At 42.3% G+C, this 72,089-nt stretch overlaps 1 protein-coding gene across 1 annotated transcript; it reads left to right on the forward strand.

The window, feature by feature from the left end:
• Window positions 1-41,068: 41,068 nt before the first annotated feature.
• On the forward strand, window positions 41,069-50,480 carry LOC306931777 (interferon-induced very large GTPase 1-like; the record flags this gene model as incomplete). The annotated part of the gene is given in 5 exon segments (XM_079532410.1): window positions 41,069-41,077; window positions 44,242-44,380; window positions 44,971-45,008; window positions 45,615-46,574; window positions 46,578-50,480. Coding segments are annotated over 5 exon segments (4,914 nt in total). The 3' UTR covers window positions 50,346-50,480.
• Window positions 50,481-72,089: the final 21,609 nt, after the last annotated feature.

Here is a 72,089-nt window from a genome sequence, read left to right on the forward strand (position 1 = left end):
CATTAACATCCTATGACAGGCAAAAATTTCAAACTTTTCTTTTGCTTTAAGTAGCATGTGACATGTCAAACTAGGGGTTTTTCATGATTCTGAATACATTCCAAGCATTCGTTTTGCACAAAATACACTCCTTGGGCTAAAAACGGCCATAGACATCATGACAAATGTGATGAGGTCAGCACATTTGGCTATGGCTGCTTTTAGCCCAAGGAGTGTATCCTTCTGCAAGGCCTCTCGCCCGGAATATTAACGCTTCTAGAGAGACTTTATGGTAATCATAGTAAGGTAAGCATTGCCCGATAAATAACCCAGTAATGGAATGGGTAAACCCCATCGTAGACGTGCTATCTATGTTTGGCTTCTAATCTTTGCCTGTTTTCACCAAATGATTGCCTGTTGTGACAGGGTTGTGACAGGGTTAACAGGGTTGTGACAGGGTTAACACTGTTGTGACAGGGTTGTGACAGGGTTAACACTTTAATTGCCCGGGGTTATTTAATCCATTACAAATAGCTGAAACAGGCGATCTACAAGCCCATGCACGGCACACTGTGAGATTGTATGACGTGCGGCGTTAGTTCACTCCCACACGACACTGTGAAGGACCCCCAGATTCTCATGTATGTGTCTGGCCGCTGACCCCTGAATCCTCACGACACTGTGAAGGACCCCCAGATTCTCATGTATGTGTCTGGCCGCTGACCCCTGAATCCTCACGACACTGTGAAGGACCCCCAGATTCTCATGTATGTGTCTGGCCGCTGACCCCTGAATCCTGAAAAGTAGAAATGTTGTTCCAGGAACCCCCATGAATGATTTCTGTAGTACATATAGGGGTTTTAAGTGCTTAAACTGATGTTGACGTTACATTTACCCATTTTCCGGGGGAACCTCTTGGAACCCCCTCAGGGACCCCCGGGGGTCCCCGGACCCCACTTTGAGTACCATTGTCTTTTTTTTAACACATTTAGACCTGAGGACGATTCTACAAATGTCTTCTAAATCCTGACAGTTTTCTGAAAAACCCCATGTTTCTATATCAGTGGTGCTTAACCCATTTTGGGCGGGAACCCCTTTTGGTGTTAGCATCATGTTATGCTTTAGCTATTGAAAAATAGCAGATCTACAAGCTCGTAGCACGCCACCGAGTGGCGCGCTACGAGCTTGTAGGTCTGCTATTTTTGAAAAATCGAAGAACGACTGACATAGAAACATAGCTTTTTCAGAAAACTGTCAGGATGTAGAAGACATTTTTAGAATCTGATCTCAGGTCAAAATGGGTTAAACTATTTCATGTCAAGGACCCCCAGAAATATACAGTATGTAATCGGCCACCGACCCCCATCTGAAAACATCTTGTTCCAGGGAACCCCCCCAGAAGCAAGTTTGAGTTAAAACATTCGTTCTGAAAGAATATATATTCAAAGATTTGCGCCACATTTTCATGTTTTTCTAAAAATGTAGCAGATCTACGTGTCTCTGTTGTACTTCCATTCTGGGCGTCTATAGACAGCAGTAATCTGTTGTACTTCCATTCTGGGCGTCTATAGACAGCAGTAATCTGTTGTACTTCCATTCTGGGCGTCTATAGACGGCAGTAATCTGTTGTACTTCCATTCTGGGTGTCTATAGACAGCAGTAATCTGTTGTACTTCCATTCTGGGTGACTATAGACAGCAGTAATCTGTTGTACTTCCATTCTGGGTGTCTATAGACAGCAGTAATCTGTTGTACTTCCATTCTGGGTGTCTATAGACAGCAGTAATCTGTTGTACTTCCATTCTGGGTGTCTATAGACAGCAGTAATCTGTCGTACTTCCATTCTGGGTGTCTATAGACAGCAGTAATCTGCTGTACTTCCATTCTGGGTGACTATAGACAGCAGTAATCTGTTGTACTTCCATTCTGGGTGTCTATAGACGGCAGTAATCTGTTGTACTTCCATTCTGGGTGTCTATAGACAGCAGTAATCTGTTGTACTTCCATTCTGGGTGTCTATAGACAGCAGTAATCTGTTGTACTTCCATTCTGGGTGTCTATAGACAGCAGTAATCTGTTGTACTTCCATTCTGGGTGTCTATAGACAGCAGTAATCTGTTGTACTTCCATTCTGGGTGTCTATAGACAGCAGTAATCTGTCGTACTTCCATTCTGGGCGTCTATAGACAGCAGTAATCTGTTGTACTTCCATTCTGGGTGTCTATAGACAGCAGTAATCTGTTGTACTTCCATTCTGGGTGTCTATAGACGGCAGTAATCTGTTGTACTTCCATTCTGGGTGACTATAGACAGCAGTAATCTGTCGTACAGCCTTCATCTACCAGGGGTGCCCAAAAGGTATATCGCGTTCTACCAGTAGATCATGAAGCCTGTACAGGTGGACCACATGACATGCCCCTAAAAATACATTATTTAAATGTCAAAAAAATCACACCCGTGTGAACTGAGTGGTGCAAATACCCCCCCCCCCCCCCCCCCCCTCCTCTCTCTCTCTCTCTCTCTCTCTCATTAGCAGGCAAAAGTGCAGCACTATCTCTCTCTCTCCGTTTCTGGCACAACAGCGCCACTTTCGGTACTCATTGGTACTGTTGCTCATAGTCACACACAAACATAGTTGAACACAGACATTGCTGTTCCTTGGAGTGGTTGCACCACTCTGTCACTTGTATTAAGGTTACTTGATTGATCAAAAAGGGCCTGTCATACACGCAAGAAACCCCTACCAATTCAAAATGTTCCCTCTGTATTTCCCATTCCAAGTACGTTAGTCTTACATGTAACGCCATCGCCACTATTCCAAAGCCCACTCAAGGACATTGTTTAACTATTTTCAGCAATTGGATTTCTTTGGTGGGTATAGATCTAGTTGAGCTTGTCATTTTTAAAGTAGCTCTCAAGTCAAAAAAGTGTACCTGATCTACACCTTCTATTTGAACCATGTTCTTTGTGCTGATTATTATGTACATATACCTGTAACTGAATCACTGTTGATATATATATGACGAATCTGAATAAATGAGTGAAGAAAGAATGTGTCAGATGCTTCCATACTGTTTGTGAGGAATCAATACATGATACTAAATCATTATATTTCTAGGTGGTCCTCATTGTCGCTTCCAGTCATCCCGGTTCTCCATACTGTACATCCGGCCAGCTCGTTGGTACTTTGCGCTCCTGCGTCGTTCTTGAGTACATCCACGTATGTTTAAGTGTGGGACGTCCTCGTGACCGGTGCCCGTGTGTTGCTTCCCAGAGCACCTGTTTGCTGTCTGGCAGCTCCTGGTGTCTCTGGCAGTGTCCTGCTATAGTCTCATTCTCCTGGTGTCTCTGGCAGTGTCCTGCTATAGTCTCATTATCCTGGTGTCTCTGGCAGTGTCCTGCTATAGTCTCATTCTCCTGGTGTCTATGGCAGTGTCCTGCTATAGTCTCATTCTCCTGGTGTCTCTGCTAGTGTCCTGCTATAGTCTCATTCTCCTGGTGTCTCTGACAGTGTCCTGCTATAGTCTCATTCTCCTGGTGTCTTTGGCAGTGTCCTGCTATAGTCTCATTCTCCTGGTGTCTCTGGCAGTGTCCTGCTATAGTCTCATTCTCCTGGTGTCTCTGGCAGTGTCCTGCCATAGTCTCATTCTCCTGGTGTCTCTGGCAGTGTCCTGCTATAGTCTCATTCTCCTGGTGTCTCTGGCAGTGTCCTGCTATAGTCTCATTCTCCTGGTGTCTCTGGCAGTGTCCTGCTATAGTCTCATTCTCCTGGTGTCTTTGGCAGTGTCCTGCTATAGTCTCATTCTCCTGGTGTCTTTGACAGTGTCCTGCTAGTCTCATTCTCCTGGTGTCTCTGGCAGTGTCCTGCTAGTCTCATTCTCCTGGTGTCTTTGGCAGTGTCCTGCTATAGTCTCATTCTCCTGGTGTCTCTGGCAGAGTCCTGCTAGTCTCATTCTCCTGGTGTCTTTGGCAGTGTCCTGCTATAGTCTCATTCTCCTGGTGTCTTTGGCAGTGTCCTGCTATAGTCTCATTCTCCTGGTGTCTCTGGCAGTGTCCTGCTATAGTCTCATTCTCCTGGTGTCTTTGGCAGTGTCCTGCTATAGTCTCATTCTCCTGGTGTCTTTGGCAGTGTCCTGCTATAGTCTCATTCTCCTGGTGTCTCTGGCAGTGTCCTGCTATAGTCTCATTATCCTGGTGTCTTGGCAGTGTCCTGCTATAGTCTCATTCTCCTGGTGTATGTGACAGTGTCCTGCTATAGTCTCATTCTCCTGGTGTCTCTGGCAATGTCCTGCTATAGTCTCATTCTCCTGGTGTCTCTGGCAGTGTCCTGCTATAGTCTCATTCTCCTGGTGTCTCTGGCAGTGTCCTGCTATAGTCTCATTCTCCTGGTGTCTTGGCAGTGTCCTGCTATAGTCTCATTCTCCTGGTGTCTCTGGCAGTGTCCTGCTATAGTCTCATTCTCCTGGTGTATCTGGCAGTGTCCTGCTATAGTCTCATTCTCCTGGTGTCTTGGCAGTGTCCTGCTATAGTCTCATTCTCCTGGTGTCTCTGGCAGTGTCCTGCTATAGTCTCATTCTCCTGGTGTCTCTGGCAGTGTCCTGCTATAGTCTCATTCTCCTGGTGTCTCTGGCAGTGTCCTGCTATAGTCTCATTCTCCTGGTGTCTCTGGCAGTGTCCTGCTATAGTCTCATTCTCCTGGTGTCTCTGGCAGTGTCCTGCTATAGTCTCATTCTCCTGGTGTCTTTGGCAGTGTCCTGCTATAGTCTCATTCTCCTGGTGTCTCTGACAGTGTCCTGCTATAGTCTCATTCTCCTGGTGTCTCTGGCAGTGTCCTGCTATAGTCTCATTCTCCTGGTGTCTCTGGCAGTGTCCTGCTATAGTCTCATTCTCCTGGTGTCTCTGGCAGTGTCCTGCTATAGTCTCATTCTCCTGGTGTCTTTGGCAGTGTCCTGCTATAGTCTCATTCTCCTGGTGTCTCTGACAGTGTCCTGCTATAGTCTCATTCTCCTGGTGTCTCTGGCAGTGTCCTGCTATAGTCTCATTCTCCTGGTGTCTTTTGGCAGTGTCCTGCTATAGTCTCATTCTCCTGGTGTCTCTGGCAGTGTCCTGCTATAGTCTCATTCTCCTGGTGTCTTTTGGCAGTGTCCTGCTATAGTCTCATTCTCCTGGTGTCTCTGACAGTGTCCTGCTATAGTCTCATTCTCCTGGTGTCTCTGGCAGTGTCCTGCTATAGTCTCATTCTCCTGGTGTCTCTGGCAGTGTCCTGCTATAGTCTCATTCTCCTGGTGTCTCTGGCAGTGTCCTGCTATAGTCTCATTCGCCTGGTGTCTCTGGCAGTGTCCTGCTATAGTCTCATTCGCCTGGTGTCTCTGGCAGTGTCCTGCTATAGTCTCATTATCCTGGTGTCTTGGCAGTGTCCTGCTATAGTCTCATTCTCCTGGTGTATGTGACAGTGTCCTGCTATAGTCTCATTCTCCTGGTGTCTCTGGCAATGTCCTGCTATAGTCTCATTCTCCTGGTGTCTCTGGCAGTGTCCTGCTATAGTCTCATTCTCCTGGTGTCTCTGGCAGTGTCCTGCTATAGTCTCATTCTCCTGGTGTCTTGGCAGTGTCCTGCTATAGTCTCATTCTCCTGGTGTCTCTGGCAGTGTCCTGCTATAGTCTCATTCTCCTGGTGTATCTGGCAGTGTCCTGCTATAGTCTCATTCTCCTGGTGTCTTGGCAGTGTCCTGCTATAGTCTCATTCTCCTGGTGTCTCTGGCAGTGTCCTGCTATAGTCTCATTCTCCTGGTGTCTCTGGCAGTGTCCTGCTATAGTCTCATTCTCCTGGTGTCTCTGGCAGTGTCCTGCTATAGTCTCATTCTCCTGGTGTCTCTGGCAGTGTCCTGCTATAGTCTCATTCTCCTGGTGTCTCTGGCAGTGTCCTGCTATAGTCTCATTCTCCTGGTGTCTTTGGCAGTGTCCTGCTATAGTCTCATTCTCCTGGTGTCTCTGACAGTGTCCTGCTATAGTCTCATTCTCCTGGTGTCTCTGGCAGTGTCCTGCTATAGTCTCATTCTCCTGGTGTCTCTGGCAGTGTCCTGCTATAGTCTCATTCTCCTGGTGTCTCTGGCAGTGTCCTGCTATAGTCTCATTCTCCTGGTGTCTTTGGCAGTGTCCTGCTATAGTCTCATTCTCCTGGTGTCTCTGACAGTGTCCTGCTATAGTCTCATTCTCCTGGTGTCTCTGGCAGTGTCCTGCTATAGTCTCATTCTCCTGGTGTCTTTTGGCAGTGTCCTGCTATAGTCTCATTCTCCTGGTGTCTCTGGCAGTGTCCTGCTATAGTCTCATTCTCCTGGTGTCTTTTGGCAGTGTCCTGCTATAGTCTCATTCTCCTGGTGTCTCTGGCAGTGTCCTGCTATAGTCTCATTCTCCTGGTGTCTCTGGCAGTGTCCTGCTATAGTCTCATTCTCCTGGTGTCTTGGCAGTGTCCTGCTATAGTCTCATTCTCCTGGTGTCTCTGGCAGTGTCCTGCTATAGTCTCATTCTCCTGGTGTATCTGGCAGTGTCCTGCTATAGTCTCATTCTCCTGGTGTCTTGGCAGTGTCCTGCTATAGTCTCATTTTCCTGGTGTCTCTGGCAGTGTCCTGCTATAGTCTCATTCTCCTGGTGTCTCTGGCAGTGTCCTGCTATAGTCTCATTCTCCTGGTGTCTCTGGCAGTGTCCTGCTATAGTCTCATTCTCCTGGTGTCTCTGGCAGTGTCCTGCTATAGTCTCATTCTCCTGGTGTCTCTGGCAGTGTCCTGCTATAGTCTCATTCTCCTGGTGTCTTTGGCAGTGTCCTGCTATAGTCTCATTCTCCTGGTGTCTCTGACAGTGTCCTGCTATAGTCTCATTCTCCTGGTGTCTCTGGCAGTGTCCTGCTATAGTCTCATTCTCCTGGTGTCTCTGGCAGTGTCCTGCTATAGTCTCATTCTCCTGGTGTCTCTGGCAGTGTCCTGCTATAGTCTCATTCTCCTGGTGTCTTTGGCAGTGTCCTGCTATAGTCTCATTCTCCTGGTGTCTCTGACAGTGTCCTGCTATAGTCTCATTCTCCTGGTGTCTCTGGCAGTGTCCTGCTATAGTCTCATTCTCCTGGTGTCTTTTGGCAGTGTCCTGCTATAGTCTCATTCTCCTGGTGTCTCTGGCAGTGTCCTGCTATAGTCTCATTCTCCTGGTGTCTTTTGGCAGTGTCCTGCTATAGTCTCATTCTCCTGGTGTCTCTGACAGTGTCCTGCTATAGTCTCATTCTCCTGGTGTCTCTGGCAGTGTCCTGCTATAGTCTCATTCTCCTGGTGTCTCTGGCAGTGTCCTGCTATAGTCTCATTCTCCTGGTGTCTCTGGCAGTGTCCTGCTATAGTCTCATTCGCCTGGTGTCTCTGGCAGTGTCCTGCTATAGTCTCATTCGCCTGGTGTCTTTGGCAGTGTCCTGCTATAGTCTCATTCTCCTGGTGTCTCTGGCAGTGTCCTGCTATAGTCTCATTCGCCTGGTGTCTTTGGCAGTGTCCTGCTATAGTCTCATTCTCCTGGTGTCTCTGGCAGTGTCCTGCTATAGTCTCATTCGCCTGGTGTCTTTGGCAGTGTCCTGCTATAGTCTCATTCTCCTGGTGTCTTGGCAGTGTCCTGCTATAGTCTCATTCTCCTGGTGTCTCTGGCAGTGTCCTGCTATAGTCTCATTCTCCTGGTGTCTCTGGCAGTGTCCTGCTATAGTCTCATTCTCCTGGTGTGTCTGGCAGTGTCCTGCTATAGTCTCATTCTCCTGGTGTCTCTGGCAGTGTCCTGCTATAGTCTCATTCTCCTGGCTGCTATTGTCTGGCGTTCCATCATACAGGTTCTTGTTGGTAAGTGTGCTCTTGCTGATGTTGAGCGCTGCACGCAGCATCCTGGTGTAGCTCCGTCTAGAGACCTCAGCATCCTGGTGTAGCTCCGTCTAGAGACCTCAGCATCCTGGTGTAGCTCCGTCTAGAGACCTCTGCATCCTGGTGTAGCTCCGTCTAGAGACCTCTGCATCCTGGTGTAGCTCCTTCTAGAGACCTCAGCATCCTGGTGTAGCTCCGTCTAGAGACCTCAGCATCCTGGTGTAGCTCCGTCTAGAGACCTCTGCATCCTGGTGTAGCACCGTCTAGAGACCTCAGCATCCTGGTGTAGCTCCGTCTAGAGACCTCTGCATCCTGGTGTAGCTCCGTCTAGAGACCTCTGCAGGGTCGCCTCACTACGCCTCAGAGTCACCCCCTAGTTTACTAGACACAAACACCAGCACACAGTGCTGTAAAATATCATAATTGACGGTTGTGTTGAGACTCTGGACATGACAAAACACAGTGATGATTTAGGCCATGTTATCTACTGGTGTTGATCCTGTGAAGCTGTGAAACTGTGAAAACGTAACAATGGATTCAACACAGCCATCTTTTTAGAGTACATAGAGACACACAGGGACTACAAATTGCACGCCCCCAAATGAGACAGGGGCCCCACTTATGGTCCGTGAGAACGGTGTACTGCAGGCCAGCCCATAGAAGTTCATTGAAATTCAACTATAGTTAGCCTACTTTTAAAATAATACCAAATGAACTGAAGACTATATTGATTTGAATAACAATATGTTTCCAAATGTATGAAGTGTCTTTGTCAACATATATTGTTATTTTCTCAATAGAGGATCTATTTCAGACAGAATGAGTTACCCATAATGTTAACAGAGCAGAGAGGAGACGACAGACAGAATGAGTTACCCATAATGTTAACAGAGCAGAGAGGAGACGACAGACAGAATGAGTTACCCATAATGTTAACAGAGCAGAGAGGAGACGACAGACAGAATGAGTTACCCATAATGTTAACAGAGCAGAGAGGAGACGACAGACAGAATGAGTTACCCATAATGTTAATGTCGCTTTTAAGCGACGTCACTGCCTTTACGAGGCTACAAGCGCCGACTTTGAAGAGTGGAATTCTCAAAAATACATCCCGATCCCGACTGACTTTGTTCATTCATGTCTATATTTTGAACATGTCACAGGCTTACTAATATGTTCTACCTACCTCGGAGCTCCGACGGTGTGTTTTCCTGTATTATACTTGTTGTATAATTAACTTGGCTGAATAGTTGGGAAAATAGCCCAGCTGGAGGAGTGACATATCCTGACATTTTCAACTACCTAGTGAATTCCCCAAATGACTATAATAGTCTTGCAAGCCTGTTTGGATAATTTTCCACAAATACATAGCATATAACACAAAATACAACAAATATATCTGGGTATTGAAAACCTCAAGGGATGCAACCGTGACGTATATACCGTGCGACCACTTTGACTTGAGATTTACAATGCTAGCACTTTTCACAAACTGATGGAGTATATTATAGTACATTGTGGGTTGTATATTGAGATGGCAGGTAGCCTATGTGACATTGAAAAGGACAAATCAAATATATGGGACACTTTATTGGAACACAAAAAAAATCGCTACAGCCTCAGTAATGAACCAGTGAAATTAGGGTATTTCATGATGCCTCTCATAGGGATTGCATTGGCAGCTGCAGTACACTGGTCTAACGGACCAGAAGTGTGGCCGCTGTCTCATTTGGAGGCGTGAAATTCTGAGTCCCTGTGTGTCTCTATTGTGCTTCATGGGGATGCTAATTGTCCTACTGACCATGGTATTACTGTGCTTCAGTATGTTGACAAGCTTCATGGAGATGCTAATTGTCCTACTGACCATGGTATTACTGTGCTTCAGTATGTTGACAAGCTTCATGGAGATGCTAATTGTCCTACTGACCATGGTATTACTGTGCTTAAGCTTCATGGAGATGCTAATTGTCCTACTGACCATGGTATTACTGTGCTTCAGTATGTTGACAAGCTTCATGGAGATGCTAATTGTCCTACTGACCATGGTATTACTGTGCTTAACTGACCAGGAGAATGAAACTAGCGGGACACTGCCAGCCAGCAAACGGGTGCTCTGGGAACCAACACACGGGCATCGATCACGAGGACGTCCCACGCTAACATACGTGGATGTAGTCAAGATCGATGCAGGAGCGCAAAGTACCAACGAGCTGGCCGGATGTATGGAGAACCGGGATGACTGGAAACCACGATGGAGAGCTCGTCTGAGGACGACGTAGAGAGACCAGCCAACTGGCCTGACCTGAACCCCACACATAATCTAGGTTGTATTGTCAAGAGGAAGGTGTGAGACATAAGACTGAACAATACAAATTCATTTACGGCTGTTATCAAAGCAAACCTGGGCTTCCATAACACCTCAACAGTGCCACAGGCTGATCACCTCCATGCCACGCCCCATTGGCTGATCACCTCCATGCCACGCCCCATTGGCTGATCACCTCCATGCCACGCCCCATTGGCTGATCACCTCCATGCCACGCCCCATTGGCTGATCACCTCCATGCCACGCCCCCATTGATGAAATGATTAGTTCTAAAGTAGCTCAGACCAAGTAGTAACTGCATACATTAATATCCTTTTCAGATGGTCGACATTTCTCGTTTAAAAAAATCATTTTTTTAAGTGGTTTCGTAAAAGATTCAAATTCACTGATATAGGATTTTTTGATTTCCATGAGCTCTACGCCATAATCATCAATATTAAAACAATAAAAGGCTTGAATTATTTCAGTTGTTGTGTAATGAATCTAAAATATATGAAAGTTTATTTATTTGTATTACTTTATGGAAAATAATGAACTTTTTCAGATTATTCTAATTTGTTGGGATGGACCTGTATATAGTAACCAAATGGACCTGTATATATAGGCCTATATGCTGCTGTGATCAGCAGTGAGGTGTTGGATGCAACGCTGACGAGGAACAATCATCTTTCTACACACGGACAAGAGAGAGTGAATTAAGTATGCATTTTGAATGTTGTTAGTCACTATACAGGCCTGGTGATCTGTTTTAATGTTGTTAGTCACTATACAGACCTGGTGATCTGTTTTAATGTTGTTAGTCACTATACAGACCTGGTGATCTGTTTTAATGTTGTTAGTCACTATACAGACCTGGTGATCTGTTTTAATGTTGTTAGTCACTATACAGACCTGGTGATCTGTTTTAATGTTGTTAGTCACTATACAGGCCTGGTGATCTATGTTTTAATGTTGTCATATCAGACTACAGAATGTATGGATAGGAAGCATTATAGTAATATTAACCCTTTGAACTGTGTTTATCTGTGCAGAGCCTCTGGCGTGACTGGTTTCTCCTCGGGATCGTCAGGAACGTCAGAATTCCTTGCAGCCACCAGCCAGGTACCGTACCGTCAGGATCACTTTGTCATGTGCAATTATTCATAATTGTGTATTTTGACCATGAACATTGGAACATGCACTCTCTCTTAAAGCGGGTCTTGTTTGCATGTTTGGAATTGTAACAGCTGAATTAAATAATATATCAGTATTGTGATATTAACCTGCGGGCCACATTAAGTGAAGGTGGGGGCCACATGTTGCCCAAGTATGTCCTAGGGGCTCTGCTGGAATGACGTTAACATGAGCGCCTAAATGTGTCAGAAGCATTGCTCACAGAACCTGGTGGTCAAATACTATAATCATACATGGGCCACTGGCGGCCCTGGTGGGGGCCACATGCGGCCCCACCTTCAAATGTGGCCCTCAGGTTAATATCACAATACTGATGTATTATTGATTTGCAAACATGACCCGCTTTGATTACTTCAGTCTAAATTAGTAGCTTAATGAGTAGTATTAAAATGATATTGTTTTTTTTATGTACAAGTTGTATGTCCAAGTTACATGTGTCTTAGCCTGAGCTAACGCTAGACCTTTCTGGCCTAGATGGGAGGGCCGTGGCTCAGATTTACGCACACCCTGATTGGTTCACCGATCTGTCCGTCAGCCCCGGTCCCCCCCCCCCCCCCCCCCCCCAGTGCAGCACTGTTATTGTGTCGACCAGAAGCAGAAACCACTGGTTGCTGGAGTATACCATTCTAACAGACTGTCAAAGTTATTTCCACAGAGTCGGCACACGTTGGTTTTTTTCTTAGACTGTGTGGTGGCTTCTTCTGCCATTCTCCTCATTTTCCTCGCATAGCCTTGTTTGAAGTTCCACTGGTAATGATTTCCTCACGGTGTTATTTTGAGGAGTGCACACCGCTCAGAGCCCTGACATCACATCATTTGAAGCGACGCCTACGCGGAAGGGTTGACTCCCATGTTTAGGCCAGTGCAGCCCATGCGTGTCTAAACCGGCCAGTGAGATGGTTTGCAGTGTTTCACACTGAGAGATGAGCTGGGCTGCCAGTGTTTGTAACAGAACCATGCAAGGACAGCACATTTCATCTGTTCTAGTTTCATTAAATTGACATTAAGTCCTGCAACCAGGATGTGTTTGAAGGAGGTTTTTTTCATAGGAGAAGGATTCGGCCTAGTATTTCAGAGATAACAGACCTCACATCCAGTCCTAGTATTTCAGAGATAACAGACCTCACATCCAGTCCTACTATTTCAGAGATAACAGACCTCACATCCAGTCCTAGTATTTCAGAGATAACAGACCTCACATCCAGTCCTAGTATTTCAGAGATAACAGACCTCACATCCAGTCCTAGTATTTCAGAGATAACAGACCTCACATCCAGTCCTAGTATTTCAGAGATAACAGACCTCACATCCAGTCCTAGTATTTCAGAGATAACAGACCTCACATCCAGTCCTAGTATTTCAGAGATAACAGACCTCACATCCAGTCCTAGTATTTCAGAGATAACAGACCTCACATCCAGTCCTAGTATTTCAGAGATAACAGACCTCACATCCAGTCCTAGTATTTCAGAGATAACAGACCTCACATCCAGTCCTAGTATTTCAGAGATAACAGACCTCACATCCAGTCCTAGTATTTCAGAGATAACAGACCTCACTCCAACCAGGTTTGGTTATCTAAACTGACTTTATTACACATGGAGAAAATGTGTTCTGTTATGATGGATAATTCAAGTTCCATGCGATGTGGCAGCCATTCTTAGAACACCTTGCTCTAAAGTCTCACTGATCCCACTTAGCATTTAGTCTGCATGCAGCATCTGTGTGTCCTCCACTTAGCATTTAGTCTGCATGCAGCATCTGTGTGTCCTCCACTTAGCATTTAGTCTGCATGCAGCATCTGTGTGTCCTCCACTTTCCATATGATATATTCTAGTCTCTGTAACTCACTGATTTGAAATCATGCCCTGTTCTCTCTTTTTTTGTTGTTTATGCTTTTTTCATTATTTTTTCTCTCTCTTTTTATTTTCAATTCCTTTGTCTGTTCTTTTTTTTGCAAAACCTTAATACAAAATATTAAATACATAAATAACAGACCTGCAGTAATCCACCAGGTTTGGACATGACCAAAACATATGAGTCCAATCTGCTGATGCTGATGGTATATTATCCATAGTTTAGCTGTACTATAGAGCGTCGCAGTCCCGCCCCCTTTCATGACGACACCAGGCCCAGGAAATTAATCCCAATACATTGTACAGTTGAGTTTGGGTTTTGCACCCCAGCCTACTGACAGGAAAAATGCTAAGCCGTGTATCAGACGGTTATTCTCTTGAAACCACATGGTTTCATGGAAATCATCCACCTACATTTCTTATCTGTGGCAGCGGTGGCCGAACGGATTGCGGAGCGGTCTTGATACCGGAAGGTCGCCAGTTCAAATCAGCGGTCCGACACGTTAAAATTACCACCGCTGAAGTGCCCTTGAACAAGGCATTGAACCACTACCATGAAATGTTCTATGAGCAGGGCCTGGCTGGAAACAAGTTCTTGAGCTTAGCCCAGATACCCTGGGTAAATATAGTAATCATTTCATTTCATTTCATCTCTTTACACAACTAACACTAATAAAACAGGGGAGTAAAGTATGCCACTCAGTCACAACCTACTGACCTTAAATTTGCTGACCTGTGTATCGGACGGTTATTCCCTTAAAACCACATGGTTTCATGGAAATCATAAACCTACATTTCTTTATAGAACTACACTAATAAAATAGGGGAGTAAAAGTAAATATGTCACTCACACATTATATGATATCAGATTTAATTATTACAGTACAGAGGTTAACGTCTTATGAAGAAATTGCCTGTCTGAGTCAGCTGTATGTGGTCCCTACACAGTATATATATATATATATATATATATATATATATATATATATATATATATATATACTGTGGTGATCAGCAGTGAGGTGTTAGATGCACCACTGACATCCTTAAGCATCTTTCTACACTCGGACAAGAGAGAGGGAATTAAGTATGCATTTTTAATGTATAGTTAGTCACTATACATACTTGGTAATCTATGTTTTTATGTATATGTATTTCATGTATTGGTTAGCCACTATACAGACCTAGTGATCTATGTTTTAATGTTGTTAGCCACTATACAGACGTGGTAATCTATGTTTTAATGTTGTTAGCCACTATACAGACCTAGTGATCTATGTTTTAATGTTGTTAGCCACTATACAGACCTGGTGATCTATGTTTTAATGTTGTTAGCCACTATACAGACCTGGTGATCTATGTTTTAATGTTGTTAGCCACTATACAGACCTAGTGATCTATGTTTTAATGTTGTTAGCCACTATACAGACGTGGTAATCTATGTTTTAATGTTGTTAGCCACTATACAGACGTGGTAATCTATGTTTTAATGTTGTTAGCCACTATACAGACGTGGTAATCTATGTTTTTATGTATATGTATTTCATGTATTGGTTAGCCACTATACAGACCTGGTGATCTATGTTTTAATGTTGTTAGCCACTATACAGACCTGGTGATCTATGTTTTAATGTTGTTAGCCACTATACAGACCTGGTAATCTATGTTTTAATGTTGTTAGCCACTATACAGACGTGGTAATCTATGTTTTTATGTATATGTATTTCATGTATTGGTTAGCCACTATACAGACCTGGTGATCTATGTTTTAATGTTGTTAGCCACTATACAGACCTGGTGATCTATGTTTTAATGTTGTTAGCCACTATACAGACCTGGTGATCTATGTTTTAATGTTGTTAGCCACTATACAGACCTGGTGATCTATGTTTTAATGTTGTTAGCCACTATACAGACCTGGTGATCTATGTTTTAATGTTGTTAGCCACTATACAGACCTGGTGATCTATGTTTTAATGTTGTTAGCCACTATACAGACCTGGTGATCTATGTTTTAATGTTGTTAGCCACTATACAGACCTGGTAATCTATGTTTTAATGTTGTTAGCCACTATACAGACCTGGTGATCTATGTTTTAATGTTGTTAGCCACTATACAGACCTGGTGATCTATGTTTTAATGTTGTTAGCCACTATACAGACCTGGTAATCTATGTTTTAATGTTGTTAGCCACTATACAGACCTGGTGATCTATGTTTTAATGTTGTTAGCCACTATACAGACCTGGTAATCTATGTTTTAATGTTGTTAGCCACTATACAGACCTGGTGATCTATGTTTTAATGTTGTTAGCCACTATACAGACCTGGTGATCTATGTTTTAATGTTGTTAGTCACTATACAGACCTGGTGATCTATGTTTTAATGTTGTTAGCCACTATACAGACCTGGTGATCTATGTTTTAATGTTGTTAGCCACTATACAGACCTGGTGATCTATGTTTTAATGTTGTTAGCCACTATACAGACCTGGTGATCTATGTTTTAATGTTGTTAGCCACTATACAGACCTGGTGATCTATGTTTTAATGTTGTTAGTCACTATACAGACCTGGTGATCTATGTTTTAATGTTGTTAGCCACTATACAGACCTGGTGATCTATGTTTTAATGTTGTTAGCCACTATACAGACCTGGTGATCTATGTTTTAATGTTGTTAGTCACTATACAGACCTGGTGATCTATGTTTTAATGTTGTTAGCCACTATACAGACCTGGTGATCTATGTTTTAATGTTGTTAGTCACTATACAGACCTGGTGATCTATGTTTTAATGTTGTTAGCCACTATACAGACCTGGTGATCTATGTTTTAATGTTGTTAGCCACTATACAGACCTGGTGATCTATGTTTTAATGTTGTTAGTCACTATACAGACCTGGTGATCTATGTTTTAATGTTGTTAGCCACTATACAGACCTGGTGATCTATGTTTTAATGTTGTTAGCCACTATACAGACCTGGTGATCTATGTTTTAATGTTGTTAGCCACTATACAGACCTGGTGATCTATGTTTTAATGTTGTTAGCCACTATACAGACCTGGTGATCTATGTTTTAATGTTGTTAGCCACTATACAGACCTGGTAATCTATGTTTTAATGTTGTTAGCCACTATACAGACCTGGTGATCTATGTTTTAATGTTGTTAGCCACTATACAGACCTGGTAATCTATGTTTTAATGTTGTTAGCCACTATACAGACCTGGTGATCTATGTTTTAATGTTGTTAGCCACTATACAGACCTGGTAATCTATGTTTTAATGTTGTTAGCCACTATACAGACCTGGTGATCTATGTTTTAATGTTGTTAGCCACTATACAGACCTGGTAATCTATGTTTTAATGTTGTTAGCCACTATACAGACCTGGTAATCTGTGTTTTAATGTTGTCATATCAGACTACAGAATGTATGGATAGGAAGCATTATAGTAATATTAACCCTTTGAACTGTGTTTATCTGTGCAGAGCCTCTGGCGTGACTGGTTTCTCCTCGGGATCGCCAGGAACGTCAGAATTCCTTGAAGCCACCAGCCAGGTACCGTACCGTCAGGATCACTTTGTCATGTGCAATTATTTGACCATGAACATCGGAGCACCCACGCACGCTCTCTCTCTCTCTCTCTCTCTCTCTCTCTCTCTCTCTCTCTCTCTCTCTCTCTCTCTCTCTCTCTCTCTCTCTCTCTCTGTCTCTGTCTCTTTCTCTCTCTCACACTCACACTCACACACACGCACACGCACACGCACACGCACACGCACACACACACACACACACACATATTTTTTAGAGATGCACATTTAAATTATGACCGATATCCAATTATTTGCACGGTCATATCGGCCAATTCCGATATATTTCATTATTATATATATTTTTTAAATTTAATTCATTGTTGAACTTCTTTATTTAAATGTTTTGTTCTGCTGGTGAAAGTAGATGGTAAGCCCCCCCCCCCCCCCCACTAACAGCTGACTCTCTTAACCCATTCAGGACAGGAACCCCTTTTAGTGTTTATATTATTATTGAAATCGAAATCCTGAATATTAGTTTTTGCTATTTATGCATTGGAATGCAGAAGAGTTACATGAATGTATTTCATTTCAGATCCCTTTCAAATTCCTTTAATTATTATGTTAACTTTATGAACTAAGTACAAATACATTGGACATCAAAAGACAATAACATTGTAATACTACTCATTAAGCTACTAATATAGACTGAAGTAATTAAAGCGGGTCTTGTTTGCATGTTTGGAATTGTAACAGCTGAATTAAATAATATATCAGTATTGTGATATTAACCTGCGGGCCACATTAAGTGAAGGTGGGGGCCACATGTTGCCCAAGTATGTCCTAGGGGCTCTGCTGGAATGACGTTAACATGAGCGCCTAAATGTGTCAGAAGCATTGCTCACAGAACCTGGTGGTCAAATACTATAATCATACATGGGCCACTGGCGGCCCTGGTGGGGGCCACATGCGACCCCACCTTCAAATGTGGCCCTCAGGTTAATATCACAATACTGATGTATTATTGATTTGCAAACATGACCCGTATTTGATTACTTCAGTCTAAATTAGTAGCTTAATCAGTAGTATTAAAATGATATTGTCTTTTTTATGTACAAGTTTTATAAAGCAGGAGGGATGTCTGCCGATAGGAGATTGTATAGAAAACTAGAAACAAATTTCAGGAAATTTGACTGGGTGCCTGCAGCTCGCCAAGTCTGTGCAGCATTTGAGCCACGGACCACCATTTGATGACATTTAGCCTCTCAGACCCTGTAAGGGTCCATTTGGTTGACTTTCAATGGGGTATTTTGTCTAAGTTTATTGCACATTACGTTGCCACCAACATTCTAATGCTAACATGCTAACATGCTAATACTAACATGCTAATGCTAACATGCTAATGCTAACATGCTAACATGCTAAAATGCTAATGCTAACATGCTAATGCTAATATGCTAATGCTAATGCGCTAATATGCTAATGCTAACATGCTAATGCTAACATGCTAATGCTAACATGCTAATGCTAACATGCTAATGCTAACATGCTAATGCTAACATGCTAACATGCTAATGCTAACATGCTAATGCTAACATGCTAATGCTAACATGCTAATGCTAACATGCTAACATGCTAATGCTAACATGCTAACATGCTAATGCTAACATGCTAATGCTAACATGCTAACATGCTAATGCTAACATGCTAATGCTAACATGCTAACATGCTAAAATGCTAATGCTAACATGCTAATGCTAATATGCTAATGCTAATGCGCTAATATGCTAATGCTAACATGCTAATGCTAACATGCTAATGCTAACATGCTAATGCTAACATGCTAATGCTAACATGCTAATGCTAACATGCTAACATGCTAATGCTAACATGCTAATGCTAACATGCTAATGCTAACATGCTAATGCTAACATGCTAACATGCTAATGCTAACATGCTAACATGCTAATGCTAACATGCTAATGCTAACATGCTAACATGCTAATGCTAACATGCTAATGCTAACATGCTAACATGCTAATACTAACATGCTAATGCTAACATGCTAACATGCTAATGCTAACATGCTAATGCTAACATGCTAATGCTAACATGCTAATGCTAACATGCTAATGCTAACATGCTAACATGCTAATGCTAACATGCTAACATGCTAATGCTAACATGCTAATGCTAACATGCTAACATGCTAATGCTAACATGCTAATGCTAACATGCTAACATGCTAATACTAACATGCTAATGCTAACATGCTAACATGCTAATGCTAACATGCTAACATGCTAATGCTAACATGCTAATATGTTAATGCTAACATGCTAATGCTAACATGCTAACATGCTAACATGCTAACATGCTAATGTTAACATGCTAACATGCTAATGCTAACATGCTAAGGGGTCCATTTGGTTTCGCTCAGGGGGGCGGCCCGGTTCTGGCAAGCCGCCCCGCGTCCGAAACGGTTGAGAAATGACAGAGTTACGTGTTTCCCCGAATTCCTCTATTGACTTTCAATGTGTGTGTGTGCGTGCACATGTGTGCATGTGCATGCATGTGCGTGTGTGCGCGCGTGTGTGAGAGTTGGTCAGGTGACCTTGAATCATTAACAAAGTATCATTTTCACCTGGGCTAGTCTATGCAAACGCAAACAGTATTGAATGTTAAAAGCCCACTGACTGTCAATGACAGGTATGTCCGAACAAATTGCTCTATCGCAAAAAGTAAAAGTCGAATGCGATTTTTGTTTTCACCGTGAGTGACCCGAGGCATTGAGGTACGCCGTGTGCGATCGTGGCATTGGTACGATGAAAAACGTGGTTATAAGAGCGAGTTAAGAATTGTGCTTGTGATGAAAAAATTGCTGAGTCATTCAGGCAGTTAACATGGAGTTTTTGACACATTATGATGGTACACCTGTCGCTTTCAGAGCTGTAGTTCACGTACTGTATGTATCTGGGCTTTGGTTGTGACATTGGGTGAAAGAGGACGAGTGTGGCTACAAAATTACCGAAACCCATGCGTGTAAAGTGAATATTTTGGCCGTGAGGACGATTTGTTCGGAGAATTTCGGTATAGTCTTCACATTGGCTTCTCACTCTGATCCGCTCTCTCTCTGGGCGTGCGACACTCTGAGTCGAGAATATTGCTCAGACCACACACACTTTGAACTGCGATAGCGGGCAAACCGTGCAACGTATTCGAATTCCGTCTGAACCACCACAAAGTCGATGGCCTCGTGTGCTGTTTGACGTTCGAATCGTGTTTCTACGTACCAGTATGCCAGAGCAATGTGGCTCCAAAGTAACGTGTCGTTTTCTGTTTTTACCCGCGTTTCCCCATCGACTTTGAATGGGGCATTTTTCGCGTCGTTTATTGCGAATTACGTTGGCACGGTAACACGAATCGGAAAGAAAAGCACAAGCACACCATTCCCGGCCGAGCCGCACGTTTTGATGTATATATTGCGGGGCTTTGGCAAACCGTGCGGCCGGCCATAGACGTCGAAGTTTCGCGTATTGGTGATTACTACGATTAAGTATGCGTTTTAGATTTCAACCTGTGTTTCTGCCATTGCATGGCAGGCACCCAGAATAAATACATTTGTCCTTTTGGCAGTTGAGTAACTGGTAGAATATGGTCAATACCCGAAGGTCATCATTTATCTTAAATCTTATGAAATTAATTGAAGCTGATGTGTAACTTTTCAAGTTCATTAGCATGTGTTCGCCACGTGCTGTGAGGTCGATAGTGTCAGTTATAGATCCCCACGTACAGTAGCCTATGGTGTAGTACATTTGACTTTGGGTTTTGCACCCCAACCTACTGACATTAAATTTGCTGACCTGTGTATCGGAATCATAAAACTAAATTTCTTTATAGAACTACACTAATAAAATAGGGGAGTAAAAGTAAATATGTTACTCACACATCATTTGATATCAGATTGAATTATTACAGTACAGAGGTTAACGTCTTATGAAGAAATTGCCTGTCTGAGTCAGCTGTATGTGGTCCCTACACAGTGTGTATATATATATATATATATATATATATATATATATATATATATATATATATATATATATATATATATACTGTGGTGATCAGCAGTGAGGTGTTAGATGCACCACTGACATCCTTAAGCATCTTTCTACACACGGACAAGAGAGAGGGAATTATGTATGCATTTTTAATGTATAGTTAGTCACTATACATACTTGGTAATCTATGTTTTTATGTATATGTATTTTATGTATTTGTTAGCCACTATACAGACCTAGTGATCTATGTTTTAATGTTGTTAGCCACTATACAGACCTGGTGATCTATGTTTTAATGTTGTTAGCCACTATACAGACCTGGTAATCTATGTTTTAATGTTGTTAGCCACTATACAGACCTGGTAATCTGTGTTTTAATGTTGTCATATCAGACTACAGAATGTATGGATAGGAAGCATTATAGTAATATTAACCCTTTGAACTGTGTTTATCTGTGCAGAGCCTCTGGCGTGACTGGTTTCTCCTCGGGATCGTCAGGAACATCAGAATTCCTTGCAGCCACCAGCCAGGTACCGTACCGTCAGCATAATTTAATTCATTTTATCATGTGCAATTACTTCTACAATTGTGTATTTTGACCATGAACATTGGAACACACACACACACACACACACACACACACACACACACACACACACACACACTGATTTTTTTTAGAGATGCACAATATTGAAATTATGACCAATATCCAATTATTTGCACGGTCATATCGGCCAATACCGATTCCGATATATTACATTATTATAATTATCATTGTTGAATTATTTGTTTTAGTTTTGCTGGTGAAAGTAGCTCTTGAATCTCAAATGAATACAGCTCCATCCAAAAGTTCATTTTCTTCCGTAATATAATTCAAAAAGTGAAACTTTCATATATTCATTCATTGTGCATAATGTGAAGTATTTAAAACCTTTTTTGTTTTGATTATGGCATACAGCTCATTAAAATCTAAAAATCCTATCAACAAATTGAAAATGATTTTTTTAAATTAGAAATATCGACCATCTGAAAAGTAATACTTGGTCGGGGCTACTTTTGAACAAATCATTTCATCAATGGGGCGTGGCATGGAGGTGATCAGCCAATGGGGCGTGGCATGGAGGTGATCAGCCTCTGGCACTGTTGAGGTGTTATGGAAGCCCAGGTTTGCTTTGATAACATCCGTAAATTAATTTGTATTGTTCAGTCTTATGTCTCACACCTTCCTCTTGACAATACAACCAAGATTCTCTGTGAGGTTCAGGTCAGGCCAGTTGGCTGGTCAGTTAAGCACAGTAATACCATGGTCAGTACACCAGTTACTAGTAGTTTTAACACAGTAATACCATGGTCAGCACACCAATTGTGGCCAAATTTGACATATTGGTTGTTCAGCTTGACCCACCAGTTTTGGAGATATGGCTTATAGAGTAATGTCTTGCAGAAAACAATGAGTTGAGAAAACAGGCTTGAAACTAGTAGTAGTTTTGGCTCTGTGGGCAGGTGCCTAGTGATGCCTGAAAAGGAAGAGCAGCACACAGTGCTGTATCATATCATAATAGATGGTTGTGTTGAGACTCTGGACTTGACAAAACACAGTGCTGATTTAGGCCATGTTATCTGCTGGTGTTGATCCACTGACAGTGAAAACTTAACAATAGTTTCAACACAGCCATCTTTTTAGAGTACATTGTGCTTCAGTATGTTGACAAGCTTCATGGAGTTGCTAATTTTCCTTTCCAGCTCGATTTGGCACCTGCCCACAGTGCCAAAACTACTAGTAACTGGTGTACTGACCATGGTATTACTGTGTTAAAACTACTAGTAACTGGTGTACTGACCATGCTATTATTGTGTTAAAACTACTAGTAACTGGTGTGCTGACCATAATATTATATGTTAAAACTACTAGTAATTGGTGTACTGACCATAGTATTACTGACTGTGTTAAAACTACTAGTAACTGGTGTACTGACCATGGTATTACTGTGTTAAAACTACTAGTAACTGGTGTACTGACCATGGTATTACTGTGTTAAAACTACTAGTAACTGGTGTACTGACCATGGTATTACTATGTTAAAACTACTAGTAACTGGTGTACTGACCATGGTATTACTGTGTTAAAACTACTAGTAACTGGTGTACTGACCATAGTATTAACCGTATTACTGTGTTAAAACTACTAGTAACAGGTGTACTGACGATGGTATTACTGTGCTTCACTGACCAGCCAACTGGCCTGACCTGAACCTCACAGATAATCTATGTTGTATTGTTCTATTATTTTTAATAATTCTTTTGGAAAACAACCTCTTCCAGCGCCGCTCACAAAATCAAAAATAATTATTAAAAATAAATTATCAGTCAACAGAAAAGAGGTTGGGTGTTTTTGATGAATCTATCATGGTTAAAATGGAGTTTTAAGTTATAATGGGTTTGAATAGGAAGGGGGCGGGGCAGCTAACATGAATATCAAATATCTAAATACTAAATCAAGCAACTTAAAAACTGAATACCAGAACAAACCAGTTAAGGTCCTGTTGTCTCTGAATACCAGAACAAACCAGTTAATGTCCTGTTGTCTCTGAATACCAGAACAAACCAGTTAATGTCCTGTTGTCTCTGAATACCAGAACAAACCAGTTAATGTCCTGTTGTCTCTGAATACCAGAACAAACCAGTTAAGGTCCTGTTGTCTCTGAATACCAGAACAAACCAGTTAATGTCCTGTTGTCTCTGAATACCAGAACAAACCAGTTAATGTCCTGTTGTCTCTGAATACCAGAACAAACCAGTTAATGTCCTGTTGTCTCTGAATACCAGAACAAACCAGTTAAGGTCCTGTTGTCTCTGAATACCAGAACAAACCAGTTAATGTCCTGTTGTCTGTGAATACCAGAACAAACCAGTTAATGTCCTGTTGTCTCTGAATACCAGAACAAACCAGTTAATGTCCTGTTGTCTCTGAATACCAGAACAAACCAGTTGATGTCCTGTTGTCTCTGAATACCAGAACAAACCAGTTAATGTCCTGTTGTCTCTGAATACCAGAACAAACCAGTTAATGTCCTGTTGTCTCTGAATACCAGAACAAACCAGTTAATGTCCTGTTGTCTCTGAATACCAGAACAAACCAGTTAATGTCCTGTTGTCTCTGAATACCAGAACAAACCAGTTAAGGTCCTGTTGTCTCTGAATACCAGAACAAACCAGTTAATGTCCTGTTGTCTCTGAATACCAGAACAAACCAGTTAAGGTCCTGTTGTCTCTGAATACCAGAACAAACCAGTTAATGTCCTGTTGTCTGTGAATACCAGAACAAACCAGTTAATGTCCTGTTGTCTCTGAATACCAGAACAAACCAGTTGATGTCCTGTTGTCTCTGAATACCAGAACAAACCAGTTGATGTCCTGTTGTCTCTGAATACCAGAACAAACCAGTTAATGTCCTGTTGTCTCTGAATACCAGAACAAACCAGTTAATGTCCTGTTGTCTCTGAATACCAGAACAAACCAGTTAATGTCCTGTTGTCTCTGAATACCAGAACAAACCAGTTAATGTCCTGCTGTCTCTGAATACCAGAACAAACCAGTTAAGGTCCTGTTGTCTCTGAATACCAGAACAAACCAGTTAAGGTCCTGTTGTCTCTGAATACCAGAACAAACCAGTTAAGGTCCTGTTGTCTCTGAATACCAGAACAAACCAGTTAATGTCCTGTTGTCTCTGAATACCAGAACAAACCAGTTAAGGTCCTGTTGTCTCTGAATACCAGAACAAACCAGTTAAGGTCCTGTTGTCTCTGAATACCAGAACAAACCAGTTAAGGTCCTGTTGTCTTTCTCAAAGCTGTCGATGCTGAAGCTGAGAGATGACAACACAACTGAGAAGAGCTTCAGACACAATGGAGACAGCAGGTAAGAAGCATTTATTCACCAGGTCAATACTTGGAAAAGAAAAACACATTCTCACAACTGAACATAATGAATGCATATTTAGGCGAGACATGGCAGGTGGAAATTGTTTTGAGAATGTTTGTTATTTTGCTTCCTACACATGTCTTCTTTCAAACTAAATAAACATTCAAAATACACATTTAGATGTTTATTTTAGCCAATGACGGCTCGTTTTGCTGGGTGAAAATCCAATTATACGTGGATCAAACCACATCAGCTCGAGGTCCAGACCTTTCCAACGGTTATATGGAATGACATGTTTTGTGTCTCAAAATAATGGCTTCAAATAAAACGTTTTGGAATTTTACAATGCAAATCTTTAAAGGCAGTTTTCTCAAAATGAGTGTTCCTCATACCTCATGGGACAAAGAATCTCCACTTCAGTTGCTCACATACGCCAAACCTTCCAGTTTTATTCATAACTATATCCTGCAGGTATTTACAGAAAGGTTTGTTGAAATATTATATTCATATAATATAATTATATATACATAGCATGATTTACATCACATTTTATTCCTAAAAACATGGCGAAAATGGCCTGTTGACAGTATTTTCTGATTTCTGGAGTGATGAGAAGAGATATCTAAAATCCCCTCATTTGTAATTTCCTTTGTCTCTAATATGTCAAGAAAACGAAACAATAATTTTCAACCTGCAGGGCCTTATCCGATCTTCAGATTTATTATCCCAAAAAGTATGCAAATTAGCATATATAATGCTGAATTTGCATATTTAAACATATAATTTCAGAGAACTTGTGATACAAAAGCCAAGTCTTAATAGTCTAGTAGCCAGCCCATAGAGCCCCATTGTGAACCCGGACATGTTGAGTACACCAAGGTTTTATGTTATAAATGTTTAGTATGGGTCCCCAGCATGTAGAAACTGCCGGATGCTAACTTGCACATGTTGAGCAATTTTCATAATTGGCATAATATGTGACCATACCAATTACAACCTATAGAAGGCAAAATATTCAAAATTTCATCATGCTTTATGTAGCATGTGACATGTCAAACTAGGGGGTTTTCATGATGCTGAATCCATTACAAACATTAGTTTTGCAAAACAACACTCATTGGGCTAAAAACGGCCAATGCCGTCATCACAAATTGATGATGTCAGCACATTTGGGCAAGTGGGCATGGCCGTTTTGGCCGTCATGGCAGTTTCTACATGCTGAGGACCCATACTAAACATTTCTAACCTGCTTGACTTCCTTTCTTCCACCTCGACGACCATCACTGCTAAAGACACAATTTGGGTAACTTGGTGCTAAATATACATCAGTACTCAACATGTCCGGGTAAAATTTTTGGCTACTAGGCTATAATCTTAATGTAAGTAATCAACTGGAGAATTTTCATTGTGATAGCTATTAGTTAACGTTTTTACCCTATTCGTCTGTAGTGTGTCATAAATGAACAACATGTCAGCTTTATAGAGGTATATGCGCGTGACATCATCGTACCTGGACGTTATGCGGGAACGCCCACTGAGTGGCAAAAAACTACTTTATGGCCTTGACAGCCCATTCATCCACACAGAAAAGACCTGTCTGATTGCATTAAACAATGTTAAACTCACCAACATTGCAGCTGTACGAAAAGCTTGAATTATCTTCTTTCTATCTGCAAAGTTTGCGTTTCATAAAAATCCACCATAGAAACGTTATGAGTGTCAGAGTTTGGAAGTGCTTGTTTTCAATAACACAACATTTTGCTGCCTCCTGCATTGTGACATTTAGAAACAGGTGGTACGGCAGGACGGTTGAGTGATTTCCAACGAGCGCTCCCAAACTCCAACGCTCCATGCTGCTCAATGTCTCAGTCTAGATGAGGGGGCGTGTCCTGATGGGAAAATCATGTAAAACAGTGTGAAATTAGTTTTTGTGCATCACTCCATCGTTTTTATAAATAAAGGGGCGGCTGTGGCTCAGGAGGTAGAGCAGGTCGTCCAATGATCCATGGGTCGGCGGTTCGAATCCCGGCTCCTCCTGTCTACATGTCGAAGTGTCCTTGGGCAAGACACTGAACCCCTAATTGCTCCTGATGTGCTGGTTGGTACCTTGCATGGCTTCCGCTGCAATCGGTGTGTGAATGTGTGTGTGAATGGGTGAATTGATGCACAATCTATGTAAAGCGCCTTGGATAAAGGCGCTATATAAATGCACCATTTACCATTTACCATTTAAAGACAGGGAAGAAGAAGGGGGGGGGGGGGGGGGGGGCAAGGGAAAGAGAGATCAATCAATACAACCAAACAAATAATCTATATATTTACACATAGTAGCTGAGATAAGATATAAATATAATATATATATATATATATATATATATATAATATAAATAAATAAGATATAAAGGCGTGTGAGCAATGCAGCTGATGATACGCTATTGACGTTAGTTAAAGGGATATTTCACTTTATTTGTTATGTCTTTCATTTTATCATCTACTCAGGCTTAAGTGAACACCCCAGACGTTGTTTTACATGACCGGGGGTCGTGCTTTTTACATTTAAATGAAACAGCATGAGATGTGAACTGTATTGTTTAACCTGATTATTATTATTATTTGTTTTAATCCTAATAGGTTCAGGTGATGAAGATTGCACGGAGAAAACGAATAAGGTAAGATGACATATTTTTCAAATGTTTTTTGCATTATTTACTTTAAACCTTTTTATACCAAGTACCACCACATAAAATACTGTACTCTCCAAGTACCACCATAATAACTGATGTTAAAATACAGCAGCGTAGACCTGCCCTTTGTGTTCCATTCCTATAATAACTGATGTTAAAACACAGCAGCGTAGACCTGCCCTTTGTGTTCCATTCCTATAATAACTGATGTTAAAATACAGCAGCGTAGACCTGCCCTTTGTGTTCCATTCCTATAATAACTGATGTTCAAATACAGCAGCGTAGACCTGCCCTTTGTGTTCCATTCCTATAATAACTGATGTTAAAATACAGCAGCGTAGACCTGCCCTTTGTGTTCCATTCCTATACTAACTGATGTTAAAATACAGCAGCGTAGACCTGCCCTTTGTGTTCCATTCCTATAATAACTGATGTTAAAATACAGCAGCGTAGACCTGCCCTTTGTGTTCCATTCCTATAATAACTGATGTTAAAATACAGCAGCGTAGACCTGCCCTTTGTGTTCCATTCCTATAATAACTGATGTTAAAACACAGCAGCGTAGACCTGCCCTTTGTGTTCCATTCCTATAATAACTGATGTTAAAATACAGCAGCGTAGACCTGCCCTTTGTGTTCCATTCCTATAATAACTGATGTTCAAATACAGCAGCGTAGACCTGCCCTTTGTGTTCCATTCCTATACTAACTGATGTTAAAATACAGCAGCGTAGACCTGCCCTTTGTGTTCCATTCCTATAATAACTGATGTTAAAATACAGCAGCGTAGACCTGCCCTTTGTGTTCCATTCCTATAATAACTGATGTTAAAATACAGCAGCGTAGACCTGCCCTTTGTGTTCCATTCCTATAATAACTGATGTTAAAACACAGCAGCGTAGACCTGCCCTTTGTGTTCCATTCCTATAATAACTGATGTTAAAATACAGCAGCGTAGACCTGCCCTTTGTGTTCCATTCCTATAATAACTGATGTTCAAATACAGCAGCGTAGACCTGCCCTTTGTGTTCCATTCCTATAATAACTGATGTTAAAATACAGCAGCGTAGACCTGCCCTTTGTGTTCCATTCCTATACTAACTGATGTTAAAATACAGCAGCGTAGACCTGCCCTTTGTGTTCCATTCCTATACTAACTGATGTTAAAATACAGCAGCGTAGACCTGCCCTTTGTGTTCCATTCCTATAATAACTGATGTTAAAATACAGCAGCGTAGACCTGCCCTTTGTGTTCCATTCCTATAATAACTGATGTTAAAATACAGCAGCGTAGACCTGCCCTTTGTGTTCCATTCCTATAATAACTGATGTTAAAATACAGCAGCGTAGACCTGCCCTTTGTGTTCCATTCCTATACTAACTGATGTTAAAATACAGCAGCGTAGACCTGCCCTTTGTGTTCCATTCCTATACTAACTGATGTTAAAATACAGCAGCGTAGACCTGCCCTTTGTGTTCCATTCCTATAATAACTGATGTTAAAATACAGCAGCGTAGACCTGCCCTTTGTGTTCCATTCCTATAATAACTGATGTTAAAATACAGCAGCGTAGACCTGCCCTTTGTGTTCCATTCCTATAATAACTGATGTTAAAACACAGCAGCGTAGACCTGCCCTTTGTGTTCCATTCCTATAATAACTGATGTTAAAATACAGCAGCGTAGACCTGCCCTTTGTGTTCCATTCCTATAATAACTGATGTTCAAATACAGCAGCGTAGACCTGCCCTTTGTGTTCCATTCCTATAATAACTGATGTTCAAATACAGCAGCGTAGACCTGCCCTTTGTGTTCCATTCCTATAATAACTGATGTTCAAATACAGCAGCGTAGACCTGCCCTTTGTGTTCCATTCCTATAATAACTGATGTTCAAATACAGCAGCGTAGACCTGCCCTTTGTGTTCCATTCCTATAATAACTGATGTTCAAATACAGCAGCGTAGACCTGCCCTTTGTGTTCCATTCCTATAATAACTGATGTTCAAATACAGCAGCGTAGACCTGCCCTTTGTGTTCCATTCCTATAATAACTGATGTTCAAATACAGCAGCGTAGACCTGCCCTTTGTGTTCCATTCCTATAATAACTGATGTTCAAATACAGCAGCGTAGACCTGCCCTTTGTGTTCCATTCCTATAATAACTGATGTTCAAATACAGCAGCGTAGACCTGCCCTTTGTGTTCCATTCCTATAATAACTGATGTTCAAATACAGCAGCGTAGACCTGCCCTTTGTGTTCCATTCCTATAATAACTGATGTTCAAATACAGCAGCGTAGACCTGCCCTTTGTGTTCCATTCCTATAATAACTGATGTTCAAATACAGCAGCGTAGACCTGCCCTTTGTGTTCCATTCCTATACTAACTGATGTTAAAATACAGCAGCGTAGACCTGCCCTTTGTGTTCCATTCCTATAATAACTGATGTTCAAATACAGCAGCGTAGACCTGCCCTTTGTGTTCCATTCCTATAATAACTGATGTTCAAATACAGCAGCGTAGACCTGCCCTTTGTGTTCCATTCCTATAATAACTGATGTTCAAATACAGCAGCGTAGACCTGCCCTTTGTGTTCCATTCCTATAATAACTGATGTTCAAATACAGCAGCGTAGACCTGCCCTTTGTGTTCCATTCCTATAATAACTGATGTTCAAATACAGCAGCGTAGACCTGCCCTTTGTGTTCCATTCCTATAATAACTGATGTTCAAATACAGCAGCGTAGACCTGCCCTTTGTGTTCCATTCCTATAATAACTGATGTTCAAATACAGCAGCGTAGACCTGCCCTTTGTGTTCCATTCCTATAATAACTGATGTTCAAATACAGCAGCGTAGACCTGCCCTTTGTGTTCCATTCCTATAATAACTGATGTTCAAATACAGCAGCGTAGACCTGCCCTTTGTGTTCCATTCCTATACTAACTGATGTTAAAATACAGCAGCGTAGACCTGCCCTTTGTGTTCCATTCCTATAATAACTGATGTTAAAATACAGCAGCGTAGACCTGCCCTTTGTGTTCCATTCCTATAATAACTGATGTTCAAATACAGCAGCGTAGACCTGCCCTTTGTGTTCCATTCCTATACTAACTGATGTTCAAATACAGCAGCGTAGACCTGCCCTTTGTGTTCCATTCCTATACTAACTGATGTTAAAATACAGCAGCGTAGACCTGCCCTTTGTGTTCCATTCCTATACTAACTGATGTTAAAATACAGCAGCGTAGACCTGCCCTTTGTGTTCCATTCCTATAATAACTGATGTTAAAATACAGCAGCGTAGACCTGCCCTTTGTGTTCCATTCCTATAATAACTGATGTTAAAATACAGCAGCGTAGACCTGCCCTTTGTGTTCCATTCCTATAATAACTGATGTTAAAATACAGCAGCGTAGACCTGCCCTTTGTGTTCCATTCCTATAATAACTGATGTTAAAATACAGCAGCGTAGACCTGCCCTTTGTGTTCCATTCCTATAATAACTGATGTTAAAATACAGCAGCGTAGACCTGCCCCATCCTATTCAGCTGTTATTAACACAGGAGGAAGATTTTATTTATTCTTTGAATTGTTTGTTTTTTGTTCCATTTCTAAGCCAATAATGCTGCTGCATCTGCAGTCTAATAACTAATCAGCAGTGTTACTTTTAAAAAGTAATTAGTTATAGTTATAGTTACTAGTCTGAAAAAGTAACTAATTACTTTACTAGTTAGTAAATTAGGAAAGTAACGAGTTACTTGTTACTTCACTTTTGTTACTTCAAAGATTTTCCAATTCAGACACATTGTTTTCAAGGAAAATATATTCCCTAATGCACTGGTCCAGTTGTGGTTTGTTTTAAGCTCTACTCTTAACACTTATTCCAACAGTACAATATCCAAAATCACAGACAATATCCAGTCTAATGATATGGATATAATACTGATGCCCTGCCCATGCACAGACAGGCCTAAAGTAATTACCCTATGTTACCCTATGTTGACCAATCATCATCATTATGATGACGTTTGGAAGACACTTTCTATTTCTCATGTGGAATGTGTTTCACTCTGGGAGCGCAACTCAGCGCACCATGTCAGTTTACATGACAGACTCCACTCAGCGCACCATGTCAGTTTACATGACAGACTCCACTCAGCGCACCGTGTCAGTTTACATGACAGACTCCACTCAGCGCACCATGTCAGTTTACATGACAGACTCCACTCAGTGCACCATGTCAGTTTACATGACAGACTCCACTCAGCGCACCATGTCAGTTTACATGCCAGACTCCACTCAGCGCACCATGTCAGTTTACATGACAGACTCCACTCAGCGCACCATGTCAGTTTACATGACAGACTCCACTCAGCGCACCATGTCAGTTTACATGACAGACTCCACTCAGCGCACCATGTCAGTTTACATGACAGACTCCACTCAGTGCACCATGTCAGTTTACATGACAGACTCCACTCAGCGCACCATGTCAGTTTACATGACAGACTCCACTCAGCGCACCATGTCAGTTTACATGACAGACTCCACTCAGCGCACCATGTCAGTTTACATGACAGACTCCACCATGTCAGTTTACATGCCAGACTCCACTCAGCGCACCATGTCAGTTTACATGACAGACTCCACTCAGCGCACCATGTCAGTTTACATGACAGACTCCACTCAGCGCACCATGTCAGTTTACATGACAGACTCCACTCAGCGCACCATGTCAGTTTACATGACAGACTCCACTCAGCGCACCATGTCAGTTTACATGACAGACTCCACTCAGCGCACCATGTCAGTTTACATGACAGACTCCACTCAGCGCACCATGTCAGTTTACATGACAGACTCCACTCAGCGCACCATGTCAGTTTACATGACAGACTCCACTCAGCGCACCATGTCAGTTTACATGACAGACTCCACTCAGCGCACCATGTCAGTTTACATGACAGACTCCAATCAGCGCATCATGTCAGTTTACATGACAGACTCCACCATGTCAGTTTACATGACAGACTCCACTCAGCGCACCATGTCAGTTTACATGACTCCGCACTGGCAGGAGAAGGAGACGGTTCTTTTGGATTACATTACGTAACTTGTGGGTAACTTTGAAAACACAGTAACTATAATGGCGTTACTGAATGGGAAAATTTAAAGTTACGTTAGTTACGTTACAAATTACAGCAAAAAGTAGTTTCTTTATGTAAAGTAACATAATGTAAGGGCGTTAGTTCCAACACTGCTAATCAGCACAACTGATGATATTTCGAATGTGATTAGTCCGTCCTTCTTATATTAATGCCTAGGTGTGCTGTCATGCTCATTTCAGCGTGGCTGGAGAGCCTATTTCAACCAATTGTCAGAATACCTGTAGTATTAAAATATAAATATTTCATTCCACTTTTGTCTTTTTTCCCCTTTTTGTCAGTTTACATGACAGACTCCACTCAGCGCACCATGTCAGTTTACATGACAGACTCCACTCAGCGCACCATGTCAGTTTACATGACAGACTCCACTCAGCGCACCATGTCAGTTTACATGACAGACTCCACTCAGCGCACCATGTCAGTTTACATGACAGACTCCACTCAGCGCACCATGTCAGTTTACATGACAGACTCCACTCAGCGCACCATGTCAGTTTACATGACAGACTCCACTCAGCGCACCATGTCAGTTTACATGACAGACTCCACTCAGCGCACCATGTCAGTTTACATGACAGACTCCACTCAGCGCACCATGTCAGTTTACATGACAGACTCCACTCAGCGCACCATGTCAGTTTACATGACAGACTCCACTCAGCGCACCATGTCAGTTTACATGACAGACTCCACTCAGCGCACCATGTCAGTTTACATGACAGACTCCACTCAGCGCACCATGTCAGTTTACATGACAGACTCCACTCAGCGCACCATGTCAGTTTACATGACAGACTCCACTCAGCGCACCATGTCAGTTTACATGACAGACTCCACTCAGCGCACCATGTCAGTTTACATGACAGACTCCACTCAGCGCACCATGTCAGTTTACATGACAGACTCCACTCAGCGCACCATGTCAGTTTACATGACAGACTCCACTCAGCGCACCATGTCAGTTTACATGACAGACTCCACTCAGCGCACCATGTCAGTTTACATGACAGACTCCACTCAGCGCACCATGTCAGTTTACATGACAGACTCCACTCAGCGCACCATGTCAGTTTACATGACAGACTCCACTCAGCGCACCATGTCAGTTTACATGACAGACTCCACTCAGCGCACCATGTCAGTTTACATGACAGACTCCACTCAGCGCACCATGTCAGTTTACATGACAGACTCCACTCAGCGCACCATGTCAGTTTACATGACAGACTCCAATCAGCGCATCATGTCAGTTTACATGACAGACTCCACCATGTCAGTTTACATGACAGACTCCACTCAGCGCACCATGTCAGTTTACATGACTCCGCACTGGCAGGAGAAGGAGACGGTTCTTTTGGATTACATTACGTAACTTGTGGGTAACTTTGAAAACACAGTAACTATAATGGCGTTACTGAATGGGAAAATTTAAAGTTACGTTAGTTACGTTACAAATTACAGCAAAAAGTAGTTTCTTTATGTAAAGTAACATAATGTAAGGGCGTTAGTTCCAACACTGCTAATCAGCACAACTGATGATATTTCGAATGTGATTAGTCCGTCCTTCTTATATTAATGCCTAGGTGTGCTGTCATGCTCATTTCAGCGTGGCTGGAGAGCCTATTTCAACCAATTGTCAGAATACCTGTAGTATTAAAATATAAATATTTCATTCCACTTTTGTCTTTTTTCCCCTTTTTGGGGTGACTCCTCTGAGTACCACCAGAGGGGGCTCAAGTACTACCACTCGTGGTACTATTACCAGTGGTTGGGAACCTCTGCTTTAAAGGACAACTTTGTTTTTGTTTTTTGTTTTCAAGGTTCATGTTGTTATTAGAGAAAGTAAAAGATTAGTGTAATTTCTTTATTTTTGTATTTTCCATTTGCTGCTTTCTTTAGTTTTAGTGATTTTACCTATTTTTGACAGGGGGGTGGCGGCATTCGAACATATGGGGCTAAATACGCATTTCTTTTTTTACACAACATTTTACGGAAATGTCTAGTATTTACTAGTTCTACTAGACCCCAGGAAATTACATCTGGCCACAAAAGATCACAGGATCTACTGAATAAAGATAAAGAAAACGTTATTGTCCATTAAATTGACATAAAATGGAAATTCGTCTTTGGCACACCGGCAGTCAGTTACAACAATAAAACATTACAAAAATACAATATAGGTGCATTAAAATACTATATCAAATGCATTCACATTAACACAGCAACAGTGATCATGAGCAGTGGGGATTAGGTGAACTATTTATTTTCTTATTTAATGTTTAAATAGAATGTGAAGGGGGGTACTAGGGGGATGCCATACTGTGTGAAGGGGGGTACTAGGGGGATGCCATACTGTGTGAAGGGGGGTACTAGGGGGATGCCATACTGTGTGCCGTAGGCTCAGTTTGTCACCTCGCCCTTCACATTCAGTAGATCCTGTGATATTTTGTCGTCAGATTGAATTCCTTTCTTGTTAAATTCATGGAAACACACGTCCATGGTTCTGGTGACTCATACTGCCCCCTAATAAGGGGCATGTTTTTTTTAATTATTATTATAATGAAAGCAGGGAATCATAGCTTCAAATTGGCATATTGGTTGTTCAGTTTGACCCACCGGTTTTGGAGATATGGCTTATAGTAGTAATGCAGGGCTGTGCAGAGAGCACTGAGGGGGCAGAGGCTCAAACCCCAGAAAAGGGCACATGTGTGGGCGCACATTTTTTAGGGTGTTTTTTTTGTGGAGTCCGTCCGTCCCATTTCATGTCATTGGACAGTAAAAATAAGCAATACGTTCTCATTAGTCTGAAACTAAAACTGACTGATGGCAGCCAGCACATTAAAAGTATAATTAATTATGATAGTGGAATTATCATTACGTATTACCCCACATAAGCCCTTATTTGCCCCCCACATAATTTACAATTTACAATTTAGGCATTTATCAGACGCTCTTAATCCAGAGCGATTTACATTAAGCAAGAACAAAGAAGCATGGCAATACATCACATATATAAAAAGTAGTTATCATGAAACATGCGTACATGAGATATGGGGGAGCCATACCTTTGGTTGCTTTGAATGCCAGCATCAGAGTTTTGTACTCGGGCAGCGACCGGGAGCCAGTGCAGGGAGCGGAGCAGGGGGAAGACGTGTGAGAATTTTGGCTGGTTGAAGACCAAGCGAGCTGCGGCATTTTGGATCAGTTGGAGGGGCTTAAGTGCACATGCCGGTAGGCCAGTAAGGAGGGAGTTACAATAGTCAAGTTTTGTTGTCTGGATTAGGAGCTGGGCTGACTCCTGGGTGAGGAACGGTCTAATTTGTCGTATGATAGAGTGTAAAACCTACATGGTCCGAGTGACAGTTGTGATGTGTGTAAGCCCTTATTGGCCCCCCATACAAGCCCTTATTGGCCCCCCATACAAGCCCTTATTGGCCCCCACATAAGCCCCTATTGGCCCCCCATACAAGCCCTTATTGGCCCCCCATACAAGCCCTTATTGGCCCCAACATATGCCCCTATTGGCCCCCCATACAAGCCCCTATTGGCCCCCCATACAAGCCCTTATTGGCCCCCCATACAAGCCCTTATTGGCCCCCCATACAAGCCCTTATTGGCCCCCATACAAGCCCTTATTGGCCCCCACATACGCTCTTATTGCCCCCACATCACATCACCCCCAACATGAGGGAAAGGGCATATATTTACATGTCTTCTGTGGACTCTAATTTCAGCTCTGACATTTATTTCAGACATGCTCTAGTTAGTATGTGCCAGTCTGCCTGTGCTATTAACTCATTTATTTCAGACATGCTCTAGTTAGTATGTGCCAGTCTGCCTGTGCTATTAACTCATTTATTTCAGACATGCTCTAGTTAGTATGCGCCAGTCTGCCTGTGCTATTTACTCATTTTGGATTAAAACCATAATCAGTTTTTCTCCTCTGGTGAAAAGCTGGAGGCTGCATGATGGCAGCCCCTCAGATCTGGTCACATATATAGGCTAATTACTTTCATTGTGAACATCTGTGTTAGATTCCAATGGTATACAACATTTTTAAATTACTTTCATTATACTATAAATATATATTTTTTCAAATTGGATTTGGCCGTACAGACCGTCTCAGACCGTCTCTCTCTCTCTCTCTCTCTCTCTCTCTCTCTCTCCCCTTGTAATACATCTGTTCTGTGCACTTTTGGCAGACGCTTTTTGGCAGATGCACAAAGTGGTCTGCTGCTGTTGGCACTTGGAAGAGCAGTACATCGGTCGAAAAGTTAGTAAAAACGAAGTAGTTAACATGACCAGACAGAGACAACTCCAGTGTACAGAAAGACAGAATGTCTCTTATGATCTCCACCTGTCTGCTACGTGCAGATACCAAGTCGAGTCCATACAGGGTAAACTTGTGGATAGGGGAGTAAAACACTGAAAAACCAAAAACTCTAAACACTTTTACACCCGAGCCAAAATAAATACAAATCTGCCCCCCCCCCCCCAGGGCTAAAAACAATAATAACGTCTGATAAATAACGATCAGTCTCTAAGACTGTCTGCTGTTGTCTTACACAATGAAGTTACAGATGTTTCTGCAGATCATTCACACATGGGATGTTTTAATTTTCTTAGAAAGCTGATGGTCCTGGAAGCTCAGAGAAGGAGGATGGTCCTGGAAGCTCAGAGATGAAGGATGGAAAAGAAGACAAGTCTTCAAAGACCAGCAGCACTAATCATGATACAAGTGAGACAGGTATTGATTGATTGATTGATTGATTGATTGATTGATTGATTGATTGATTGATTGATTGATTGATGATTTTATTAGACAATAAAATGCAAACAGTACAGTCAAGCACATTGGTCCAAAACGTACTTACTCCTCTCCGTCCCCTATGGGACATAAGGCTTCAATGAGCGCTCTCCATTGCATCCGATCCCTGGCAGCATGGTGCTCTCTCCTCCTCCCCAGGACAGGTTCATCTGTTCCAGCTCCTGCGTCACAGTTCTGCGCCAGGTGGTCTTGGGCCTCCCAGGTTTTCTTTTGCCTGGTGGTGTCCATCGTAAGGCCACCTTTGTGATGCAGTCCTGCTCCATCCTCAGTACATGTACCTTTTCATCTCACTGAGGACTTGTGCTGTCTTAGTGGTCTCGAACATGGTTCGGACGTTCCACGCTCCAAAGCGGATCGTGGTTTTAGGCCCCAGTAGGCCCTCTTTCGCACTCCTGACTTCCTTCCGGCTTTCATCAGGAGTGGTCATACTGCCACCCAAAGAATTTGCGTAGCCAGAGTCTACTAAGAGCCTGATGTCAATAGGATTGTTCATTGTAGTTTCTGTAACAATGTTTTTTTTATGGGGTGGCATTGTTAGTGCCACGCCCAACCCCCAACCTGGAGGGCCAGTGTGCTGGCTTTCGTCTCACTCCTCACCCAAGACCTGTCTGGTATGGTTGAACCTGCCAGGAGCACTAGGCTCCCCCCAGCATAGCTCTCAGGGTCATAGAAGTACCCAAGCCTCTCCACCACGACAAGGTCACAGCACGGGGAGAAGCATTGGTCCAAAAGGACAGCACCAAAGAAAGACCTTGCGGTCTTGTTTCCATCCGGGTCCCATGCATTCATTTACAACAACAACAATTGAGATATCATTCCACACCTGAGTGGCAGTGCTGTGGAAGGTGAATTTACCCATGTTCTAAAAGTAGTCTCTAGTGTTGTGGCTGTGGGAGTTGCTCACAGTCAAGTAAAGTCAGCCAAGTAAAATCAGTCAAGTAAAAGGGCACTGAGGGCAGGTCTGCATTCACAATTTTGAATGCCATTCCAATTTTCCTGACTCTGTCTTCTACCCGGAGCCATCCTATGCTATCAAAATGTGTTGTAAAAAGGTGGGCCATGGACCCTAGGCCTAATATAAACGAAGTCAGATTAGTTTGTTTTGGGAGGACTGGAGCTTAATTTTCTGTGACATTAAGATGTTAGAGAACCAGGGGGTGCAGGAATAGTCTAACAAGGGCTGAATAAAGGCTCCAGCTAATGTCCTGAGAGCCCTCTTGTTAAAGATTTGTACAAACATTTATCCATCATTTCAACACTTGAATATTAGAAAAGTTTAAATCAAGCAAATCCTCAAAACTGAACATATGTGACCGGGTCTGGCAAATAGGCCCTCATCTCGACCAGAGTAATTTTTCAGTTTTTTACAGATTATTAAAGTACAGAATGTAAGCTTTCATATGATGTATCATTCAATGAAATTGAATATTAGAAAAGTTTAAATCAAGCAAATCCTCAAAACTGAACATAATAGTAATAAGTGAACACATCACAGTGCTTACTGTATAATGTTTAACCAGATATTGTATTGATTCAAACAGGTTGCAGTGATGAAGAAGGTGGCACCAACACAAATGATACAGTAAGAAGCATAAAACCTTCCAAACTCTTTTGTCCACTGGTCCAAGTTGCATTATTTCAGTTAAAATGTTAATTGAAGACAGATGATTAATATTTAAAACCATTCAAGTGGTCATGTGACATAATGTGACATACTGTACACTCAGTGACAACATTCTACACAACAGTAAACACACAAGAGTAAACAATAGGGTCTATTGTCTTTACCTCTTATAAGAGTAAACAATAGGGTCTATTGTCTTTACCTCTTACAAGAGTAAACAATAGGGTCTATATTCTTTACCTCTTATAGAGCTCTCAAGTCTGACGTCACTTTCAGTAGAGGGCGTCAATCTCCAGGTTCATGTATTTGTTTATTTGCATTGAGATCCCCAAACGGCGATTTTAGGTCGCTTCATATAAGAACTGTGTTTGAAAAATAAACCGACCACCTCGGCGTTTCTGTCAGGGGAGTGGCTGTGCGTCGTTAATGATGTCCATTCATATTTGATACAGCCAGTTTCTAGAGAAAATGGAATTAATGTGACCGCAAAAGCCTTGAAACTACATATGAATGCAATGTCGCTGAGCATATACGTCACGCCCAGCTGTCAACATATTGCGTTCCTGAGATTCCTCGTTGACGTAAGCTCAGCTGGTGGTGACTCGACTCGTACTAACCACGATACATTATATATCAATAAAATAAAAATAAACGTAATTAACGTTCAGTTTCTGTTGTGCGACGGGCTGCGGGCAGAAGCAGCCTACCCGGAAATGTAGTCTCTGGGTTGTTTGGCTCGTTTCTAACGCTTATTTTGTTACTCTTTGGGTATATTTGTACATTTCCACCTTCAGTCGATGCTTCATATCCATATGAGTGAAAAGGCCGGGGTGATCGGTTTATTTTTCAAACACAGTTCTTATATGAGGCGATCTAAAATCCCCCTATGGAGAGTACAATGCTTATAAAAACATACATGAACCATGGCGCTCACTGCCCTCTACTGGTAGTAGAGGGCAGTGACGTCAGGACTTCGGTGCTCTATAAGAGTAAACAATAAGGTCTATTGTCTTTACCTCTTACAAGAGTAAACAATAAGGTCTATTGTCTTTACCTCTTACAAGAGTAAACAATAAGGTCTATTGTCTTTACCTCTTACAAGAGTAAACAATAGGGTCTATTGTCTTTACCTCTTACAAGAGTAAACAATAAGGTCTATTGTCTTTACCTCTTACAAGAGTAAACAATAGGGTCTATTGTCTTTACCTCTTATAAGAGTAAACAATAGGGTCTATTGTCTTTACCTCTTACAAGAGTAAACAATAAGGTCTATTGTCTTTACCTCTTATAAGAGTAAACAATAGGGTCTATTGTCTTTACCTCTTATAAGAGTAAACAATAAGGTCTATTGTCTTTACCTCTTATAAGAGTAAACAATAAGGTCTATTGTCTTTACCTCTTACAAGAGTAAACAATAGGGTCTATTGTCTTTACCTCTTACAAGAGTAAACAATAGGGTCTATTGTCTTTACCTCTTACAAGAGTAAACAACAGGGTCTATTGTCTTTACCTCTTACAAGAGTAAACAACAGGGTCTATTGTCTTTACCTCTTACAAGCACAAAGGTTTTGTTTGGGGTCATTTTAACATCTTCTCAGTGTTTTGTGTTTCACCCCAGATAAGTTGCTCGATTCAGTATTTAGATATTTGATATTCATTTTATCAGACATGCCTCCCCATCCTATATACAACCATTTAACTGAAAAGGGTAAAACACACATATTTGTCTTAAACAATAAAGTTACAGATGTTTCTGTAAGTAAGACTGTCTGCCATGTTGTCTTACACAATAAAGTTACAGATGTTTCTGTAAGTAAGACTGTCTGCCACGTTGTCTTACACAATAAAGTTACAGATGTTTCTGTAAGTAAGACTGTCTGCCATGTTGTCTTACACAATAAAGTTACAGATGTTTCTGCAGATCATTCACACGTGGAATGTTTCCATTTTCTTAGAAAGCTCATGGTCCTGTAAGTTCAGAGAAGGAGGATGGAAGAGAAGACAAGTCTTCAAAGACCAGCAGCACTAATCATGATACAAGTGAGACAGGTATTGATCATTTTATTAGACAATAAAATGCAAACAGTACAGTCAAGCACATTGGTCCAAAAGGACAGCACCAAAGAAAGACCTTGTGGTCTTGTTTCCATCCGGGTCCCATGCATTCATTTACAACAACAACAATTGAGATATTTCTCAATTGGGGGGAGGGGGGAGACATTTTCAGCCCTTTTTTAAAGGAGACCAGTGATTTACATGTTCTGAGGGGAGGGTAGAGCATTCCACACCTGAGTGGCAGTGCTGTGGAAGGTGAATTTACCCATGTTCTAAAAGTAGTCTCTAGTGTTGTGGCTGTGGGAGTTGCTCACCTTTTTGAGGTAATCAGTTAAGTAAAAGGGCACTGAGGGCATGGAGGGCAGATCTGCATTTACAATTTTGAATTGCCTGACTCTGTCTTCTACCCGGAGCCACCCTATGCTATCAAAATGTGTTGTAAAAAGGTGTGTCAAGGGTAGGTACCCTCACAAAAAACATGCAGTAATCCTGGTCTCTAAACTGCCTCCCCCTAGCCAGCCGGGGCACCTGATGGAGGGGAAAGGAACTGGTTGGAATAACGTGTTCCTTCCACGCACTACGTCCAACCAGAGAACCCCCCCCCCCCCTGTCAGGTGTAAAGGAGCAACTTGGACACTCGGGCATGAAGGAAGCATGAGTTCAGGTCCGTTGCTCTCCCCAGGTTGGTGGAGGGTGTGTAGAGCCAGGATCACATTAGATAATTGACACAGGGGTGAAAAATGGGTTACAAAATCGTGGGATAAAAATGATATATTAAAAAAAAAAGAAGTGGGTCATGGACCCTAGGCCTAAACAAAGTCAGATTAGTTTGTTTTGGGAGGACTAGAGCTTAATCTTCTTTGACATTAAGATGTTAGAGAACCAGGGGGTGCAGGAATAGTCAAACAAGGGCTGAATAAAGGCTCCAGCTAATGTCCTGAGAGCCCTCTTGTTAAAGATTTGTACAAACATTTATCCATCATTTCAACACTTGAATATTAGAAAAGTTTAAATCAAGCAAATCCTCAAAACTGAACATATTGAGCGCCTATTTAAACCAGTAATAAGTGAACACATCACAGTGCTTACTGTATAATGTTTAACCAGATATTGTATTGATTCAAACAGGTTGCAGTGATGAAGAAGGTGGCACCAACACAAATGATACAGTAAGAAGCATAAAACCTTCCAAACTCTTTTGTCCACTGGTCCAAGTTGCATTATTTCAGTTAAAATGTTAATTGAAGACAGATGATTAATATTTAAAACCATTCAAGTGGTCATGTGACATAATGTGACATACTGTACACTCAGTGACAACATTCTACACAAGAGTAAACACACAAGAGTAAACAATATGGTCTATTGTCTTTACCTCTTATAAGAGTAAACAATAGGGTCTATTGTCTTTACCTCTTACAAGAGTAAACAATAGGGTCTATTGTCTTTACCTCTTACAAGAGTAAACAATAAGGTCTATTGTCTTTACCTCTTATAAGAGTAAACAATATGGTCTATTGTCTTTACCTCTTATAAGAGTAAACAATAGGGTCTATTGTCTTTACCTCTTATAAGAGTAAACAATAGGGTCTATTGTCTTTACCTCTTACAAGAGTAAACAATAGGGTCTATTGTCTTTACCTCTTACAAGAGTAAACAATAGGGTCTATTGTCTTTACCTCTTACAAGAGTAAACAATAGGGTATATTGTCTTTACCTCTTGCAAGCGCAAAGGTTTAGTTTGGGGTCATTTGAACTTCTCAGTCTTTTGTGTTTCACCCCAGATAAGTTTCTCAATTCCGTATTTAGATATTTTCTATTCATTTAATTGAGCCACGAACCACCATTTCATGAGATTTAGCCTCTCAGACCCAAAACTTTGAATATGTTGTTTTTGTTGATCAAAATAACACTTCTTCTACATCCCCTAATTGTGTAGATTTCTTGTAAATTAAGTAATGCAGATGTTTAACAATAATGTAACTCTTGAGAGTGTAAAATGAAACCAGATCTATAAGGGTCTATAAGTGTCTATAAGGGTCTAAAGGGTCAATTTGGTACCACCTGGAACCCCCTCAAGGACCACTGGTGGTCCCCGGACCACTGGTTGAGAACCACTGCTCTCTATCAGTCACCCGAACCGAGGACGGATGCTTTCATTCAATCCAACGTGGTTAAAATAGAGGTTGAAGTTACAATGGGTTTATATAGGAAGGGGGCGTGTCTAATAAAATTCATATCAAATATTTAAATACTGAATCAAGCAACTGTCTGTGGTGAAACACAAAAACCTGAATAGACATTAAAATGACCCCAAACATGTTTGAAAGTGAAATATCCCTTTAAGCTCAAACACACACACAGCTTAAATGTATTTCTCAAGCAAGTAGCCTACAGTGTAGGCTACAGGCTACTTGCTTGAGAAATACATTTAAAAAAAATGATTGCAAATTTCAATGTTTTAAACATTGTGTAGGCCCTACACAATGTTTTAAACATTGTGTAGGCCCTACACAATGTTTAAAACATTGAAATTTGCAATTAATATACAGTAAAGGTCCCTGCACAATGCTGCATTTTTATTTATTTATTCATTATTTGTCTTGTTTTATTTTCTTAGCAGTGTTTTTTCCTAAAGAAACGCATCCAGTCTAATTACCTTAAGTGTACTATAGAGGGTATGTGCATGCATGAAGTGAATGGCAAATTCAGTGGAAAAGTGAGTGGCAAAGTTTTCTGTTTGGATTGCTGGGCTGTCGAGGCCAGAAAGTATTTTATTGCCACTCAGCAGGCGTTCCCGCATAACTTCCGAGTATGATGATGATGATGATGATGATGATGTCATGCGCATACCATCAATTCAAATGGAATTATATATTGATCAGAAAATAATATTATGGGGAAACACTTTTTCCACATTTCAAACATTCAAACACTGAGGTATCTTTCCTGGGCCAAGTAAGACTGTCTGCAGTAAGACTGTCTGCAGTAAGACTGTCTGCTGTAAGACTGTCTGCAGTAAGACTGTCTGCTGTAAGACTGTCTGCTGTAAGACTGTCTGCAGTAAGACTGTCTGCTGTTGTCTTACACAATGAAGTTACAGATGTTTCTGCAGATCATTCACACGTGGAATGTTTCCATTTTCTTAGAAAGCTGATGGTCCTGGAAGCTCAGAGAAGGAGGATGGTCCTGGAAGCTCAGAGAAGGAGGATGGTCCTGGAAGCTCAGAGAAGGAGGATCGAAAAGAAGACAACTCTTCAAAGACCAGCAGCACTAATCCTGATACAAGTGAGACAGGTACAATTATTCATAATTTCAATACTTGAATATTTAAACTTAAACAATAACAACAACAAAAACGGACAAAACCAGAACATCTTTGCAATTGCTTTTTGCAAAGACTTTCAGGAAAACATTTGCAATCACAAAATACTGTAACTTTAGTATTTAATCCTTATTGATTCAACATTAAGATGCTTACTATAGGTTTAACCTTCTTTAATCATTATTGATTCAACATTAAGATGCTTACTATAGGTTTAACCTTCTTTAATCATTATTGATTCAACATTAAGATGCTTACTATAGGTTTAACCTTCTTTAATCATTATTGATTCAACATTAAGATGCTTACTATAGGTTTAACCTTCTTTAATCATTATTGATTCAACATTAAGATGCTTACTATAGGTTTAACCTTCTTTAATCATTATTGATTCAACATTAAGATGCTTACTATAGGTTTAACCTTCTTTAATCATTATTGATTCAACATTAAGATGCTTACTATAGGTTTAACCTTCTTTAATCATTATTGATTCAACATTAAGATGCTTACTATAGGTTTAACCTTCTTTAATCCTTATTGATTCAAACAGGTTCCACCATTGAAGAGAAAGTCAAGAACAAGGATGATGTAAGTTATCTTTATTTTTTAAGTTAAGTGCATTATTTCGTCCTGACCTCCAGGACTGTTTGCTTCTGATTGATTTAAATGTAGAGTGAGTGATATTTTTTGGTTAAAACAAAAGGTTTTTTGTTAAAAGGTTAAATCATATGTTGTGTATATATTCTTGTGACAGTAATCATTGCTATAGAGTGTGTTCAGTAACAGAGGTCTCCATGTCTCTCCAGCTCTTAAATAAACAGAAACATCATTTCCATTTCCATTTCCAAGACAATCAGGAGAGAGTAGCTATTTATGAGCTTAAATAGTGTTTCAGTTCCAATTGTGTCTGCTCATTTTCTGTTTTATCACTTACAATTCCACCTGTTTAATCTGTATCCTGACTGAGTTCTCTATTCTGATTGGATACAATTGGTATCCCAGTTTCAGTTTTGGTTTCTGAAAATGCACTTTCTTTTTAATAAAAACGCTGGAGAGACTCCTGTTACTGAACAAACACTCTATAGAAATGAGTACTATCACAATATAGAGCTATTTAACACTTGCACTACCTTTAGCATCATATATGTAAATGTGTTAACTTTGTTTTCTACGTGTTTTATTGTTCTTTTAAAGATTGACAAAGTACACAAACCTGTGAAGAATTCAGAGAAGATCATCCCAGAAGAGCAACTTCGGAAAGTCGATGAACTGTTTTCTAGACTTAACCTCAAACACCACTGTAAAGATAAGTTGACTACTGCTGACTTTCTGAAAATTCTCCCTTCTATAAAGAAGCATGATGAAATAACTGAGAAAGACGTAGCTCACACGTTCCTTCAGAAGTTGCTGATGCTAGACCACAGAGCCAGGTACATCCCAGTAGCAGTGGGCAGTACCGAGGACAAGCATTCAGCAACTACTGAAGTCGCTGATGACGTTGACACAAAAGACAGTCACTGTGATGACATATTCAGCATATTCAGCTCCAATGTAGACACTAGCCAGAGCCTGAAGCAGAGCCACGTCCATCCGATGGATGTTCAGATGGCTGTGTTTCACTGCTCAGATAGCTTCCTCAGGCAGAACATGATTACTAAACTATCCCAGTGTCAGTATGCCTTACCTTTGCTAGTGCCAGACCCGTTCGCAGGGGATATCGAGTGTCCTTTATGGACTTTTAGGCAACTCAGAAAAGCCTGGAAGGTGACTGATAAATCAGGTGCCACCACAAGTAAGAACATGCCCATCTGTCAAGCTGAGACACCTATGGTGTCATTTTTCCGTCTTGGCTCCGACACCTCTGTCGGAGATAATGACACCTTGTCGTCATCTAAATCTCAGCTGATGAATACCATAGTCAATGACCGTCACAGCACGTTCTTTCATAGGCACTGTCCAGGCGCCACCAAATCTCACTGCCTGATAGATGGTATGGCAGAGATTGCCTGGTATTGCCCTGCTGGAAAAGCCAATGACGCTTTCTCTGACTGTGTTGCCTTCTGTAATCTTCATGGAGATGCTGTATTACATGAAAAACAGCGTGAGATACTGATCAACAAGGCTTCAGTCAATGTCGTCCTTGTACCTACTCTGTGAGAAGGTGACAAAGGTTGGAAAATTCTGTCAGACCTTTGCAAGCTTCCAAAACATCTCATTTGTCTCCGAGCTGATGATGATTCTGCTACAGCTGAGATAGGATCAGGAAAATATAAAATGGGTCTGCAGGGTAGAAGTCAGTCAGATGTGGCTACAGAATTGAAAACAATACTCAGAAAGATTTTGTCAACACCACATGAATCCTTCCAGCTTGATACCATGGCAAGTGTCTCTGGAATCAGAACAGATGAAGCTGAACCTGCATGCCGAAGAGGGAAATCTGCTGCTGTGCAGATTCTGACATTGCTTCAAGGAAAGAAGCTTTCAGAGATCAAAGACACATTTCTGCCATGCCAAGGCAAAATGTGGCATGAGTGGTGCAAACTCAATAAAGATCGGTACCGTCTCCAAGGAGACGAGAAGGAGAAAGACAAATCTAAAAAAGAAAAGGGAATGGAGCAAAAACGAAGTGAACAACGAGACAAATCCTCCAGTAAGCTGATGAAGCTGTTTGTTCAAAACATGCAGTCTCTGATAGGGGATGAAAAACATTACTTCCTAAAATGGATTGGAATCTTACTGGATACCTTCTCAACCGATGATCTTTATCAAATCAACCAGGAATATGATGCAAAGTGGTCAGCGGTCTTGGCTTTGAAAAAGAAGCGTGACAAACCAGATCAGCTGAAGGAGAAGCAAAAGGAGTTGGAAGACATTTCCGAGAAACTGTATTCAGCGACAGTTGGATTTGAGCACATCCTGAGAGAATTGGGACAAATGTACGAAGCTCATGCATCTCCAAAGAAAGTAGGAAACTCTGAATACCCTAAGCTGGCTGCAGAGCTCATGATCGCAGGACATCCAATGGAGCTGATGGACGGAGATGCAGCTCACGTGCCTTTAACGTGGATCACCAGTGTTCTAGACGAGGTCGTCAAGACACTGGGAGACAAGAGGGTTTTTGTCTTGTCAGTTTTAGGCATCCAGAGCAGCGGCAAATCCACCATGCTGAACGCAATGTTTGGATTGCAGTTTGCGGTGAGCGCCGGCAGGTGCACCAGAGGAGCCTTCATGCAGCTGGTGAAAGTGTCAGAGGAGAAACAGGAGGTCTTCCAGTTCGACTACGTCTTGGTCGTGGACACCGAAGGATTGCGTGCTCTCGAGCTGGCGGGGAAGAATACGTATCACCATGACAACGAACTGGCAACGTTTGTCATTGGCCTGGGAAACATGACTCTGATCAACATCTATGGAGAGAATACTTCTGACATGCAAGACATTCTTCACATTGCCGTTCAGGCCTTCATGAGGATGAAGAAGGTTAAGATGACTCCAAATTGTATGTTTGTTCATCAGAATGTCACAGATATCGAGGCTGGTAACAAAAACAAGGAGGGGAAGAGACGACTACAAGAAGATCTTGATGAGATGACGAAGCTAGCTGCCGAGGAGGAAGTGGTCAATGCAGAGTTCTTCAGTGATATCATTGCATTTGATGTGGAAACCGATGTGAAATACTTTGCCCAGCTGTGGGAAGGCAGTCCACCCATGGCTCCTCCAAACCCGGGCTATAGTGAGAGCATCCAAGAGCTGAAGGACATGATCCTCTCTAAAGCAAAAGACTCTCGTGGAATTCTACTGTCAGAATTCAAAAGCACCATCGATGACCTCTGGAATGCCCTGCTGAAAGAAAACGTTGTGTTCAGTTTCAAAAACACAAGGGAAATTTCAGTCTACAGAACACTTGAAGAAGAGTATGGGAAATGGACCTTTGCTTTGAGGCAAGCCATGTTGAGCACTGAAAACCAATTCCACGCCATGCTTGATAATGGAATCATTCACAAGATTCAAAATGAGCTCAAGAAAGGAATGAACAAGACTCGCGAAGAGGTGGTACAGAACATGAAAGAGCACTTTGATGCCGTTAGAGATAAAGACATACTGGTTCAGTGGAGAGGACGATTTGAAACCAACATGAAAGAGTTCCATGATGACCTGGTGAAAGGATCCAAACGGAAGCTCGAGGAGATTATTCAGCAGAGAGATGCTCGGAAGAATCTGGATGATAAGAAGACGGTGTACGAGAACAAGCTCCTACAGAGGAGCAAAGAGCTCGCCTCTGAGTTAAAAGTCAAGGCAAAGGAAGAAAAGGAACTCCAAAGGGCGTTCAATGCTCTTTGGGAAGTTTGGGTTACTGCACTCACTGCAGATATTCCTTCCATAAAAGAGATCAACATTCAAGAGGATGTAGATTCTATCCTTCAGGAGATGGGCATTGAGCATTATCATGAACGCAGAAAATGTGGTAAATACAAAATCCTATCCGATATAGGGAATTATTCAGTTTATGTGATGCCTAAAGGAAAGATATATCAAGGGTTAAGCTGGATTGGGTTTAGTGACCTACTTCCTTATCAAAAGGCTATAACCTTCATTCACAATGTTGTGGATCAATCCGTTGCCTTGATTGAGAGCAAACCTGTTCGAACCATGGGCTACAATAGCAGTTACTTGCAAGAAGTAGCAAAGAAGGTCATACACCAGGTCAAAGAATTTGATTCAGACAAGAAATACGCCCTTAAACCTGAGTTTAAAGTTGATCTGTTACTTCATGTGTTTCAAGCTGCAGAGAGTTGTCTTTCCAAGTCTCACAAAGAATTCAAGATCAACAATGATCCACTCACTCATTTGGAAAACAAAAAGGACCAATACTACAACGCGTTCAGAGGCTGTTGTAAAGGAAACTCTTCTGCCGCTGTGCTCGGTGAGTTGCTCTGTAGCAAACTGAAGCAGTATGCCACTCAGTATGTCTATGACAAGACTGCCCTTCACTTGGCTGGAGAGATGAAAAGTAGTCTCCCTCCCTTCAGCGGGAACAGGGTGAACTTGGAGAGACACATTTTAGGATCACTGGCAGAGCGAGCAGACTTTGACAGTTACATGAACTACATCAAAACTCCAAGGAAACACATGGAGACATTTATAAAAAAAGAGGTGAAGGAATACATCACCACCAATCACAACAAGGTACTCGGTATCATGAAGAATCACGTGGAGGACGTGTGCCAGCTTCTGGATCAAGCTGTGCATGAAGCGACAGAGAAAGTCACAACTCGGAAAGGAGACGCCAACATGTGGCTGGAGGAGTTTTCCCGTCTGTTAAAAGGTGATCTAAGACTTGACACCAACTGCTATGAAAACCTCAATGACATACACCAATTTGATTTTCTTAAAGATGAGATCAAGAAAGGTCTCCGTTCCATGAAGGAGGATTTAAACAGCCTCTCGATCAACACAGAGGATGTCCGTGTGAGGCCAGATCAAATTCTAATCGACCACTTGTGCAAGTGTTGCTGGGTGCAGTGTCCGTTCTGTGGCGCCATTTGCACCAACACCCTAGAGGATCACAGTCCCGACGATCACAACGTCCGTTTTCATCGTTCGCCAGGGATTCACGGATGGTCCATTAGAGGCAAACCAATACTTTGTGTTACTTTCTGCACAACAGAGGTTGGAGGTGATGGACGTTTCTACGATTCAGCAGGTTCATTTCCATACAAGGAGTATCGAAAAGCTGGTCCAGAGTATGCCAACTGGAGGATCACGCCTGATGAATCAAAATTGCCATACTGGAAGTGGTTTGTCTGTAGATTTCAAAAGGAACTGGAGAAGCATTATGGCAAAAGGTTTGCAGGCAGCGAAGCGATTCCAGAAGAATGGAGAAAGTTCACCCAAGAGGAAGCTATTGAAAGTTTGGAGGAGATGTAGTCTGTGACTTGAAACATTCACAACCCTCTTCAAAGTAACACAATCCGATTCAAACACAATCGTTTGATGACTCTTAACACTTGAGTGTCTGTGAGGTCTTTCTGACCCATTTTGAGATTTTGAAGTTGATTATCTTTGCCCATGAAGCTCTCAGAAGGTTTCCTTCCATGACTTATCCTAAATATTCCATTCTCGAAACTTCGAGAAATGTAAACTCTGTTTACATCTGAAACATTTTCTAAATAGGAATGTAGGCATACTTATACCATCTTTGCACATTTGTTCTCGGTCAAACTGACCCCTCAACCCCTTCCTCCCCCCACGGGAGTGGACTTTAACACCTCCAAGACAGCCCATTGTCCAATTTAAAAGATAATGTCTCTACCCCACTGGGGGAGGTCAAAGCCTCTGGAGACAGTAGCCAATAACAATGTCTCTACCCCACTGGGGGAGGTCAAAGCCTCCGGAGACAGTAGCCAATAACAATGTCTCTACCACGCTGGGGGAGGTCAAAGCCTCTGGAGACAGTAGCCAATAACAATGTCTCTACCCCGCTGGGGGAGGTCAAAGCCTCTGGAGACAGTAGCCAATAACAATGTCTCTACCCCGCTGGGGGAGGTCAAAGCCTCTGGAGACGGTAGCCAATAACATTGCATGAACAAAGGTATTTTTGACCTGAAGTCAGCTTGTGTGGTGCCTGGCCTTAATTCAGACATGCAAGTGTTAAAGAACACTAACAGCAAAATATGCACAAAACAACACACATTATTTTAAAAAAAGTGTGAGTGAGTTATTCTTCTTTTCGTGTCTTTGAAGCATGTGGTTAGATGACAGTTTCCCATTTCTTTACACAGTCTTTTGCATTCTGAAGTGAGTGGTGCAACAGCACCCCCTATTGGCACTCTAAACATAGGGACATAGGGACATTGGTTGGGACATAGGGACATTGCTGTTCCTTGGAGTGGTTGCACCACTCAAAAAATACATCTGTGGCCGGGCGTAGTAGTGAGCACAAGTCATTTAATGCTGATCAGACTTAACCTGACTCCGCCAGATGGTGGCAGCACTGAGTTCACAAATTGTGAACTTGTAAAATTGCAAATTGCAAGATTAGTCCTAGCCAGACACACAGACTCACTCACAGACCCCATGTGGTTTTTATTATGAAAATGTATTAGAAGGCTTAGTTAACTTTAGTTTTTAAAGGCAACTGAGATTCCCAAATCTTACGACACATTCTATTGAATAATATGCAGAACTTAAAGTTTGTTTAATAATTGATACAATGATTCTACATTTATGTATGTGACAATGAAGTCATCATACAGACTAGTTTCTGAATATTATGAATATGAATATTATGAATATTATTCTGGAATATGTACTTTCTCCTTTATTTCATCATGATAAAGTGAACATTTAACTAAAACTAAATCCACTAAAACCAATCATATATTTCTTTCATTCAAAATGTGTCATTTTCTATGTATTTAGATGAAGATTTATCACAGGGTGTTTGAGAAACTGATTAAACAATATGCAGCATTTAAGAAGACTTATTTTGAAACAAAGAAATTAAAATATGTTTTACTTTCTAAAATATGGTGGAACCAATTATTGATGAAAATATGTATTCCTTCATGGGCACGTCATTTTAAATCTGTCCATTTTCACAGAACATTATAGAAGTGATGCATGGATACTGGTACTACTTGATTAGTTGATTTAACTTTGTGTTGTCTGTCATTTACTGTAAATCATCAAATACATCTTTTGTAATTGATCAAAACATCTGTTTTTTGTAAAACTGGAAGTACAAAGTTTCACAGTGAACATTTAACTGAACATTTAACTGAACTAAATCCAATCATATATTTATTTCATTCAAAAAGTGTCATTTTCTATGTATTTAGATTAAGATTTATCACAGGATGTTTGAGAAACTGATTAAAACAATATACAACAGGTAAGAAGACTTAATTTGAAAACATGTTTTACTTTCTAAAATATGGTGGAACCAATTATTACAAAAACGTTTTTTTTATGTCACAATTAGAGTTCTCATCGGGCCTGAAAATAAAGGCCCAGCCTTTCTAAAATATGGTGGAACCAAATATTGTTAAAAAATATAATGTATTACTTCCTCGGCACGTCATTTTATCAAAATTAAAACATTATATTAGTGATACATGGATACTACTGTACTTGATTAGTTGATTGAACCTTTTGGTGTCATTTACTGTAAATCATCAAATAAATATTTTGTAATTGATCAAAACATCTGATTGTTTTTTGTATAACTGAAAGTTAGTTAGTTAATTGGTTAGTTTAATTTATTGTCCTCACTGTGGAAATGTGTCTTTGGTCAGTAACAACAAAACAGCAACAACACTTACACACAATTATGTTCATGGCAAAAAGCAACAACAGTGACAAATACAAGTAGAAAGATATATCCATTAGAGTGTATTGTTTAATGCAGGGGTGGTGCAACTTTGACGATGGAGAGGGCCACTATATTTACACACACCCTCCAGAGGGGCCACTATATTTACACACACCCTCCAGAGGGGCCACTATATTTACACACACCCTCCAGAGGGGCCACTATATTTAACTTTGACGATGGAGAGGGCCACTATATTTAACTTTGACGATGGAGAGGGGCCACTATATTTACACACACCCTCCAGAGGGGCCACTATATTTACACACACCCTCCAGAGGGGCCACTATATTTAACTTTGACGATGGAGAGGGCCACTATATTTACACTTTGACGATGGAGAGGGCCACTATATTTACACTTTGACGATGGAGAGGGCCACTATATTTAACTTTGACGATGGAGAGGGCCACTATATTTACACTTTGACGATGGAGAGGGCCACTATATTTACACTTTGACGATGGAGAGGGCCACTATATTTAACTTTGACGATGGAGAGGGCCACTATATTTAACTTTGACGATGGAGAGGGCCACTATATTTACACACACCCTCCAGAGGGCCACTATATTTAACTTTGACGATGGAGAGGGCCACTATATTTACACTTTGACGATGGAGAGGGCCACTATATTTAACTTTGACGATGGAGAGGGCCACTATATTTACACTTTGACGATGGAGAGGGCCACTATATTTACACTTTGACGATGGAGAGGGCCACTATATTTACACTTTGACGATGGAGAGGGCCACTATATTTAACTTTGACAATGGAGAGGGCCACTATATTTACACTTTGACGATGGAGAGGGCCACTATATTTCAACTTTGACGATGGAGAGGGCCACTATATTTAACTTTGACGATGGAGAGGGCCACTATATTTAACTTTGACGATGGAGAGGGTCACTATATTTAACTTTGATGATGGAGAGGGCCACTATATTTCCACTTTGACGATGGAGAGGGACACTATATTTAACTTTGACGATGGAGAGGGCCACTATATTTACACACACCCTCCAGAGGGCCACTATATTTAACTTTGACGATGGAGAGGGCCACTATATTTAACTTTGACGATGGAGAGGGCCACTATATTTAACTTTGACGATGGAGAGGGCCACTATATTTCCACACACCCTCCAGAGGGGCCACTATATTTCCACACATCCTCCAGAGGGCCACTATATTTCCACACACCCTCCAGAGGGCCACTATATTTCCACACACCCTCCAGAGGGCCACTATATTTCCACACACCCTCCAGAGGGGCCACTATATTTCCACACACCCTCCAGAGGGGCCACTATATTTACACACACCCTCCAGAGGGGCCACTATATTTACACACACCCTCCAGAGGGGCCACTATATTTCCACAAACCCTCCAGAGGGGCCACTATATTTCCACACACCCTCCAGAGGGGCCACTATATTTCCACACACCCTCCAGAGGGGCCACTATATTTCCACACACCCTCCAGAGGGGCCACTATATTTACACACACCCTCCAGAGGGGCCACTATATTTACACACCCTCCAGAGGGCCACTATATTTACACACACCCTCCAGAGGGGCCACTATATTTACACACACCCTCCAGAGGGGCCACTATATTTACACACACCCTCCAGAGGGGCCACTATATTTACACACACCCTCCAGAGGGGCCACTATATTTACACACACCCTCCAGAGGGGCCACTATATTTCCACACACCCTCCAGAGGGGCCACTATATTTCCACACACCCTCCAGAGGGGCCACTATATTTCCACACACCCTCCAGAGGGGCCACTATATTTCCACACACCCTCCAGAGGGGCCACTATATTTCCACACACCCTCCAGAGGGGCCACTATATTTCCACACACCCTCCAGAGGGGCCACTATATTTCCACACACCCTCCAGAGGGGCCACTATATTTCCACACACCCTCCAGAGGGGCCACTATATTTACACACACCCTCCAGAGGGCCACTATATTTACACACACCCTCCAGAGGGGCCACTATATTTACACACACCCTCCAGAGGGGCCACTATATTTACACACACCCTCCAGAGGGGCCACTATATTTACACACACCCTCCAGAGGGGCCACTATATTTCCACACACCCTCCAGAGGGGCCACTATATTTCCACACACCCTCCAGAGGGGCCACTATATTTCCACACACCCTCCAGAGGGGCCACTATATTTACACACACCCTCCAGAGGGGCCACTATATTTCCACACACCCTCCAGAGGGGCCACTATATTTACACACACCCTCCAGAGGGCCACTATATTTCCACACACCCTCCAGAGGGGCCACTATATTTACACACACCCTCCAGAGGGGCCACTATATTTCCACACACCCTCCAGAGGGCCACTATATTTACACACACCCTCCAGAGGGGCCACTATATTTCCACACACCCTCCAGAGGGGCCACTATATTTCCACACACCCTCCAGAGGGGCCACTATATTTCCACACACCCTCCAGAGGGGCCACTATATTTCCACACACCCTCCAGAGGGCCACTATATTTCCACACACCCTCCAGAGGGGCCACTATATTTACACACACCCTCCAGAGGGCCACTATATTTACACACACCCTCCAGAGGGGCCACTATATTTCCACACACCCTCCAGAGGGCCACTATATTTCCACACACCCTCCAGAGGGGCCACTATATTTACACACACCCTCCAGAGGGCCACTATATTTCCACACACCCTCCAGAGGGCCACTATATTTCCACACACCCTCCAGAGGGGCCACTATATTTCCACACACCCTCCAGAGGGGCCACTATATTTACACACACCCTCCAGAGGGGCCACTATATTTCCACACACCCTCCAGAGGGGCCACTATATTTCCACACACCCTCCAGAGGGGCCACTATATTTCCACACACCCTCCAGAGGGGCCACTATATTTCCACACACCCTCCAGAGGGGCCACTATATTTCCACACACCCTCCAGAGGGGCCACTATATTTCCACACACCCTCCAGAGGGGTCACTATATTTCCACACACCCTCCAGAGGGGCCACTATATTTCCACACACCCTCCAGAGGGGCCACTATATTTCCACACACCCTCCAGAGGGGCCACTATATTTCCACACACCCTCCAGAGGGGCCACTATATTTCCACACACCCTCCAGAGGGGCCACTATATTTCCACACACCCTCCAGAGGGGCCACTATATTTACACACACCCTCCAGAGGGCCACTATATTTCCACACACCCTCCAGAGGGGCCACTATATTTACACACACCCTCCAGAGGGCCACTATATTTCCACACACCCTCCAGAGGGCCACTATATTTACACACACCCTCCAGAGGGGCCACTATATTTCCACACACCCTCCAGAGGGGCCACTATATTTACACACACCCTCCAGAGGGGCCACTATATTTCCACACACCCTCCAGAGGGGCCACTATATTTCCACACACCCTCCAGAGGGGCCACTATATTTCCACACACCCTCCAGAGGGGCCACTATATTTCCACACACCCTCCAGAGGGGTCACTATATTTCCACACACCCTCCAGAGGGGCCACTATATTTCCACACACCCTCCAGAGGGGCCACTATATTTCCACACACCCTCCAGAGGGGCCACTATATTTCCACACACCCTCCAGAGGGGCCACTATATTTCCACACACCCTCCAGAGGGGCCACTATATTTCCACACACCCTCCAGAGGGGCCACTATATTTCCACACACCCTCCAGAGGGGCCACTATATTTCCACACACCCTCCAGAGGGCCACTATATTTCCACACACCCTCCAGAGGGGCCACTATATTTCCACACACCCTCCAGAGGGGCCACTATATTTACACACACCCTCCAGAGGGGCCACATTGCATATTACTGTTGTAGCAAAAATAGCTGATCTACAAGATCGCAGTGCGATGCGTTTTGAGCAGTACATGTAGATCAGTTAGTTTTGCTATATTTGAATTGAAATGCTGAATTTTCTTTTGTTTTTTGCTATTCTCTAATTGGAATTCTGAAAAGTTAAATCTTTATTTAATTTCAAATGCCTTTCAAATGCCTTTAATAATAGTTATGTTAACTTTATAAACTAAATACAAATAAATTGGACATAAACAAGACAATAATATTTTAATACTACGCATTAAGCTACTCATTTAGACTGAAGTAATTCAATCCGGTCATGTTTGAATGTTTGGAATATTCAGAATACTAACCTGTGGGGCCGCATTAAGTGAAGGTGGGGGCCACATGTGGCCCCCGGGCCGCCTGTTGATATTAACCTGTGGGGCCGCATTAAGTGAAGCCCCCGCATGTGGCCCCCGGGCCCCCAGTTGATATTAACCTGCTGGGCCGCATTAAGTGAAGGTGGGGGCCGCCTGTTGATATTAACCTGCTGGGCCGCATTAAGTGAATGTGGGGGCCGCATGTGGCCCTCGGGCCGCCTGTTGATATTAACCTGTGGGGCCGCATTAAGTGAAGGTGGGGGCCGCATGTTGATATTAACCTGCGGGCCACATTAAGTGAAGGTGGGGGCCGCATGTGGCCCCCGGGCCGCCTGTTGGCCATGTATGGTTTAAAGGACCGTTATTGTCAATGAGAAGATTATACAGTTAATGTATTAAAGGTTAATGTATTAAAGGTTAATGTATTAAAGGTTTCATGACATTCATTTTCATTCATTTCTAACTTCTTTTAGGTTTTATGACCTCACAGTTGATGTATATGGAAATCACAATTCACATTAATATAGTCTGTTTTAGCTAAAGTGTAAACCCGGATCTTTGTCTCCCCTTAGAGAGAGACATACCTACTCGGACAGACCCACAGCTGCAGGCCCTGTAGGGGTCCCTGTATGCTAATTAGATCAGCTGCTGATAGTGAGAAAATAGCCAGGTCTCCTCTGTGCTTCCTGGTGACCATTATCTTATGGGCACAGACATGTTTGACCATTTGGTACAGGGGGGTTGGGACCACCTTTGCATTTCCCTTTGATGTCTCTGTCTTTGTGTTGTATAAAGTCTACTGCAAATGTTTGTAACAGTGTGTTAGTCTCCACGCCGAGAGGCTGGTGGAGGATCCATGGGGCCTGTCCCCATGGCTGATGCTATATTCTGAACTCTTTGCAATAAACTTGGACTCCGAAACCTTCATTCACTTGCCTGTCTGCCTCCGCGTTCATTCTGAGTACTTTTGCCTAAGTATTTTAGTAGTTTGTTTATGGGCTTTATGGAGAGAAAAAGCAGTCTCTCTTGTTAGTAAATATACTTCACAGTTACACCCACAAATCTGAACTTTGAACATTCAGTGGATTTTCTGTGGCCTGGGATTTGCTCTGTGTCTCTGAAGCCTTTTGAGCTGCAATGAAAACTGTGAAAAACAGTGACATCTGCTGGCAAATCCCATTGACATATATGGGATTTGCTGGCTCTTACTGTACATCACATTCCACAGGAAAATCTGAGCCAGAAAACCCCAGACCACACAAAATCTATACTGAATGTTAAAAGTTCAGGTTTTTTGGGTGCAATTGAGCTCAGAACATATTACAAAAACGTTTTTTTTATGTCACAAACTCACAATCCCTTTAAGTTACAGTAGTACAGTTGTTAGAAATGAGGTACAATCAGATCAGATAAATGAAGATAAACCATTCCTGACAACCATTGGTACAACCATAGGTCCATACCGTAGGTAGCGCCCTTGTTGCCGAAAGGTTGTCGGTTCGATTCCCCGTACGGGCAGGACAAATCTGGGTGGGGAAGTGATTGTCATCACTCGCCCAACACAGCTGAAGTGCCCTTGAGCAAGGCACTGACCCCCCAAATGCTCCCCCTGGAGCTGCTGCTTAGTGGCCAAAAGTATAAGACTGTGGTTGTACTGGTCAGCTCCCAGGTTTTAATGTGTGTGTGTGTGTGTGTGTGTGTGTGTGTGTGTGTGTGTGTGTGTGTGTGTGTGTGTGTGTGTGTGTGTGTGTGTGTGTGTGTGTGTGTGTGTGTGTGTGTGTGTGTGTGTGTGTGTGTGTGTGTGTGTGTGTGTGTGTGTTTCTATGTGCAGGGCGTTGCTGAAAATTAGCACCTGTGCTCAGCTACTTCCCTGGGTAAATAAAGGATAAAATAGGTACACAAGCAGTAGAATCATACAGAAGACACGGCTCTACCAGGTTCAGGTTCATTTATTTGTTTGTCCCCGAGGGGCGATTTGACGTACAGCAAGGAATACCACAGGCAGGTAACATGAATCACATAAAACACACATATAGAACAATAAAACAGGATGGCAGTTCAAGGAATCAGTGTAACATTGAACATTTTCAAAAACAGTTGTATAAAGAATTCCTACAAGCGAGTCCGGTGACAAGTTACTCCTCCTCCGATAGAAACACCATGCTGATGGTTTTATCGATGCCTCCCGTGCTTTTGATAGAATGAATCACCACGAGCTCTTTGTCAAACTCAAGCAGAGTTTGACAATGCATCATCCTGGCACGCCAAGCAGAGGGGTGTGCCTGGATGCATCATCCTGGAACACTGGTATGCCTGGATGCATCATCCTGGCATACTGGTGTGCCAAACAGACTATGCAGGTGAAATGGGGGAACAGCCTATCCTCCCCCTTCAGTGTAGGAAATAGAGACACACATGTCACGCCCCCAAATGAGACAGCGGCCCCACTTCTGGTCCGTTTCAACGGTGTACTGCAGCTGCCAATGCAATCCCTATGAGAGGAAACATAAAATACCCTAATTTCACTGGTTCATTACTGAGGCTGTAGCGATTTTTGTGTTCCAATAAAGTGTCCCATATGTTTGATTTGTCCTTTTCAATGTCACATACCTGCCATCTCAATATACAACCCACAATGTACTATAATATACTCCATCAGTTTGTGAAAAGTGCTAGCATTGTAAATCTCAAGTCAAAGTGGTCGCACGGTATATACGTCACGGTCGCATCCCTTGAGGTTTTCAATACCCAGATATATTTGTTGTATTTTGTTTTATATGCTATGTATTTGTAGAACATTATCCAAACAGGCTTGCAAGACTAATTATTAATACGCATCTCATTTGGGGAATTCACTAGGTAGTTGAAAATGTCAGGATATGTCACTCCTCCATTTAGCTGGGTTATTTTCCCAACTATTCAGCCAAGTTAATTATACAGCAAGTTGACAACGGGAAAACACACCGTCGGAGCTCCGAGGTAGGTAGAACATATTAGTAAGCCTGTGACATGTTCAAAATATAGACATGAATGAACAAAGTCTGTCGGGATCGGGATGTATTATTGAGAATTCCACTCTTCAAAGTCGGCGCTCGTAGCCTCGTAAAGGCAGTGACGTCCCTTAAAAGCGACAGGTTCTCTGTCTGTCGTCTCCTCTCTGCTCTGTTAACATTATGGGTAACTCATTCTGTCTGTCGTCTCCTGTCTGCTCTGTTAACATTATGGGTAACTCATTCTGTCTGTCGTCTCCTGTCTGCTCTGTTAACATTATGGGTAACTCATGGACTTCTATGGGCTGGCCTGCAGTACACCGTTCTAACGGACCTGAAGTGGGGCCGCTGTCTCATTTGGGGGGCGTGAAATTTGTAGTCCCTGTGTGTTTCTATGGGCCATATTCAGACCGCTGCCATCTTGCCAGCAAGGTGCTACCTAGGTGATAGCCTACTTCCCATAGACAGCCCATTCATCCAAACAGAAAAGTCCTGATTATATTAAACAACGTCAACATCACCAACATTGCAGCTGTAGGGAAAGCTTGAATTATCCTCTTTCAATCTGTAAAGTTTTTGTTTAATAAAAATCCACCGTAGACATTTTATGAGCTACTTCAGGTCAAGAAATTCCTTGCATGTGATTATTTTTCTAAGTGCTGGAGTTTGGAAGCGCTCGTTGAATATCACTCAACGGCCCATGTGTACCACCTGTTTTAAATTTGCACATAATGCAGGAGGCAGCAGGAGGTTGCTTTACTGATAACGAGTGCTTCCATACTCTGATACTTAGAAAATAATCATCTTACACTGTCGGTGCATTTGAGGTAGCGGAGCGCCCTCTACAGGTACCGGAGCGCCCTCTACAGGTACCGGAGCGCCCTCTACAGGTAGCGGAGCGCCCTCTACAGGTACCGGAGCGCCCTCTACAGGTACCGGAGCGCCCTCTACAGGTACCGGAGCGCCCTCTACAGGTAGCGGAGCGCCCTCTACAGGTACCGGAGCGCCCTCTACAGGTACCGGAGCGCCCTCTACAGGTACCGGAGCGCCCTCTACAGGTAGCGGAGCGCCCTCTACAGGTAGCGGAGCGCCCTCTACAGGTACCGGAGCGCCCTCTACAGGTACCGAAGCGCAAGCGGCAGGCTTAACCCATTTAGACCTGAGGACGATTCTACAAAATGTCTTCTAAATCCTGACAGTTTACTGAAAAACCTCATGTTTCTATATCAGTGGTTCTCATACATTTTCATGTCAAGGACCCCCAAAAATATATGTAATTGGCCGCCGACCCCCATCTGAAAATATGTTGTTCTAGGGACCCCCCCAAGAAGCAAAGATATGAGTTAAAAACGTTCGCTCTGAAAGAATATATATATTCAAAGATTTGCACTACATTTTCATGATTAACAAAAACAAATTGCAGATCTACAAACTCGTAGCGCGGCACCGAGTGCTACGAGCAGCGAGAGCTACGAGCTTGTAGATCTGCTATTTTCTAACTATTAATTGGGGGTCCCCAGAAACAGAAATGCCATTAAATGGGGAGTCCGTATAGAATAAATGTCAAACTAACCCTAACCCTAAATCTCACAAAAAAGTAATCGGAGTTGTTTGGAGAAAAAAAAACATTCATATGAGCGGGACTTGAACTGGACTGGTATCTAGTATTGTAAATGAACCCCAACCAATGGTTATTTGAAATTTGCATACTTTAATTGTTCATCTTTATTGATTGCTGGCTGTTTTATCTACTTTGTAATACTGGGTTGTTTTCCTTCTATCTGCAATTTGGGAACTTAGTGTGTGTGGTTTACAAAAGATCCAGTAGGTGGCACAGTTGGCCCATCTATTTTCTGTGTAGTCAGTCAACGCATAGTCTCATTGTGGGACTCTCGCGTGAGTTCTAAAAATCCAAGATGGCGTTAGCAGTCCAAACAGCTAGACGTTGTCACAAATAAATACGTTTTATTTCCCTTTTAACACCCCTTGGAAGGCGGAATGAGGTCTGTATAAGAACACTTCATGTACATTTCATAGTGCCAAGAGTGTGTGTTTGTTTTAGTTAAAAAGAGCGTTTTTATTGCCCTAATGTAAACACTATTGCCATGTGACTTTGACTGCAACACATGGCTACCTGAAGGACTATTTTCGTTTACAAAGGCTGCTAATGCTGTTCAGTGTTTATGGTCCTCACGTAGCTTACTTGCATTGTTTAAGCAGTATATCTTTGCTTATTTGTCAAGTTGTAGCTTATTTTGTCTAAACTGTTTTGCTTATTGTATTTTATATTGATGGTGATGCATATTTTTGTGTTTTATGCTTTTTCTAGTTTTCACGGTGCCACACCACAAATAAAGAGCATCAGTTTGAAACTCTACTGTCTCACTCTCAAAGTCCATACCAAGCCCAGGGGGCAGTTGTCTGTATAGAGGTATGTGCATGCATAAAGTGAATGGCAGATCGAGTGGCAAAGTTAATGACAAAGTTAATTTAATGTTGTTTAAAGTCAGTTAATGCATTTAATGGTTTGATTGTTCGCTGTGATAAAGGAACTAAAAGGTGACGAAGAAGAACAGCAGAGGAAAAAAACACAAAAGTCAGTTGGCACGGAAGTGAAATTCAACAGTGCCACAGCGCGTTGAGAAATATCATTACGTCGATCCGTAGTGGTTCATCAGCAGTTGAGCTAAAGAATCCGCCAGAATGTTCCATTTGTACACCCTCAGAGTTAAATTAACCTTGATTTTACAATATAAATTGGGGGTCCCAGAGATAGAAATGCCATTAAATAGGGGCTCCGTGGACCGTGGACTAGCCGTGTCAAACTAGCCCTAACCGTAACCTCACAAAAACAAGTAATCCGTGTTTGTTGGAAAAACATCAAAGGGGTTTGAACCCATGAAGTTATAAAGTTCGGATTAAAAGTCGGGTGTCTAGATCGCTAGACCACTGGGGACACTGACAGGATGGGGATCACTTTCTGTATTGACTATTTAATCCGTGACGTAACCCGCTCTTCCATAGCAACCTCTGGGTCTTACTCAAGGAAGCTTCCACGTCATATATTTTCTTTGTCATAGACACTTGTACAGTTAGATTAATAATTCTACTCGGGTTGGAAGCATTAAGACCCATGTTATCCATCAATAGCTTCCTTTCTGAAAAATAACGTCATTGTAAAAAGATTCACGCGTTGCTGTTTACAATGAGAAGCGGACGGGAGCTGGTGCGGACTAGGACCCGGATGTAACGTAGTAGGACTACAAATGACTACACACACTCGTGGGAAAAACTCGTGGGCGGAGCCTCACACCGGAAGGAAGTGACTCCCCCCTCAAATAAGGCGCAGACGCGGGTTTGATCAGTTTGTTGAAAGTGCCACGTCACCCATCGTGCTCTTCGTCTGCAGGTAAATAATTAATGTTACTTTAATACTTAACTGTTTTTGTTACTTGTTATGTTGTTTATATATACTAACATTCTACACAAATGTTAAACCGTGTGTAGTGGAGTGGTTAGAGTCCCCGCTTTGTAAACACGAGTGCTGGAGTTCTCACCCCGGTCGAGGCATTAGACATTTTCCTTTTTACCAACCAAACAAACGAAATACATTTCACATCTGGTCAAAAGGTCCATTCTATTCAGCATTTGAGCCACGGACCACCCATTTGACTCTCACAATGGTGGTCAGTGGCTCAAATGGGTATGATGTTTGTTTGTTTGGTTGGGAAAAATACTTATGCCGCGACTGGGGCGAGATCTCGGGACCTGTGTTTGCTAGGCGCCAACTCTAACCATTCGACTATAGGAACTTGGCTCATTGGGGCAGTAGTATAAATAACATAAGTAACATCACAATTAGAGAACGCAGAATAATTTGTGTGTAATCTGCCAAATTAGTTTATTTATGTTACTGTACCTGTAGCTGTTTAACACTGTTACTGAACACACACACTATAGCAATGATTACTGCACAATATAGAGCTGTTTAACACTGTTACTGAACACACTCTATAGCAATGATTACTGTCACAATATAGAACTATTTAACACTGTTACTGAACACACACACTATAGCAATGATTACTGCACAATATAGAGCTGTTTAACACTGTTACTGAGCACACACACTATAGCAATGATTACTGCACAATATAGAGCTATTTAACACTGTTACTGAACACACTATAGCAATGATTACTGTCACAATATAGAACTATTTAACACTGTTACTGAACACACTCTATAGCAATCATTACTGCACAATATAGAACTATTTAACACTATTACTGAACACACTCTATAGCAATCATTACTGCACAATATAGAACTATTTAACACTGTTACTGAACACACACTATAGCAATTATTACTGTCACAATAACTTTGTAATGCTACTGATGTTTGTGTGCAACATTTGAGCTGACAGTCCTTTTTTATGTCAATCAATCAAGTCACCTTAATTCAAGTGATAGATTATATACAGGGGCATGCCATGTGGTCTACCTGCACAGCCTTTGTGATCTACTGGTAGATCACGATGTACCTTTTGGGCACCTCTGCAATACAGGATTCCTGTCCAGAATTGTTTTATTAAATATAGAGGGTTTAAGTCGTTCTGAATTTATGTGTGTTTCTTTTTCTGTCTTTCTTTCTTAGGACGGAGATCAAGGTAGACACCGTTGGAAGGCTCTAGCCAGCAAGCCCGCTCAGTCAGCCAACTCAGCCAGCCAGCCCCGCCAGTCAGCCAGTGTAGAAAGTCAGGCTGCCAAGCCAGCGCACTTCAGCCATTGCAGCCATGGGTTAGGGTTAGTCAGCTCAGCCAGGCCTCTCTCGAGGCCTGGCTCTCTGTCTGCCTGGCCCGGTCTGCCCCGCCCTGCCTTGCAGCAACAGAAACAGCCGGCCTGGCAAGCCAGCCAGCTCAGAATGCGAGCTCAGCAAGCCAGAGCAGCGAAAATCTTTACAAGCCCAGACACAGGATGCCCAGCAGACAGCCAGGGTCTCCTACCTGACAGCCAACAGTCAGCCAGACCAGACCCGCATTTGCAGCAAGCCAGGCTCTCAGCCCTAACAGTGCAGTGCCTTTGATTAGTCATCCAAGCCAAAGGGTAGGGTTTGACTGCCGGGGCCCAGTGCAGTGCCCTTGATTAGTCATCCAAGCCAAAGGGTAGGGTTTGACTGCCCGGGCCTCCTGCCAGCTGCCAATGCTTTCCTGCGACCCTTCCTGCTTGCCAAGGTCTGCCACAAACTGTCTATCCTGTCCTGGCCTGAAACTGTTTTTTTCTGAGTCTGGGCTTGTAAAGATTTTCGCTGCGCTGGCTTGCTGAGCTCGCATTCTGAGCTGGCTGGCTTGCCAGGCCGGCTGATTCTGTTGCTGCAAGGCAGGGCGGGGCTGACCGGGCCAGGCAGACAGAGAGCCAAGCCTCGAGAGAGGCCTGGCTGAGCTGACTAACCCTTGGCTGCCTCGGCCGGCCTACCTGCATGCCTGCCTCGGCCTGCTTGCTTGCTTGCCTGCATGCTTGCCTGTCTCGTCCTGCCTGCCTGCCTGCCTGCAACTTGAATGAGGTGTGTAAACACTTATTTTACGGGTGTGGGTGTTGACCGTGGCTTTTGTGTTCTCCAGTTGTTTCTTGAAAGAGAGTGTTCTGTCCAGTGTAACTCCAAGTTACATGGGGTGGGTATGGTTAGGTTTTTGACCATCCCAAGTGACGCTCAGTTATTTTTTCGTGTCTCGGTTCCTCAGGTGGAAGCTGCATAGTCTGGTTTTTGATGGGTGACTCAATCTTCTGGAAGTCTGCTTGTTGGGTGGTAATGCAGAGGTCGTCGGTGTAGATGAAATGCTGGCATTCTGTGGGTAGTGGCTGGTCGTTTGTGTAGATATTGAAAAGGAGGGGGGTGAGCACGCTACCTTGTGGGAGGCCGTTCTTTTGGGCTTTCCATTTACTCCTCTGGTCATTTAACTGGACATAGAAGCGCCTGTTGTTGAGGAGGCTTGGACAGTGTCGTAGGCAGCAGAGAGATCTCTGAATGCTGCTCCAGTTATTTGTTTTCCCTCAAACCCATCCTCAATGTGTTGGGTGAGGTTGAGATCTGACATAGCAAAAGTCGCAAAAAAGTGCCACTCGGGGCACAGGTCGATCTCCACCAGGGCAGGTCAGGTTATGGCCTCCTGGTGGCGCTATTATAGGCCAATGTGAAAAGGGTGTCATTTCTTCTTACGCCTTGGATGGCAATTGGATGATTTGAGGCATTTTTTTCCAAAAATGTGTTTTGCAAAAATCCACCTGTTGGTGGCGCTATAAGAGGCCAATGTGAAAAGGGTGGGATATATTCTTCAGCCTAGTAGGAACATCTGTGAAAGATTTCACGTAAATTGCACAACGCTGCGTTCATGATTTGAGGCTTTTTGTTTTTTGTGCTTCTGTGTTTCCTTCTTTATATACCGTTATTAATTATTGCCTACAATGTAAAATGTGAAATTACTTTACCGTTGAAATGTAAAATTTACATTTCAAGCAAATGGACCTGTACAACAAAACAAAAACTAAGGCACTGGTGTGGTACTTCTGGTTTACCGGAATGGGGTTCAACTCCCTGCAGTGCTCTGCTCAATTTGTTGCATTTACATGGTTCAATTGTTTTCCTGTTCATTGTGTTGCCTTTTCATAGATAGCCCCCAGTTTCTTTACTGTGTTTGCACTCCCTACAGTTGGGTTACCAACTATTTATTTATTATTTCTGTTCACTAGAACTAGAACCAATTGATGGAACCTTACAGGTCTGTAACTCTGAGAGTATGTATGGTGGCCGACGGGCACGTACAGGACTTTTACACGGCTGCCATCTTGCCAGCAAGGTGCTACCTAGGTGCAACTTCCCATAGACAGTCCATTCATCCAAACAGAAGTCCTATTTAATTGTATTAAATGACGTCAAACTCACCAACATTGCAGCTGTACAAAAAGCTTGAATTATCATCTTACTATCTGCAAAGTGTTTGTTTCATAAAAATCCACTGATACTGGTGAAAGTCATTTACTCGTCTTATGAAGGTCATCTATTCTGGTCAAGGTAATTTATACTGGCCAAGGTAATTTATACTGGTCAAGGTCATTTATACTGGTGAAGGTCATTGATATAGGTCAAGGTCATTGAGCGGCGCGCTATAGTGCGTGATTCTTCATCATTGTTGAGGATTTGAAAAAAGCGAAAGGCTATATAGTCCATGGTTTGCTGTTTTTCCCGGTTTCGGAGGACTTGAAAAAAAGGTGAAAATCACAGAAAAGCGACAGGCTATAGTCCATGGTGTCGGAGGCCATACTATAGTATGTCGTTTTTTACGATTTCGGAGGATTTAAAAAAAGGTGAAAATCGCGGAAAAGCGACAGGCTATAGTCCATGGTGTCGGAGGGCATACTATAGTATGTCGTTTTTTACGATTTCGGAAGATTAAAAAAAAAGGAGAAAATCGCGGAAAAGCGACAGGCTATAGTCCATGGTGTCGGAGGGCATACTATAGTATGTCGTTTTTTATGATTTCGGAGGATTTAAAAAAAGGTGAAAATCGCGGAAAAGCGAAAGGCTATAGTCCATGGTGTCGGAGGGCATACTATAGTATGTCGTTTTTTACGATTTCGGAGGATTTAAAAAAAGGTGAAAATCGCGGAAAAGCGAAAGGCTATAGTCCATGGTGTCGGTGGGCATACTATAGTATGTCGTTTTTTACGATTTCGGAAGATTTAAAAAAAAAAAAGGTGAAAATCGCGGAAAAGCGACAGGCTATAGTCTATGGTGTCGGAGGGCGTATGTCGTTTTTCACGATTTCGGAGGATTTAAAAGAAAGGTGGAAATCGCAGTAAAGCGACAGGCTATAGTCCATGGTGTCGGAGGGCATACTATAGTATGTCGTTTTTTACGATTTCGGAGGATTTAAAAAAAGGTGAAAATCGCGGAAAAGCGACAGGCTATAGTCCATGGTGTCAGAGGGCATACTATAGTATGTCGTTTTTTACGATTTCGGAGGATTTAAAAAAAAAGGTGAAAATCGCGGAAAAGCGACAGGCTATAGTCCATGGTGTCGGAGGGCATACTATAGTATGTCGTTTTTCACGATTTCTGAGGATTTAAAAGAAAGGTGAAAATCGCAGTAAAGCGACAGGCTATAGTCCATGGTGTCGGAGGGCATACTATAGTATGTCGTTTTTTACGATTTCGGAGGATTTTGAAAAAAGGTGAAAATCGCGGAAAAGCGAAAGGCTATAGTCCATGGTGTCGGAGGGCATACTATAGTATGTCGTTTTTTATGATTTCGGAGGATTTAAAAAAAGGTGAAAATCGCGGAAAAGCGAAAGGCTATAGTCCATGGTGTCGGAGGGCATACTATAGTATGTCGTTTTTTACGATTTCGGAGGATTTAAAAAAAGGTGAAAATCGCGGAAAAGCGACAGGCTATAGTCCATGGTGTCGGTGGGCATACTATAGTATGTCGTTTTTTACGATTTCGGAAGATTTAAAAAAAAAAAAGGTGAAAATCGCGGAAAAGCGACAGGCTATAGTCTATGGTGTCGGAGGGCGTATGTCGTTTTTCACGATTTCGGAGGATTTAAAAGAAAGGTGGAAATCGCAGTAAAGCGACAGGCTATAGTCCATGGTGTCGGAGGGCATACTATAGTATGTCGTTTTTTACGATTTCGGAGGATTTAAAAAAAGGTGAAAATCGCGGAAAAGCGACAGGCTATAGTCCATGGTGTCAGAGGGCATACTATAGTATGTCGTTTTTTACGATTTCGGAGGATTTAAAAAAAAAGGTGAAAATCGCGGAAAAGCGACAGGCTATAGTCCATGGTGTCGGACGGCATACTATAGTATGTCGTTTTTCACGATTTCTGAGGATTTAAAAGAAAGGTGAAAATCGCAGTAAAGCGACAGGCTATAGTCCATGGTGTCGGAGGGCATACTATAGTATGTCGTTTTTTACGATTTCGGAGGATTTTGAAAAAAGGTGAAAATCGCGGAAAAGCGAAAGGCTATAGTCCATGGTGTCGGAGGGCATACTATAGTATGTTGTTTTTCACGATTTCTGAGGATTTAAAAGAAAGGTGAAAATCGCAGTAAAGCGACAGGCTATAGTCCATGGTGTCGGAGGGCATACTATAGTATGTCGTTTTTTATGATTTCGGAGGATTTAAAAAAAGGTGAAAATCGCGGAAAAGCGAAAGGCTATAGTCCATGGTGTCGGAGGGCATACTATAGTATGTCGTTTTTTACGATTTCGGAGGATTTAAAAAAAGGTGAAAATCGCGGAAAAGCGACAGGCTATAGTCTATGGTGTCGGAGGGCGTATGTCGTTTTTCACGATTTCGGAGGATTTAAAAGAAAGGTGGAAATCGCAGTAAAGCGACAGGCTATAGTCCATGGTGTCGGAGGGCATACTATAGTATGTCGTTTTTTACGATTTCGGAAGATTAAAAAAAAAGGAGAAAATCGCGGAAAAGCGACAGGCTATAGTCCATGGTGTCGGAGGGCATACTATAGTATGTCGTTTTTTATGATTTCGGAGGATTTAAAAAAAGGTGAAAATCGCGGAAAAGCGAAAGGCTATAGTCCATGGTGTCGGAGGGCATACTATAGTATGTCGTTTTTTACGATTTCGGAGGATTTAAAAAAAGGTGAAAATCGCGGAAAAGCGAAAGGCTATAGTCCATGGTGTCGGTGGGCATACTATAGTATGTCGTTTTTTACGATTTCGGAAGATTTAAAAAAAAAAAAGGTGAAAATCGCGGAAAAGCGACAGGCTATAGTCTATGGTGTCGGAGGGCGTATGTCGTTTTTCACGATTTCGGAGGATTTAAAAGAAAGGTGGAAATCGCAGTAAAGCGACAGGCTATAGTCCATGGTGTCGGAGGGCATACTATAGTATGTCGTTTTTTACGATTTCGGAGGATTTAAAAAAAGGTGAAAATCGCGGAAAAGCGACAGGCTATAGTCCATGGTGTCAGAGGGCATACTATAGTATGTCGTTTTTTACGATTTCGGAGGATTTAAAAAAAAAGGTGAAAATCGCGGAAAAGCGACAGGCTATAGTCCATGGTGTCGGAGGGCATACTATAGTATGTCGTTTTTCACGATTTCTGAGGATTTAAAAGAAAGGTGAAAATCGCAGTAAAGCGACAGGCTATAGTCCATGGTGTCGGAGGGCATACTATAGTATGTCGTTTTTTACGATTTCGGAGGATTTTGAAAAAAGGTGAAAATCGCGGAAAAGCGAAAGGCTATAGTCCATGGTGTCGGAGGGCATACTATAGTATGTCGTTTTTTATGATTTCGGAGGATTTAAAAAAAGGTGAAAATCGCGGAAAAGCGAAAGGCTATAGTCCATGGTGTCGGAGGGCATACTATAGTATGTCGTTTTTTACGATTTCGGAGGATTTAAAAAAAGGTGAAAATCGCGGAAAAGCGACAGGCTATAGTCCATGGTGTCGGTGGGCATACTATAGTATGTCGTTTTTTACGATTTCGGAAGATTTAAAAAAAAAAAAGGTGAAAATCGCGGAAAAGCGACAGGCTATAGTCTATGGTGTCGGAGGGCGTATGTCGTTTTTCACGATTTCGGAGGATTTAAAAGAAAGGTGGAAATCGCAGTAAAGCGACAGGCTATAGTCCATGGTGTCGGAGGGCATACTATAGTATGTCGTTTTTTACGATTTCGGAGGATTTAAAAAAAGGTGAAAATCGCGGAAAAGCGACAGGCTATAGTCCATGGTGTCAGAGGGCATACTATAGTATGTCGTTTTTTACGATTTCGGAGGATTTAAAAAAAAAGGTGAAAATCGCGGAAAAGCGACAGGCTATAGTCCATGGTGTCGGACGGCATACTATAGTATGTCGTTTTTCACGATTTCTGAGGATTTAAAAGAAAGGTGAAAATCGCAGTAAAGCGACAGGCTATAGTCCATGGTGTCGGAGGGCATACTATAGTATGTCGTTTTTTACGATTTCGGAGGATTTTGAAAAAAGGTGAAAATCGCGGAAAAGCGAAAGGCTATAGTCCATGGTGTCGGAGGGCATACTATAGTATGTCGTTTTTCACGATTTCTGAGGATTTAAAAGAAAGGTGAAAATCGCAGTAAAGCGACAGGCTATAGTCCATGGTGTCGGAGGGCATACTATAGTATGTCGTTTTTTATGATTTCGGAGGATTTAAAAAAAGGTGAAAATCGCGGAAAAGCGAAAGGCTATAGTCCATGGTGTCGGAGGGCATACTATAGTATGTCGTTTTTTACGATTTCGGAGGATTTAAAAAAAGGTGAAAATCGCGGAAAAGCGACAGGCTATAGTCTATGGTGTCGGAGGGCGTATGTCGTTTTTCACGATTTCGGAGGATTTAAAAGAAAGGTGGAAATCGCAGTAAAGCGACAGGCTATAGTCCATGGTGTCGGAGGGCATACTATAGTATGTCGTTTTTTACGATTTCGGAGGATTTAAAAAAAGGTGAAAATCGCGGAAAAGCGACAGGCTATAGTCCATGGTGTCAGAGGGCATACTATAGTATGTCGTTTTTTACGATTTCGGAGGATTTAAAAAAAAAGGTGAAAATCGCGGAAAAGCGACAGGCTATAGTCCATGGTGTCGGAGGGCATACTATAGTATGTCGTTTTTCACGATTTCTGAGGATTTAAAAGAAAGGTGAAAATCGCAGTAAAGCGACAGGCTATAGTCCATGGTGTCGGAGGGCATACTATAGTATGTCGTTTTTTACGATTTCGGAGGATTTTGAAAAAAGGTGAAAATCGCGGAAAAGCGAAAGGCTATAGTCCATGGTGTCGGAGGGCATACTATAGTATGTCGTTTTTCACGATTTCTGAGGATTTAAAAGAAAGGTGAAAATCGCAGTAAAGCGACAGGCTATAGTCCATGGTGTCGGAGGGCATACTATAGTATGTCGTTTTTTATGATTTCAGAGGATTTAAAAAAGGTGAAAATCGCGGAAAAGCGAAAGGCTATAGTCCATGGTGTCGGAGGGCATACTATAGTATGTCGTTT

Source organism: Electrona antarctica (genome assembly GCF_951216825.1).
Source record: "Electrona antarctica genome assembly, contig: SUPER_10_unloc_1, whole genome shotgun sequence".
NCBI lineage: Eukaryota > Metazoa > Chordata > Actinopteri > Myctophiformes > Myctophidae > Electrona > Electrona antarctica.